Raw genomic sequence first — 71,911 nt, forward strand, 5'->3', positions numbered from 1 at the left:
GCCAAGATTCTAGCCTGCATGCAGATACAGGGTGCACCATGCAGGGGGCACGTGGCGATCCCACTGCCCAACCACCCCAAAGAGGTAGATCCCCCAGCTACCCAGTGGCCAAGGCCTGCTGAAGCCTGTCAGCTTCTCTGTAAGGCCTCTGCTCTGCACATGCTGATCAATTAGGTGCCGGTGACAGAGACTAGCGCCCAAGCTTAATGTGCTTTGCAAATATGGCTTCTTCATGGAAAGCCTGCTGGGGAAAGCTGGTGGCTCGTCCCCATTCACTGCTTCAAGGAGCCCAGGTACCTCCTGAGCCTGCCCTCCCTTGCCCACCAACATCCTGCTCTCCTCCTTCAAAGATGTGCTTCATTCCATGTGCACTTCCTGAGCACCTGCCCTAGCCTTGCCCAGCGCCTGGTAATCAGGGAAGACTACCAGAAGGAGGTGGAAAGCCAAACCTTAGGGCCAGATAGGACCAGTGAGGAGGCTCCTACAATAATCTGGGTGGCTCGGACCAGTGGCTCCCCAACAGTGGAGGTAGGCAGAAGTGGTCCTATGCTGAGTATATGTAGAGACACAAGACTTCCTGATGGATTTGGATGTGACACATGGGAGGAAGAGCAGAGTCAAGGGCAGAGCTAAGGTGTTAGACCTGAGCGTCTAGAAGGATAGATTTGCCATATCTGAGATGGAGACAGCTGTGGGAGGGACAGTGAAGCCAGCTTCTCTGACTCCAAGTCTAGTGTTCCCTCTTCTTCCCTGTCTGGCATCTCCAAAGGGTCAGATGTGGGGTGGAGGTCAGTGGTCTTCAGTGCTCTTTCCTTCTGGACAGGCCCTCATTATCTCTCCAACTCACTCCTCTGCAAGCCTGTCTTCATGATTCATCTATTGGAAGATGGTCTATCAACTAATTCATACTAAAGTGAAAGTGGTTGATAAGTAGGGAACAGCCTTAGGAGGCCACTGAGTAGTAGGGGACAATCAATCATGGTAATAATAATACCTATAATAATAAAAAAATAAAAATACCTAATCCCTATTTGGCACTTACACTTACTATGTGCCACTAACTTTTCTATAATAGGCACTATATGTGTGTATTATGTTATCTAATCCTACCTATAGCCCTGTAAGAAAAATGTTTATCTTTTTTTACAGATGAGGAAACTGAGGCACATACCCAGGATTACAGAGCTAGGATATGGCAGAGTCAGGATTTGAACCTAAGCAGTCTGGCTGAAGAGTCACGGTCTCAGCCACCACAATCTACTATCGGTCTATGCGTCTTACCAATTCTCATAACAACCATGTGAGGACCGCGATTTATCCCCACTTGTAAAGGAGAGAAAATTGAAGATCAGAGAGGGAAGGTGATCTGTGTGATCCAAGGTCACACAGCTGGTGCCTGGGGGCTCAGATAAAATAAAGGAGGCCCAGTTAAATTTACATTTCAGATCAACTGAATAATTTTTAGTGTAAGTGCATCCCACTCAATATTTGGGACATATTTCTACTTTAAAGTTATTTGTTCTTTATTGCAAATTTAACTAGGTATTCTGTTCTTATTCACTGAATCAGAGACCCCTAGGCCTAAAGACTCCCAGGAACCAGTTTGGTCCAGGCCAACTTTCTCAGGCTCTCAGGATAAACCTCGCTCCTCAAACCTCCAAGTCCCAAAAGACAAAGGAGCTGAGGTGTCCCCAGCCTGCTCTTCCCTGGTCCCCCTCAACCTTGCCACCCCATGTCCCATCTCCTGCAGGTCCTCCTGATGCTGCAGCCATCACGAGGAAATCCCCGGATTAGGCTCCAATAGTGTTTCCCAGAGCCCTGACGTGAGGGGCTGGGCCCCGCTGAGCCAGGCAGCCATGTGGCCCAGAGCACCAGGCTTAAGAGCTTCCAGCCCACAGCTCCTAAGCAGGCCCATACATCACAGGCAGCTGGAAATCGAAACTCATTTCTCAATTTGATGCACTGGCAGGTTCATTCGCCTGATTCAGGCAAAGTTGCATTCCACGTTGGGTATTTATCAGCTACGTACCCACACTCAGACACACACCATGCTTCCCAAATTCATGCCACAGGATAAAAAAGAGCCAAGTTCCCTGCAGCTGCCTGCAAGCACCTGTGGCATACAAGGCCTGTGCATGCAGGGTATAGGCCACACAGACAGGTCTAACAATTACTGTTCTAACCAAAATAGTCATTGCTACCATCTTTTGAGTGGACCCTTGCTATATGCCTGATGAAGTTAAGAGTTTTCCAGGCATGAGCTCATTTAATCTACAGCCCAGACCATGAGATAAAGAATGTTATCCCAATTTTACAGATGAGAAAACTGAGGCACAGAACGGTTAAATGGCACACTGAAGGTCACACAGCCGGGAAGTTGCTGTCGCGGGATTGAAGCCAAGCCCTTGATTCTAGGTTCAGTAGCTTTCCCTCCTTCCTTGGCCCATATTACAGAAATCGTGGTCTGAGATATCCCCAGGGGTAAGTCCTATGAGCTAATGAGGAACATCAGAGGTCACTGGTCCATCTTTCTGCTTTGGCACGAAATGCTACAGCTCAAAGGGACTTTGCCATTCTGATGGCAAAGTAGAGTCAGGAGCCACCTCCTCATGAGCAGGTCTTGGGGTGGGGCCAATATTTCTGTGTTGGGAGGGAGGAAAGGCCTGAAGAGGACCATAGACCCCAAGCGAGTGACCCTTCTGCCTCCGCCTGAGGCATCCCAGGGCTACATACAACAAGTGCCCCAGGAACCTGGGCTCCAGTCTCACGTTCACTGCTGCCTTTCTCTGTGACCCTGGGAAAGCCCTTCCCCTTCTCTGAGTCTCAGTTTCCCCCTGTGTCACAGGTCTTTGACTTGTTTTGTCAGCTCTGGCATTCATGAGTGCCCCTTTCATAACTATGGTCAATCCCTCACCCTCTCCTCGGGTTCTCCCCAATCCCAGGCTTCTCCAGTCCTGCTGAAGAGCCTGGTGTGGTTAAAAGAACAGGGGCTAGGCCCAGGGCTACCTGGAGCACACAATCTCCTTTGAGGCCACTAGGTCCAGGACATTTCTGAGACTCAGCTACATTTCAAACCCATTCCTACCCACAAGATGCAGCCCACATCCTGTTACCCACCTCCAGGATGAATGAGCTGGGCTGTGTAATAGACTCCTTAGAGGAGCCGCCAGCTCCAGTCTCTTACAGGGTTCTCTCAAGGCACCTTGCCCTGACTCAGGAGGAGCCAGAGACACCTGCAGGCCTTGTCAGAACCTGTGGGGTACATGTGCTTGGCCGGCTGTGTGAGCAGGTGCAGGGTGTTCTGTGCACCTGTGGTCATGTGTATCCCTGTGCTGTAGGCCTGCATGTGTGCTGTGTGCATGCAGAGAAATATATGCTGTGGATGCATTTTTAAGTAGTCCATCCATTTCTGCTTGTGAGTCCCCACTCAAGTCACTCAGTGTCCCTAGATCAACCTGGAAACAAGATTTAGAAGAGCCACCTGGAGACACACCTGGGAACCCAACACTCCATTCTGATGGTTCTAGGATTTCTCGCACTCATGTGCACACACAAATACACCCATACACATGGTTTCCTTCACCCCTTTGTACTGTTTAAATTAATATCTGTCATCCTCCATAGATTATAAGCATCTTGGGGATGGAGCCCAATTCAGTCCACCTTCAATTCTCCACCCCTGAGCCCTACCCAGCACTTAGCACAGGGTTCGGAACAAGTGACTTGCTCAATTTTGTTAAAATGTCTTCAGTTTTAAATGCAGGTTTATGTGTGCATATTTGCACTAGGGGTATGGCTACACACATGTGAGTCTCCTTGCCTGCACTGGTGTGTGCCCACATACTCATGTGTTCAAATAAGCAAGCATGCACAGATGCGCACATCAACTAGTGTGACTAGCACACACCTGTGTGCACGTGTCTTTGAGCATATGTTTGTGTGCTGGCGTACCCCTGTATGTGTGTGAGCCTGACATATGCCTGTCAATGGACTCTGGAGTGTCCCTCTGCATAGCCACTGACATGCACAAGTATTACCACTCATTTCATCATTCATTTAGTTATCACTTGACAAATGTTTAATTAACACCTTCTATGCACCCACCACTGTGCTAGCATTCGGTGAATGAAACAAAGTCCCTGCCTCCACACAGCATACATTCTGGTGGATGCTTGTACACATGGTGGGTGAGCACATGTGTAGCCTAGGTGCTAACATATGTGCACGTGGCAGCATGTGTATATGCACCATGCGGAGTGGAGCTGGCACCCCTTCCTGATCCAGTTAGTAAGAAAGAGCACTCTGTCTTCCCCCTCCGTGGCTGGAACAGCTCACCTCTGGGGGAGGGGACACTAGGTGCCGGGGATCCCCCACCCCAGCCTGGACCTTGCCCCAGCTGTGACAAGGAGTCAGCCAAAGTGACTCCTCCATGCCAAGGGGCATGGAGGACTTTTAAACCAGGCTGGGGGCAGGCCTAAGAGGCCAGCAGGCCTGGCTGGAGAAGAAAGTAGAGGCAAAGGCCCAGGCATTGTTCTCTCATGTATCCTTCAAGATCACCAGCACGAAGTGGCATCAGGCGTAGCCATTGGCAAAGACAGCACTCCTCCAGCAAGCTTGACCATATCGAGGAGGGGGTGGGAGGGGACAGGGGCCAGGCCCTCTGGCTTAGGATGAGCCTAGAGAGCAGCAGAAAGAAAACACAGGCAATACAAGGCCTGGCCCCTAACCTTGCCCATGATGACAGCCCCGCCTTGCTGCACAGCCTTGGAGCCTCTGCCCCATCTGAGCTAAGTGGGGCGGGAGGTCTAGGTGACTTTGAGGGCTGCCCTTCAGGCCTTTCCCTGTGATGACTCACACTACCCCAGGATTTGGGCCACGGAGGGTGGAGTGAGGCCTGAGTCCAGGTTCTGATGGACATGAACACACAGGAGGAATAAGAAACTAGGTCAGAGGGTTCCTGTAGGGGAATGGTATGTGTCCCAGGGCCTGGCCCAAGATGCAGTGGCTGTCGTGCCTCTGCCCTGCCTTCCACCTGGGGCCCCTTCCACTCATGCATTGTGAAAATTTCCCAATTAAAGATGCTCACACCTACTAGTTAGTGGAGAATACAGAATACACAATCAGATCACCAGTCAGGTCCTGGCTCCGTGTGTCCGCGTCCAGCCCTCCAGCACGTGGCTCCTCCGTCTCAGCACCACACCCATGAGCTGCCCCAAGTCTGTTTTGCTGTGCAGTATCTAATCCAAGAGGGCAGGGACTGTGTCCACTTGGTTCTCACACTGTCCCCAGTGTCCGGCACACACAGATCTGGCTGATGGGAGGCACTCAATAAACATTTGTTGAGCAAATAAATTAACTGCATGAACATGTTAACAGTGAACATTCAGGGTCGGGAAATTTCAGATCACTTTTATTTATTTCCTTATACTTTTAAGTCATCTCCATGTTTTCTAAAATGAGCATGTGTTGATTTCATAACCAGACACTTCCCCCCTCCCCAACCAAAAAAAAAGCTTCTAAAAACAGAATAAAGCAGAGCTTCTTCTCCTGCTTCAAGGCCCTACTCCCCAGACACCCTCAGTGACAGCCCGTTTGTCCTCTGGGTTTTCTCAGCACTGCCTGTGGGAATAGCCATGTCACCAAGCAAGTTAGGGACCAGCAGCAGGGCTCCCATCCCCCAGACCAGAGAGGCTCTCACTGCCTCATCTTCTCATGTCCACCGTTGAGTTTTGTTTTAAATGTTTGTTAAATCCCAGCTCTACCATTCACTCGCTTGGTGCTACTGGGTGAATGACTCAACATCTTACTGCCTCTGTTTTCTCATCTTTAAAAGGGGAATACTGCTAGTATCTACCCCACGGGGTGGGTGGGAGAACTAAGTGCACATAACGCACTTAGCACCATGTCCGCCTGAGGGTAAGCACTCAATAATTGTCTGTCTGGTTGGTTTCGATTTCTTTTATTAAGTCCTTCTCACAAGCCACAATAAGGGTTCTGCGTCTGTCATCAAGCTTAGTTCCCACAACGCTAGCAAGTCAGGCTTGTGATTGGACCCATATTGCAAAAGAGGAGCCAAAGGCTTAGACAATCAAGTCACTTTCCCCAAAGTCGCACAGCAAGGAGGCCACAGCATTGGGATTTGAATCTAGATCTGTCTGACTCCAGACCAAGTGCTCCTGAAGTTTCAAATTCCATCTATGAGGAGAGGCCAGGGTGGGATAAGTTTGAGCTATAGGACAAGGTTCTGTGTCTTGGAAGGGTAGAGGGACAAGAGAGAAGATGGCCAAGAGAGGTTAAGCCTGGAGCTCCTTCCCTACACCCAGTAGTATACACTGAATACGGAGTGGCCACTGATTTGCCAGGGACAGCAGCTGTGGGGCTGGGAAGAATCCTTGGACTTGACCTCCCTGCTTCCCTCAGCAAGACCAGCATTCAAATCCCAGCATGGGTCATTCATTCCATCCTCCCCTTTACTCATTCATTCATCCATTCATTCACTTCCCTAACAATTATTTGTTGAGTACCTGCTATGTGCTGAATAACATTCTAGGCCCTAGAGATAAGTAGTGAACAAAATAGTGGAGTTTACATTCTAATGCAGGAGACAGGCAGTATGCATCTTAACAAGGCAGCGAACAGGTCAGATGTTGATGGGATCCCTTCATTGATGGAGAAGGTAAAGGGAGAGGAAGTGCCAGCGCTGGCACTCCGTTTCCTATCAGTGGTCAGGAAGGACCTTGCTGAGCAAAGATCTGTAGGAAGTGGAGGAGTAAGCCATGGGCACCACTAGACAAGAGGGTGGTGGGCAGAGGGAGCTGTATCCACTATGCTCCTCGTCTACCCATCCATCACCGTTCTGCCATCCTGTCATCCTCTACTAACTATTAGAGGTTATAATCTCTCATTTTCACCACACCCCTCTGATACAGGCATCATTAGGATTCACCTTTCAAACATTAAAAACAGAGGCTCAGCAAAGCCCTGTGACTCTCCCACAGGCTGGGGGAGGTAGGCAGCCCAGGTCCCTCCAGGACACCTCCCCTCCCCGGCTCTGTCCTGCTTGCTGCCCAGAAAGGCTGTGATTCAGTGACCTGCACTAAGGGGATGGAGCAGGACTTGGGGGAGCTGTAGAGCTGCAGTTCAGGGAAGATTCTGGAGCCAGACTTCCTGGGTTCACATTCAGCTCCACTAAGTTCCTGCTGCATGGTCTAGCTCTCTGTCTCCTTTCCCTCCTCTGATAAATGAGGATGATCACAGAACTACTTCTACAGTTGCTGTAAGGAGTAAGTAACTTACATAAAGAGTTTACGACAGAGCCTGGTAAGTGCGATATGAGTGTCAGCAGTTCTGTGACTGGCTGGGGGCGGGCAGGGGAGCTCTGAGATCAGCTACCCAGGGATTTGGGAGCTGGACAATGCCAAGGTCCTGCGTCAGCCCAGGGCTCTGGCTCACACTGGGCCCTCTGTCTCAGAGACTCTGATCCTTGCCTGTCCTTGGCTGACCAGAGGGGAGGTGCCAGGCGTGGGATGGGGGTACGTTCCTGAGGGCTGAGGCCTGGAGTGGGAAGGGGAGGGGCAGAGAAAGCAGAGTGGGACAGCAGGGACTCCTCTCTAACAGAAGCCCAGTGCTGTCCAGAGGTCAGGAAAGGTGGAGCCACTCCCAGCCCCAGGGAATGAATCATGATTGGTCTAAGCCAATCCCAGTAACCCCAATGACTATGCTTTGTTCGGGGAGAGAGGGCAGGTGGTGCAATTTTGGCCAGCAAAACAAAAGAAAATGTCTGCTGGGGGACTTCTGGGAAAAGTTTCTTTGCTCTTGAAAAGAAATGAGTCACAAGAAGCAAGTTGTTTTCTGCCTCTGGCTGCAGCTATAAGGCTGTGATACTTGGAGCAGTGGCAGCCACCTCATGACCATGAGGGAACAGCCCATCCTGAGGATGGAAGAGAGAGAAAAGGGAAAACAAAAACCATGGCCTCAGGGGATGTTGCTGAGTCATGGAATTAAGCAACGCTGCCTCTGGAACATCTCGTCCTATGAGATAACACATTTTCTTTATGGTTGATGCCTGCAGTGGTCGATTCTCCTATTACTTGCTGCCTAAAGCACCCTGACTCAGCATCTTAGCCTGACCTCCTCTTTCTGGCTTGGGTCCATGTGGGTGCTCAGGTGAGGAATGGGGCTGGGTCAGACCAGTGCCCTTTTCTGTACAGACAAGGGACTTCAGGCAGGTAGGAAGACCCCACCCCACCCCCCAAGATCCTGGATCCCAGGAATGAGTGTAGAGCCCAGGAAAGTTACTTACCTGAACTCAAGAGGGACTTGTATTAGTCTGTTTTCATGCTCCTGATAAAGACATACCCAAGACTCAGCAATTTACAAAAGAAAGAGGTTTATTGAACTTACAGTTCCACGTGGCTGGGGAGGCCTCATAATCATGGCAGAAGGTGAAAGTCATGTCTCACATGGTGGCAAACAAGAGAAGAGAGCTTGTGCAGGGAAAGTCCCCTTTTTAAGACCATCACATCTCATGAAACTTATTCACTATCACAAGAACAGCATGGGAAAAACCTGCCCCCATGATTCAATCACCTTCCACCCGGTCCCTCCCACAACATGTGGGAATTCAAGATGAGATTTGGGTGGGGACACAGCCAAACCATATCTGAGCTACAGGTGCCTCTTCTGCCCAGTGACCTAGAAGGTTCTGTTTCTCACCCTTGAGTCTTTGGGGACTTGAGGCTTCAAGATCATGCTGGGCTTGAACTGACGGTGCCTGTTTGGGACCACATGGGCAAAGGCAGGCGGGAGGATACAAGCTGGGCTCCCCACCATCCTCGGCTGCTGAAGGAAGGAGACACAGCAAGCAGGCCTTGATTACAGGGCTGTACTTGAGGAGCTCTAGGAGCCCCTTCTGCTGAGACACAAGAATAATTAACCCACAAGGGAGTCCTTTATAAACTGTAATGTACAGTTCACATATCAAGTGCTCATATAACATGACGCTGGTATCTGACACATGACGGGCACTTCATGGATATTTGTTGGTTTCATGAATAAATGAATGAGTGGATGAGTACTGACTGATGTCATGAATGAATGAATGAGTGAATCCTAGTGTCATTACTATTATGGGATGTATTCGTCATTACTCCCAAAACTTAGAGGCTTAAAACAATACACATTTACCATCTCACTGTTTCTGTGGTTCAGGAATCCAGACATGGCTTGACTGGGTTCTAGCTGCAGGATCTCTCACTAGGAGGGCCTTGTTGATAAATCAGGGCTGGCTCAGCCCTCCATCCCCTGCCTATAAGTTCTCCAAGGCCCAGCATGAGCCTCTCATGGGGCAGGCATCCTCGCATGCGGTAGGCATCCTCAATTGTGCTAAGCCCCAGACCCCAGGGTTCAGGCTGCCACTGGGACCTCTAGAGTATATGCCCCACCTTTGAGGGCTGGTCAGAGCATGTTGGGAAGGCCTCTTCCTCCCCCAAGTTACTCTCCAACTGGTCAAGAGACCCTAAGTAAGACCAGATAGCGAGTTGTTTCTTGGGAGCAAGACTCGGTCTTGAAGCTGGTTGGTTCACATTGTATTTTAGCAGATGTTCAGAATCAGCCACCTGCCTTGGTTCTACCACCCTAGGACCAGGAGCCTAGGCTAGCTAGAGAGACCCTGGCCCTGACCCTGGCTCAGGGCCAGGACCAGGGCAGACAAAGTGGGGAGTCTCTCCAGGAAGCTGTAACGACAAGGGTTTGTGCTCACACCATCACCATCTCCTCCTTTTTCAGCATTTCCAAGCCCCGATCCCCCAAATGACCCCACAGTTCCCTCCACCCACCTGCCCCACCCAGAATCCACTGCTGAAGGTTATCATGCCTCCCTGGGGCCTACCAAGAACCCATGTGAAATTGGCTCTGAGCCAAGGCATCAGATGGGCACAGGGGCCTCCTGCCCCTCCACACCCCTTCTCGCCAGAGCCAGCTTCACAGACATGTGGCCCAGGCAGTTGTGTGGGGCCCATGCTTTGTTTGATGCTCTGCTGTTGCTGTCTTGAAATTCTTAATTTATTTCTCACAAAGAGTCTCTATTTTTCAGTTTGCAAGGGGCCCTGCAAATTATGTAGCTGATCCTGCCTCCAGCCATCACTCCCTGGGGTCCTCACAGCCTTTCTTTGGAGCTAGGAGAGCAGAGACTACAAGCCCTATTTGTAGATGAGAAAACTGAGGCCCGAGGAAGCCAGGACCATACCCTGGACTCTCCTTCAACCCTTGGGCACACCGCGGGGCACCAACCTCAAACCCCAGGCCTGAACCTGGGGAGGAATTGCTCACAGTAGTCCCTCCTATGTTTCCACAGGAGTGCAGGAGGGACACCCCTTGCTGCTCTTGACCCCAGCTTCCTACTGCAAGAGCCTTCTTCCATCTCTTCCTTCACTTTTGTTCTGGAAATTAACTAGTGGTCAATGGGGTAGCAAATCTACTCATGAACATACACACACATACATACCTACACACATACACACAGTCACATACACACACACTCACATACACACACACACACACACACAGCCCCTGTAACCAGATTATCCTTCTTGGCCCAGCCCCCAAGTGCCTTCCCAGATGGGAGATGTGTGCCCCACCCCCTCCCCAACCTGAGGCCCAACTCCCACCAACAGCTGCTCCCACACCCCAAGGACTCTGCTTTCCCTGCAGAACATCTGGAACATTCTGCCAAAATTGCCACTGGGGGACTCAGCACCTCCCTCCCCCACTTCCTGACTGGAAAAGCATGTGCAGAATTCCCTCGCCTCCCTGGAAGTCCCTCCTGCCCAAACCCCTCTCCCTTGAGGACCATGCTTGGCTGCTGCAGGGACGGCTTGTTAGCAACTGCAGCCCTTCTCTCTGGGGGCCCCTCTGCCCACCCCCTCATCGCCATCCCCTTTCCTCTCTCTCTTCCTTCACTTGTTCACCTCACTTGGCCCCTCACTCCACACGTGGGGAAAGTGAGGTTCAGGGGAAGGGTTCATCTCAGTTGCTGCCTCTGAAGACTGACCTGCTGGGTGAATGAGGCCGAGGGCCCAGAGCGCCCTGGCCTGGCACCCAGCCATGCTCAGCAGCTGTCCCTTCCTCCCTGCGACTCCTCCTTCCATCTTTGTTCCCATCTGTCCCTCTGCCACTCCCTCAATCTCCATATTAGCTGCCCGTCCACCCTGACCCCCAGCTCTCCACCTGGCTGAGCTCCAGGGAGGCCTTCTCCCTAATCCCCACCCACCTCCTGCCTTAGGAGTGCCCCTCTCTGGAGCTCCCACCCCTAAACTGGGAACACTAGGAGAGCCTCTCAGACACCTGACCTTCCCGGCTCCACAGCTCAGGCCTGGTGGCGGGCAGTGGGCAGGGAGGTACCCAGTGGCGGAGACCCTCCCTGGCCTCCAACTTCTGCTCCCCAGGCCCAGGCCACGGTCAGCCCCAGCCTGTCACTTGGCAACGGTGCCTCCTGTATGAATAACAGCTCTTTAATTAGGATATTATAGGAAGTGGGGCCTGTGGTAGCTACTTGCTAGAAATGCCAGCAGCAATTCCTGAGCCGCATGGAAATGGACAGATCCTGTGTCACACCCGGTGGCACCGGCTCCCCGCCACGGAGCTCGCCTCCAAATGAGATTTCTTTCTTCCTGAAGAAAACAATTTGATCTCACTCTCTTTTCTCCTTTTTTTTTTTTTTTTTTTTTTTTTTTTTTTTTTTTTTTCAAACTCTCCTCTGATTGTCAGGACTGAAAATACTTACTGGGACCCAGTTCATTGTTTTCAGATTCAACTGGGCCCAGGGAGATGGGGGAGGTGGGGTGGCCTCCCATGGCTTGGCTGGGCATTGGTCACCTGAGAGGGCTCTGCTCTGGGATCACTTTCAGTCATGATGATGATGAGGACACTGACCATAGCTGTGTGGCTCAAATATGTACACATATTAGTTCATTTGATTCTCACACAACCCTACAAAGATACTAGCATCCCCATTCTAAAGATGAGGAAACTGAGGCCCAGAGAGGTTAGTCACATTCTAAAAGCAGCTGGCAAGTGGGGAAGCCAGGAAGAGAATCAAGGACTCTGGAGTTATTCATCTATTTTTTAGAGAGACAGGGGTCTGGCTGGCTGTTGCCCAGACTGCTAGAGTGCAGTGGTGCAATCACAGCTCGCTGCAGCCTCAAACTAGGCTCAACCCATCCTCCTGCCTCAGCCTCCTGAGTAGCTGGGATGACAGGGGTGTGCCTGGCAGATTAGTCATATATTACCACTGTATCGGTTCCAAGGAGATCAGTACATTCTGAGGAAATATAAGACCCTGGACCTCAGTTGCCTCATCTTTAAAATGGGAATAGTGACATCTTCCCTACTGATGACACAGGGCTATCATGAGCATTTCCAGAAAAGAACAGAAAGGAAAATGCTCAGAATGCAAACTTGAGGTCAGGCATATAGTCGGCAAGAAAGGAGAGAAAAATATGACCTGGGGGTAGAAAGAGGAGGCCAGAGAAGACTCCCATGTCTCCTCCTCCCATGAGCTCAGCACCCAGGGAAAGGAAAGGGAAGGGCTAATGGGGCGGGGCGGGGCGGGGCAGGGCTGAGGCTATGGCCTCCCCCACCCCCATCCGACTCCACACCACCAAGACCCCCATCCCACAGGAATTTTCCTGCCAGCCCAGGAGCAGACACCAGCATTTAGCAACATGTCTTCCTCCTCAGCTCGCTCCAGCACATATGTCCGTGTACCTGCCAAGGCCCCTGCCCTGGGGTCACATTTGCACCTGCTTTCTGTACCCTGAGCTCCACCAACCCGAGCCTCTCCCTGCTTCCTGCATACACCTGCCATTGATGCTACCAGTGCTGAATCAAGCTATCTCCTCCACCTGGGATTCCCTCCCCATCAGGTCTGACTACTTATCCTTCAAGGTTCTGATTCAATGGCCACTTTCTTCCTAATAGGAAGATATGAGATAGGGAGAGAATGGGAGAGGAAGCACTGGCCAGGAGCTTGAAATCCTGACTTCTCACTACCGGTTTGCCAGGGGGCCTGGGGCTAGCACTGATCCTCAATGGGCCTCAGTTTTCTCATCTGTAAATTGGAGCCCATGGAGCTGGTGATCTCTAAGCTCCCTCTACAGATATGGTTTCTCAGTGCAACCTCGATTCCTAGGCCTGGTCTCAGAGACTGTAAACAGATTCTTAGAGAGCTGGAAATAAAGATTGTGTTCCCACCTGTGGAATGAGGTTGACCCTGATACCCTCAAGGAAGCAGACAGACAAGCGGTCATAGTGGGAAGTGCCTAGATTCCAGTCCTGGCTCTGCCTTCAGCTTGCTGGGTGACCTCAAGCAAATCTCTCACCTTCTCTGTGTCTCAGTGTGCCAGCTGTAACATGAAGGACTTCTACAACCCCTTCCTCCTGTAAAATTCTAAGATTCTGGGCTTCCAGCTCCTACCCCTGCCTACCTGGGACAGAGGAGATGGGAGGTTGGGGGAAGTATGGAAATTTCAGGGGAGGAGTCCAGAATATTATCCTTATACCTCCCCCAGACCCTGACCCACCACATCCAAAGGGCAACATCAGCTAGTCCCAAACCAGGGCTGCTGGGTTTGGAGAGCAGCTGCCTCATCACAGACCTCAACACAGTGGCTGGTCCCCAGGCATCAGACAGTGCACAGACTCATTACCATTGTGACTATGAAGCCACAGTGACATGGCTTTGAAATCTAAATGAAAGAAACACAACAGAGACCCCTTCCCTGTGGCTCAACCTGACACCAGGATTTATTGCTTTCATTTTAATAGGTTAATTACTTTGACAGGTAGGTGTTTGAGAGGCTTCCTCCTCAGCACAGGGCAATTGTGGGGTGACCAGCTTTCCCCAGGCAAGCTCTCAGTGAATGCAGTGGGAGGTGGAGCCAGGCCAGCCTTAATTACCTGAGCGGGGGTGGTTGGGGGTTGTACTAATATCTCAATGATGCTCCTCTCGGAGCAGAGTGCTTTGTTGGGGCTGTGAAAATACAGATCTTCGCACAGGCAGCCAGACTGGATTTATAGAAAACAACTGAACTCTGCGTCTCCAGCTACCATTAGCATTTCCCACCTTGTTCTTTACAGGTGGGGCCGATCTCCCCTGATGGACGGGCAGCTCCTGGAAGGCAGGGCTGTGCTGATTGATGCCTGGGGCCCACTCCTATTCATTCGTTCAACTGGCGTGTATGGAGCGCCCACCATACATCAGGCACTGTTCTAGGTGCTGAGATTGTAGCAGCGGACAAAACAAAAATCCCTGCTTGCCTGGAGCTTACATTCTAGCAGGAGGAGAGAGCCGATAAGCAAAAGAAAGAGGTTGCTAATTGCATTCGTTTTATCTTGCTACGTAAGCAATGACCACACACTTTGCGGCCTCAGATAAGGCCCACTAATCATCTCATCATTTCCATGTGTCAGGAGTCCACACACAGCTTAGCCGGACCCTCTGCTTAGAGCCTTGTGTGGCTGAAGTCAAGTTGTTGGCCGGATTGCATTCCTTTCTGGAGTTCGGTGTTCTCTTTCAAGTTCAAGTGGTTGTTGGCAGATCCAAGTTCCTCGCTGGCTGTCAGCAGGGGCTGCTCTTAACTGCTAGAGGTTGCTTTTGGGTCCTTACCAGGCGACTCCCTCCATCTTCAAAGCCAGCAACGGAGAACTTCCCCACGTCCAGCTTTGAATCTCTCTCGGCGGATGCCCAGTCCCTTTTGAGAGCTTATCTAATCGGGCTGGGCTCCTGGAGGATAGCCTCCCTTTTTATAAAGTCAACTAATGATTTGGGACCTTAATTACATCAGCCAAATCCCTTCACAGCAGCATCTAGATGCATGACGGAATATGTTGCTGAGAGAAGGTGTGTATACACCAGGGGGCTGGAGTCTGTGGGCATCTTGAACTCTGCCTACCATGGTATGTCATATGTTAGGAGGTGCAAAGTGATCCAGAGAGAAACTAAGCAGGAAAGGGGTCACAGAGTGATGGGTGGGGGGGGTTGCAATTTTTAATATGTGCTCAGGAAAGGCACCATGAGAAGCAGCATTTGGGCAGAGGCTGCCCAATGGTGAGGGAGTTAGCCTTGGGGAGTGGGCACCCAGCCAAGGGAATGGCAAGGGCAAAGACCCCGAGGCAGCACATTGGAACAGCAAGGACCAGAGAGCCAGGGGGAGGGCCACAGGGGATGAGACCAGGTGGTATAGGGCCTCTAGGCCATGGCTAGGACACCAGCTTTTCAAAAGCCGACTGCAATGCAGGATCATCAAAGGATTTTGAGGACTGGCATGATTTGACTTACATGTTTAAAAGGTCCCTTGGGCTGTGGCATTGAGAATAGACTGCAGAGGGCAAGGGCAGAGCAGGGAGATCAGTTAGGAGGCCCTTGACATCACCCAGGGGAAGAGAGATGGTGCCTTCCACCAGGGTGGTAGCAGTGGAAGAGGTGAGAGTCAGTCAGATACTGGGCGTCTTTTGAAAGTAGAGCTGACAGGCTTCCTGGCTTAGCAGTGTGCTGTAGGGCAGAGAGAGGAGCCAAAACTCATCCCGCCCCAGGCTCCGTGCACAACCTCGGCCCCCAGACACCCTCGACAGGCATCTCTGGACAGCTGTATGAAAAGGAATAGGTGTCTTCTAGATTGTCTTCTTACATTAGAAGACAAGAGGCCTCCTAGGGCAAAACATTGATCAACCTTTCAACAATACCCCAGTGTCCTAATTAAATTCTCCTATTTGCAGGCACCAAGTCAGTGCCTCACTCCATAGACCCGTCAGTGGGATCTTCAGGAGGGGTAGAAGGTCTAGATTTCAGGCTTCCCAGCCCAGCCTGCTCAGCACCCCCAGCTCCATTCACACTGCTGCAGGAATGGCCGCCCCAAAACACAAGTCACAATATGTCACTCTCTTCCTCAAAAGCGATTTCCATAGATCATTACTTCTGCAAGATGTGATCATATGGCCTCGATTCTAAGTCACCACCAATTGTCAGAGGGCCTTTGGATTAAACAACCAGGTTTCAGGGAGTTTAAAGAAACTCTACATTACACGTGCATATCAATTGTATGACTACCCTGTTTCATAAATATGGAAATATCCATCTTACAGTTGTAGCTGTTGTGAGGGGGATAAAGGGGATTTTGTGGTCAACTGTGTTTGGTAAGTGCTTAGTTAACCTAAGAGTCTACCAGTGCAGGACTTGTCAGAACCTTGGATGATCACATGCACTGTGCCTCAGTTAGAGGAGTTTACAGGACTGGTCTGTTTGCAAGTTTATTTAACCCCTCATCCTCTTGATCTTTTCCTTTGGCAGAGCATCTTGTAGGACTGGTGTTCCCAAGACTACACTTTGAAAATTGTTGGTTTACAGATTGAATATCAAACATCTCAGCCAGACCTTCAAGGCCCCTGTGGCCTGGCTCTACCCACCTTCCCTAATTAAGCCTCTGCTCTAGGGTTCTTATGCTTCCTCAACTGCACACTGCCTGTTCAGGCCTTGAATTTCTGCTCCTGATATAATTTCAGGCAGGATTGCCCAACCCAACCTAATCCTCGCCTATTCTTCACTCCCTCCATCAAAAAAAATACCGGCAGGGCACAGTGGCTCACACCTGTGATCCCAGCACTTTGGGAGGCCGAAGCAGGAGGATCACTTGAGGTCAGAAGTTAGAGACCAGCCTGGCCAACATGGTAAAACCCCATCTCTACTAAAAATATAAAAACTAGCTGGGCGTGGGGGTGCATACTTGTAGTCCCAGCTACTAGGGAGGCTGAGGTGGAAGGATTGCTTGAGCCCAGGAGGGGGAGGTTGCAGTGAGCCAAGATTGTGCCACTGCATTCCAAGTGAGACTCTGTCTCAAGAAACAAAAAACAAAAACGTGTTGAGCCTCTATAATGTGCCAGGAGCTCTTCCAGGCATAAGTGAAAGAGTAGTGAACAAGACCAGCCTGGCTCAGGCCTCAGGGACTATACACTGCATGGAAGATGCAACATTCACACAGACACAAGAGTATGCACAGGACTGTGAATCATGTCGGGTGTCATGAAGAATAAAAGCAGCAGGGGACTAACTGCATTTGGAACAGGCCTCTTTGAGATGGGATCTAGAGGATGAATAGGAACCCACCAGGTGTAGGGTGAGGACACAGGTCGTAGTGTGTGGGAAGACTCTGCTGGAAAAGATCTGGCATATTTGAAAAACTAAGAGGAAACCAGCATGGTAGATTGCAGTGAATGAGACAGAAAGAGGTGAGGCTGAGGTTGTGCTGGGACTCATGGACCATTTTTTAAATTGGGGGATTTTATGTTTATGGCAATGGGCAGGGACTAAAGGGCTTTACATACACAGTCTATGGTGTGTAAGACATTTGGGAAGGGCAGGAGAGAGTGTGGGGAGAGTCTAAGAACTACATCATTATTTCAAAACTCAACCCAAATTTATTGACAGGTGGAGCTGAAAGCTCAGGGAGAGGGAAAGGATCCAGGTAAGGCTTGATCAGGGTTCAAATAATGCTGCCATGACCCTATTTCTTTCCCTCCATCTCTTGTCCCTCTTTACTCTTGGTGGCTCCATTTCCTCCCTAACCTCAGGATTATGCTGCATGGGGCAAGCGGCTGCCATAGCTCCCATCTCACATCTACTCCTGTCCAGACACAGCCAGGAAAAAGCTGATGCCACCTCCCTGATAACATATTCAAGTCCTGGAATTGAGTCTTATTGGATCTGATTGGTCTGATTTCAGTCATGTTCCTAACCCTGAACCAATCACTGTGGCCAGAGGAATGGAAGAAATCACTGGCCTGGCCTGGGTCATAGGCCTCACCTTTGGAGCCAGGATGGAGGCAGCTTCCTTGGAACCACATGACTTGAAGGAGGAGGAGGTGCATCCCCCAGATGACAAACAGGGGTTATGATGGGAAATACAGTGACAGGAGGCTGGGTGGCCCTAAACAACAAATATCTACTAGAGAAGATACTGAGGCATCCAGGCAAGAGGTGATGGGGCCTTAGGCCAGGGCATGACAGTGGACGTGAAGAGAAGGGATTAGATTTGACATATGTTTTGGTGGTAGGATCAACAGGACTTGGTGACAGGTGGATGTCAGTGATGAGTCTCTCAAGTTTCTAGCTTGGTAATCCTGAGACAATGGCAGAGCCACTTAGTTAAGATAAAGAAGATGCAAGGCAAAGCAAGTTTGCAGCTTCAGAAGGGGATCGGTTAAAAACCTTTCATCCTTCAAGGCCTTGCTCATATGTCCTGTCCTCCAGGATGCCCTCCAGGATTCTGCCCTTGCAGAATTGCTTCCCCTTTTGTCTACCCTGCCAGCCTTGCGACCTGCTTTGCACACTGCTTGTATCCAACAGCATCATTCATTGTTCCCATCCAGGGACAAGGACAGTGCCTTATTAATCTCAACCCTCTCTGTGGGCCTGGCACATAGTAGGTGCTCAGTGAATAACTACTGAATTAAATGGAAATAAACTCTTGAAAGGGAGGGGACCCTCCCTAATCCCCATGAGATCTCAAATCTTGAATTTCTCAGAAACCCATTCCCAATTTCCTGTGTGGCCCAAAACAGGTTAACCAGGCGTCTGGATTCCTCCCCCTCAGAAAGGGAGGCCACAGCTTCCCAGACAGTTTTGTGTTCCCATGGAAAGCCCTGCCCAGCCCCTCTGCAGCTGCTTTACTGGCTGCTTTGCTTTATTGGGCTGAGCAGTTGTCTAAAGGAAGACATCGTAGCCTGCAGTAAAATCTATATTGTATTTCTAAACTATAAAGCAGTGATAGAATTTGCTGGGCCTCCTAATGTCTCCAGGAGTAGAAATCACTCTAACCTTCCAATGAAACGCCAATGCCCTAATTAAAGTCTCCAAGGCTGAAGTCTCCCCGCTGGAGCTTCCCTCCTCTAAGCAGCCCTTTTCTTGGTGAGACCTGGGAGACTGCCACATTCAGCTACAGACCCTGAGAACCCCCGGGAACAGAAGATTCAGATAGGATCATGCTGAACCCCATTTGATCTCCATGTAGAGCCTACAGGAACCTTCTGGGGGCCCTTTTTGGCCCTCCTACTTCTTGCCCCACCTCCGGGGGCGTCTAAGGCCTATTCTGTTTGATTTTGTTTGGCTTTTCCACCACTGCTCTTGTCCTAGAGTTTGGACAGAAAGGTCTGGTTTGGGGTAAAGTGGCAAACTTCAGGAAGAATCCAGCCACGGTGGGAGGAACCCTCAGCCCTACCCCTTCAAAGGATGGCAAACATCAGAATGAGCTTCAAGTGAGATTTTTCAGAAACAGAAAATGTCAGAGTGAAAATAGAAGTGTTGCCAGTCTCACCTCCTGCCCCCGCTCAGTAGAGCCTGTGCTCATGCCCAGATGGGTCATGGCAGGGTGGAGGAAGAGGTTGAGCCCTTGACCTAGTTGGGTTCCCTTCAAGATGCCCCAGCAAGGACACAAGGTTGGGGCTGGGCTGGGCAAGAGGAAGAGTGAGGTGATGGCAGGAGCTCCAGGCAGGATGTCAGCCTCAACTCAAGCGAAGTCACACGTACTGGCCACAGGCCTGTGTTCTCCACCCTGTCCAGGCTAGCAGATTTGGACAACCCAATAGAAAACTGTAATAGGGTATGATTAAGGGAAGGGGAGCTGGAATGGGCAGAAAGCTTGGCTAAGTGGCACAAGAAACAGAAAATATCTTACAGTTTTTTATTCAACATTAAGTGCAAAATGAGTCAACAGGATCACGCAGCTACTAAAAAGCCAGTGTGACCTTAGGTTGCATTCACAGAAGTATGGGGTTCTAAAGAGGGAGGGAGGGGATTGTCTCCTCTTGCTCCTATAGGAATCAACTCGGCAGATTATATCCGGGTCTGACCTCTGTCACTTTATCGCCAAAGAGAGATTGGGCCTCCATAACCTGTCAGTCAGTCAAATGCCAGCACATGAGGATATGTGCTCACACTCATATGGATCCTGAAGAATGTTCAACTGTCCTCTCTCTTTTTCTCCTCTCTCCACTTCTTCTTGGAGGCTCTCCTGCAGTTTGTCAGTTACTCAGCCACCGCTGGTTCCACCGCTGGCTGTGGGAGACAGAAGCTCCAGGTTCTGGGGAGGAGGGGAAGGGAGGGATCAAAGGTTTCCTGGTGTGACCCAGCCTCAGGAAGAAACACCAATCTAAAGCCAGTGAGTCTTACTCCCAGAGTCAGCCTCCTGCTAGTCTTCCTGTCTTCTGACTGAACGAGTATTTGCCTCCTTTTCTGCCTTTAGCTGTTTTGTTCTAGCTTCAGGATGTTCCAGGCCCCAGGAAGCCGACGGAGGTCAGGAGAAGACCAAACCCACCCCAGCTTGGAGCTCTTCAGATAAGGGTGCCTGGCGGGCAAGGGCTGTGAACCCTGTTCAGTGGAGATGGAAGGGCTGAGGCAACTGAGAGAACAGCTGGCAAATGGGGAGGCCGGGGTACGATGGCCATCTGCAGGCAGCTGCAGGTCTGTCGGGAGCATCTGGCTGTGTGGACTTAACCTGACTCCGTGGTAGGAGAGACAAGAGGAGGATTGTGGTCAGTAGAAGGAAGAATTTTTGAAGGGTCTGAGCTAATCCAAGAAGAGGCTTCCCAGGAAATACCCTGTCATGGGAGGCGTTCAAGGGTCAGAGTGGCTGGTCTTTGGTGGGATCAAAAGTGAGGAGAGGTGATGCTGAACTTGACTTTGTCTCACTTCTAACAGATTCATTAAGCTGTTCTCTCACACTGAGACCTTGGGCAAGTCATCCTGCCTGTTCCTGCCCATCTCCCAAGCAGCACTATGAGAGGTCACCTCCGCTTCCAAGATTGTGGACCATCCTGGCCCAGAGTCAGCCCTGATGGCTCTTCCTGGAGGATTTGCTGGGGTCTGCTCTGGAGGTTTGGAACTCAACCCAGGGGCCCAAGCAGGCACATATGAGTGAATGTGTATGTGTGAACACACATAGGCGCATGGGTGCATGTATGCATGGGTGTGTGTGTGCATGCAAGGGTGCGTGTGTGTGTAAATGCCTATAGACATATGGGTGCATGTATGCGTGGGTGTGTGTGTGCATGCAGGGGTGCGTGTGTGTGAATACACAGGCTTATGGGTGCATGTATGCATGGGTGTGTGCGTGCATGCATGTGCACATATGTGGGTGCCTGCATGTATGCACAGGGGCATTGGGGGAGATAAAAGCACAAACTCAGACTACCTGGGTGTGGCACAGCTCTGTGTCTTGGGACAGGTCACTTTACCTCTCTGTGCCTCAAAAGCCACCTGCAAAATGGACGTACCAATAACACCTGCCCCATACAGGTATCTGAGGCTGAGTGAAGGAATGCTTGGAAAGTGCTGAGGACAGTGCCTGGCACCTGGGAGGTGCTTGATCAGTCTGAGCTACCATTATAGTTATAACAGTGTCCAATCTGCCTCCCTCAAAGATTTAACTCCTTACCTGCTGCTCCCTGGATCACCAGGAGAACCCTGGGGGCCAGGCTGAGGTCCTACTTCACCAAGGGGAGGCTTAGGGACATGGAGTGACTCAGCTGGGGAAGGTCTGTGCCATTCGCAGAGCCCAAGGGACTGGAAGCAAACTAGTTCCTTCCAGGCTGAGATGGGCATCTCAGGTGGGTGGGCCACCTCAAGGGAGTCTGCCAGGGGCTGTGGGGATACTGGGAGGAGGAATAACTCATAGTACTATGGGGGGCAGGAAGTGTGAGCACAGGGGCTCTCCACAGGCCGCTGGGACCCCCACCTTACCCAGAGGCTTTGCTGACTTTGGCCAAACCAGGGCTTTGGGAACAACATCTGCCTCAGCATCCTCCTTAACTCACTTCAGCTGGCCCCAGACCCTGGTCAAATGGAACTGCCTGCTGCCTTTTCCACATGCTCCACCATTTTCTTCTTCTGGAACTTTGCTGAAGCTTTTCCCTTCACCTGAAATGCCAAATCCTACACACGCTGCTGGCCCAGCCATACTGACGTCGGGCAGGCCACTTAACCTTAAGATAACATCTTAAGTTAAGGTGTTATCTCTGTGCCTCTCTCTCTCCTCATCTGCAACATGGGAGAGTTGGACTTGCTGATCTTTAAGCTCCTTTCCAAGGTCTAATTTAAATCCCCTCCCCACCACCCCCAGATGAAAATAGTCACCCTGTCCTCTAAAACCCCAAAGTTTCTTGAAGGTGAGTGGTTCTGAGTTGGATTCATTTCTGTTTCCATCTGGTGGGTGATGGATGAACAGGTGGACAGAATGAAATGAGCAGCCCTCGGGAAGCATTTGTGTTCTATTTATTTATTATTTATTTTTGAGATGGAGTCTAGCTCTATTGCCCAGGCTGGAGTGCAATGGTGCAATCTCAGCTCACTGCAACCTCCACCACCTGGGTTCAAGTGATTCTCCTGCCTCAGCCTCCCAAGTAGCTGGGACTACAGGCGCACACCACCATGCCTGGCTAATTTTTGTACTTTTAGTAGAGACGGGTTTCACCATGTTGGCCAGTATGGTCTCGAACTCCCGACCTCAGGTGATCTGCCTGCCTTGGCCTCCCAAAGTGCTGGGATTACAGATGTGAGCCACTGTGCCCAGCTGGTATTTGTGTTTTAAAACAGACTCCTGGAGTCCAGGAGAAGACACTTCCCCCGTCAAAGAATGAAGTGCTGATGACTGAACTACAGCATCCTTGGGCAGAGGGTGAGATACTAGGGCAGGGAAGAAAGAGAGGTTCCAAAGTCAAACAACCACCTAGACAGGGTCCTCCTCAGCTCTGCCCATTTCCTGGGGGCCCCAGGGACACCCTCCCCAAGGCTACTCCTCCTCTGCCCCCATCCCAGCTCAGCACTCTCCCAGGCCCACTGCCACTTCACCCTCCAGCAAAGCTCCTCTGACCTGACATCACTTGCAAGCCCCCTGCAATTGAGGCAGCTGAGTAATCTGTACACAGTTATACAGCCCAGGACTTCCAGTGCCCACCCTAGGGCTCCCTCCACAGCCATCATCACCCCTCCGGGCCCTCCAGGCCAGCGTGACTCTGTCATCACCAACCATCTGTTGATTTGGAGGTGAGGGTGTCCAAGCTAGACAAGGGTGAGATCAACCCTCCCCTCACCTCCAACCTTCACCAAAATCCTCCACCTTTCCCAGCACTCCCTGGGATTTCGATCTGGGACCCCAGAGGGAGAGGTTTGCTGTGACTTTGCCGTTTCAATTCTCCCCTACCCTGCGTCTGCAGCACGCTTTCCCCAAGCAAAACCACTAAATCACTTTTATAGGATTTGAGGTTCTTTCTACCCAGCAAGTTTCCTGCCAATATGAAATGTCTTCCAGGATCTAGGGAAGACGGGTTGGCTGGAATGGCTGTTCATTAGAGGAAGATTAATGGAGCCACTGATCCAATTAATGTGTTATTGACCCTTCCCTTAATATAACCGGCCAAACAGCTCAACCTCAGGCTCTAGGCAGTTTACTCAGAGCTCAGGTCCCGTTTGTGGGGAGAGCAGGCTCAGTAAGCTCCACCCTACCCACAGTACCCGGGGGTAACAGAGAAGCCTCTCTCCCATCAAGGAGGGGTGAGAGCCTCACCTCCAATCCCATAAGCAAGCAGTATGCCAGCTCACATGGATTGAGAGCTTCCTATGTGCCAGGCACTGTGCCAAACACTCTATAGGCATAATTTCAATAATCCCATTAGTCCCATTTTACAGAGAGGAAAACTGAGGTTTAGAAAAGTTAACCTGCACAAGATAACCCAGGAAGCTGTAAATGTAGTACTCAAACCCAACAACTAATAATAATAACAGCAAACATGTACATCATGCCTACTAAACGCCTTGCATTGCTCTAGATCACTGTTAAGCAATGGAAATAGAATACAGGCCACATACACACTGTAATCTAAAATTTTCCAGTAGCCACATTAAAAAAAGCAAAAAGAACCAGGTGAAGTTCATCTTAACAATATATTTCATTTAACCAAATATGCCCAAAATATTATCATTTCAACATGTTACCCATATAAAAATTATTGGAGAGATGCATTCCTATTTTTCTCATACTAAGTTTTCAAAAGCTGGTGGGTATTTTAGTCTCATGGTCCAACTCAATTTGGACAAGCCACAGTTCAAGTACCCAAGAGCCAGAGGGGCCAAGTGGTTGCCCTATTCTACTGTGCAGGTCTAGATGCTTTGTGTATATCCATTCATTTCTTCTTGGTTAGTTCTACCAGGTGACTGTTTTTGTCATCATCCCCCTTTAACAGATGAAATGCCTGAGAATCAGAGAGGTGAAGGGACGGGCATAAGGTCACACAGCAGGTGACTGGGATTCGAACCCCAGCAGGCAGACTGTGGAGCCTGTGACCTCACCCCAGTGCTGCACTACCTGATCCTACCAAGCAAGCGAGGCAGCCGCCCTCACACTGGAAACTGTGAGGCTCCAGGAGGGTCTCCAGCTCCCAAAACAGCCCTCTGCTCTAGGACACATGGCCCTGACAGGTCTTTAAGACACAAAGGCAAAAGCTGCTGTCCCCAAAAAGCCTCAGAGACAGTCCCCAGGGTGAGTTTTTCCTCCCTCCGTGGAATTAGAAGGATAATAACTGCCACCACGTACTAGGGGCTTATGATGTGCAAAGCCAGTGCCAGGTTTTTCACATTTGTTATTTCATGGACTCTCCATGACAATCCTGTGAGGGGGGTTGGTTTTCCCTGTCATAGCCTCAGAAAGGTTAAGTAACTTATGCAACGTCACACAGCCAGTCAGTGGCAAGGCTGGGAGTAGAACCCATGGCTGTGAGACTCTAAAGCCCACACTCTGTCCTTGAATAGCTAAGCAGACCCCAACACTGATTCAAGATCACTGCCTCCCAGAACTCAGCCCCACTGTCCAAAGCTATAACCCCAGCTCTTCACCTGGACAGTGACTTTGTGCAATTTCCAGCACCTCCTGCAGACACCTTGCTCATCTCCATCGCCTCCTGCACTGTCCCTGGTCCCACCCATGGCTGACAGTGGGTCCTCGCCATCTGTCCCGTCTCTGCCTGCATGGCCCTGCCTCCTCTCCATCTGTGTCTCTGTTCCCTCATACCTCAAATGTTCCAATTTGTTCACCACCTAAAGTCCCACTGTTACCCCCTTGGGTTAAGAATTCCCCTTTCTTACATAAAGCACAACAAATACCCCTGAAAGAAGCTATAAATCAAGGACCTCCTCTGTGAGAATTCCTTTGACCGAACTCTGTCCCTCCCAGAGGCCCACTTGTAGGAACTGGAAGCTTAATATAAAAGGAAACAAGGAACTAAATTCAATCAGAGCTGGATGGGCCCATAGAGATCGTCCAGTCCCTCCCCCTCATTTCACATACAGGGAAACTGAGACACAGAGGAGTGGATGACCCGAGATACACACTCAGGACTGTGGCTCCTACAACAGTGCCCCTCGCCCTGTTAGAGCTGGTGAAACGTTCTCTAGCAAGAGGGGTCCACCTGCCCTGCACTCAGAACCTTGCTCCAGGGAGAGGCCCCAGTGCTCAAAAGTCTTGGCAAAGAATGTGCACTCAGCTTCAGCAGGTGGGCAGGAAGGAGAAGCGTGGAGCCCTCTGAGGGCAGATGAAATCAAAACCAGGAAGGTAGCTGACCCTGCCCTGCTTCCCATCCAGGTCTGAAGGGCTCCCCTAGCCAGGCTCACCCCTCACTCCATGATGCAGCAGAGGGTGTACATGTGGCGCCCACAGAAAAGCAGCAGTCTTTACCTCCCAGCAAGCCTGAGACGCGGTGGGGATGGCCACCCCCATTTTAGAGATGAAGTGACTGAGGCTCAGAAAGATGAATGGCCTGGCCAAGGCCACACAGCCGGGGTGTTGCCAAACCCAAAGCCTGGGTTCCTGCCCCTGCCCCAGATGAAGGACTAAGGACTCCCAGCCCAGGGCTTCCTCCACAACCCCATGCTGCCCTGAAAATCCTGACTTCCTACTCTATCTCTGACGTCAACTCTTTTATTGATACCAGCAGCCGCCTTTGCCCCTGCTGAGCTGAGCCGGGCAGCACAGCCAGCCCACTCCACATAATTTGGTGCCAATTAGGAATGAGTGGGAACCATCAGTGCATTCAATTCAAAGCCTAGAAACAGGCTCTGCAAAGCCAAGCCTTAACTAGCTGGGATGTCCCCCCCAAACTATCCCAGCCACCCCTTTTCCTTATCTCAGAATCCCTTGCCACTGCCAGGAGCCCTCCACCACCCATGTGCAGAGTCCTTCCTGAGGATCCAGGAGATCCTGGTGGGAATGAATCACTGCCCCTGCCCTCGAGGGGCTCCCAGGAACAAGCTTGGCAATGGAGCACTGAGGTAGCTCCCAGAGCCCTTGCGGCCAAAGCCTCAGTTTCCCCATTGGTAGAAGGGAGATAAGAATGATGAACACTTTCTAGGATGGTGCTTTATAGCACTGGATCCACCAACTCTTTTGATCTCCTGCTCAGTGCCAGCCATGACTCTGGATACTGGGGACACAGGAAAACCATGTCGTGCCCTCAAAGTGCTCATTCTGATGGGAGAGATGGACAACAGACAAGCCTTATATAAAAAAATAACATTTTAGATACTATGAAAATAAGCAGCGTAATGCACTAGAGAGGGACCGGAGGGGTGGACAATAAATGGTAGTCATTGTATTCATTCCTATTACATTATTTGCTCATCTGGGGCTTGATCACTGAGTGGGAGTTCATTAGGCAGACAAGCTGGAAGGAAGCAAATTCCAGGTGGAGGACACAGCACAAGCAAAGAGAGAGAGAGGCTGGAAGGGACCTGATGAGTCCCTGCAACTGGTGGTTCAGAGGGGCTGGGGTGGGCGTGGGACATATAGGAGACCCATGAGGCTGGTGAGGCAGGGATTCCAGCCACGAAGGGCTCTGGACATGATCCTCAGGAACTGAGCCTTCTCTTTGGGGCCTGAGGGGCCATGAAAGGGATTTCCACGGGGAGTAAAATGCCACGCTGGCACTTCTGTGTGTCCATTCTCGTTGCTGCAATGTGCACTGGGGTGGGAGGGAGATTGCCAACAGGCAGACCCATGAGGATGCCGAGGCCCTGACCGGGGTGGCCATGGGCAGGGAGGGAGGGAGACAGCAACAAGAGGTGTTCGGGAGGCAGATGAGACAGGGCTTGGTGACTGATAGGAAGTGGGAGGCAAGTGATAGCTTGAGGACTATGAATAGCAGTGTCTTCTGGCACACTGTGGGGTGCAGCCTCCAACACAGGCAACCCAGTCCCCTCATGGAAAGTGGGTTGCGATGCCATTAGGACATACCTGTTCTCCTGTGGTGCAGGCAGTTGCACCGCAGCAAGTCTCCAGCCAGCTGTGGCTGCTGGGACTCCAAGCTCTGTGCACACCACCCCCTCTGCCAAGAGTGCCCTTTTGGGACTGGCCGCAGTTCAAATAGTGACTTCCCTGGGAAATCTTCCCCAACTTCCTTGCAGAATTAGTCACCCCTTTCTCTGGCTTGTGCCAGCATCTGATTCGCAAATGTGTTAGTCCTTCACCCACAACAGGGTCCTTGTCCCTTTCTTGGCTTGTCTCCCAAATAGTCTACAAACTGCCCAAGGCCAGGATCCCCATCCCTTGTTATCCTGGTGCCTGGTGCAGTGCCTGACACTCGGAGGCCACTCAGTGTGTGTTTGCAGAATGCATGGGTGAAGGAGTGTGAGTCCGCTCACCAAGACATGAACTCCAAGAGGAGAAGATGATGTGTCCATCTGGGCTCTGCTGGGTTTAGGAATCCTGAGACTCATCCACATGAATGCACCAGGGAGCTGGGCATAAGGATCAAAGCTCAGGGAGGTGGTCTGCCAGGGGGTCTGGCCCTCCCTGCCCCTACCCAGCTCTGGAGGCCTCCTTGCCAGCGTTGGCCCATGGGCTGCTCTGGAGAGAAGGAGAAGGAGAGCTCCGGAATTTGACACTGTCCATTTCTCCCCTTGGGGAAGCTCTTCTCAGGGGGAATTTGGGATTCAATTTTCATAAGTAAATAAGCTTTGGGGTTAATTACACCTCCATTTGCATAGGGAGGGATGGGGAGTGAATCCTTCCTTCCTCCTGGCTCATCCTCCCCAGAAAAAATGAGAGTGGATCCATTACCGGCAGCCCACCCTCCACCACTCCTGGGGGAAAAAGAAATGACATTTTCCTTTTACATTGGAAATACTTAAAAGTCCCAAGAATAGATTTATAGGAATATTTTAACCTTTCCTTTGATCCTTGAAATGTCATTGTTCTGTGGGCTGAATCGCCAAATGTGACCTTTTCCAGTAACCACAGGGCGGGGAGCCCCTGCTGGCTCTTTGAAAGGAGCTTTGTATGTTCTCCCTGCAGCTTCCCTGATACCCCACCCCCACTCCTGAAGCTCTGAGTCAGTGGAAGGATTGGTGAGGGGAGCAGCAAACAGGGGCTAGCTGGGGAGGGCCAAGCAGCTCCTACCTTACTTACCAAATAAGGATGAGCTAAATGTGGGTCCATCACTAGTTAACTCGCTCTGTGGCCTGGGGTTAGGCACTTCCTCTCTTTGGGCCTGAGTTGCCTGTGAAATGGGAAAAATCGTGGCGCCCTACTTCAGAGAGCTGTTACAAGGACTAAATGAGACAATGCATGTTGTATCCATCAGTGATTGCTAAACAAGGCTGAAAAACCAACAACCCCCGAAATCAGTGCCTGACAATACCAAGTCTTTATTCTCAAACTCACAGGTCTGCAGGATGACTAAGGTTCAGTGATCCAGCCCAAGTTCAGCTGGGTGGCTTGTGCATGTGGGTTGGACTCAGACGGGGCCCACACTGAAGGGGCCTGCTCTTCTTATGGTGGAGCCACTGGAATGCAAGGGGGACAAGCAAGAACATGCACTGCCTCTTCTGGACTCAGCTGGGAACAGGACCATTGTCACTTCCACCCACCTCCTATTGGCCAAACCAAGTCACGTGACGGAGCCCAACATAATAAGGTGGGGAAAAGGCACTGCCTCCAAGGAGAGGGGAGTGCGTATTTGCTAAACAATAATCTAATCTATCACAGCATGTAAAGCCCCTGGCACTATGCCTGGCAAGTGATAGAAACACAGAATATTAATTCCCTTTCATACCACATTGCATCATTACTATATTCCACAGCTCAGATTAATTACTTAGAATTCATTATAATAGCATGAGCCCTCTTGGCTAAGAATACATACCTTATTGTCCAGAATATGTGGGCAGTGATGTATTACACATGAGTGAATTCTTCAGATAACAGAAACTTAAACACCTTTAAGCTTTTTTATTTTAATTATGTTGATGGAAATGTTTCTAGAGGATATTTTACATCTTCCCACCTTCTTAAACAGAGACTATCAAATGCTATTTAATCCATAATATTGATGCATTGAGACCACTGCTATGAGCATCTGCCACAGCTCTCTGCCGATCTCTAGGGCCATTGAGACGTCTGGCCTGTTTGTCCCTGCACTGAGTGGCCCTGTAGGGACAGTTCTTCTCCTCGTGTCCTCAACAGTAGCCATTAGATATCAGCCCTCCACAGGTCAGTTTCTCATCATCAGAAATGAAGGATAGGAGATTCAGGCTAAATCCAACACACTTCCTGAGTCGTTTTGGCTCTCACTGAAATCTTTGCTGATGGCAGCACCAGGGAATACTCTGTTTTAATAGACTGCTACCATAGTTCTAATCAGGGTGGAGTTTCTGGAGCCTTAAGCATAATGAACAGTTGAAGAATTTCAAAAGGTGGTTCATCTACTCACTACATTCTAAAGGAAGGCAATAAGAGGGAATCCTGACAAACAGCTTGGGGCCCATGTGAATGTCAGTGTGACGGACAGAATGTAATAATACTCTAGAACTGATGGACTCTCCTTCCATACCTTTATTCCAGGCTCTCATCCCACTTCTTTCTCTCTGTCTTTCAACTTCTCTCCGTCTGTGTGCTTCCATCTCTCCTCTCTGGGGCCCTATCTGTTCTTTTTCATCCTCTGATTCTCATCCTGTATCCTTCCTTCTTCTTCTCCTTCTTCTACAGGCTATAGTGCGGAGAGGAGAAGTTTTGAATGATCATTACTCAAGCTTACTCCAAAACAACTATTTCATTCTTCAAGTATTATGCTTCTTGTATTAGTCCATTTTCACACTGCTGATAAAGACATACCCAAGGCAGGGTAATTTATACAGGAAAAAGAGTTTGTTAGGCTTACAGTTCCAGTGGCCGGAAAGACCTCATAATCATGGCAGCAGGCAAAGAGTTTGTGCAGTGAAACTCCCGTGTGTGTGTGTGTGTGTGTGTGTGTGTGTGTGTGTGTGTGTTGTTTTGTTTTGTTTTGTTTTGTTTTTTTGAGATGGAGTCTCGCTCTGTCACCCAGGCTGGAGTGCAGTGGCATGATCTCGTCTCACTGCAACCTCTGCCTCCTGGGTCCAAGCAATTCTCCTGCCTCAGCCTCCTGAGTAGCTGGGATTACAGGTGTGTGCCACCACATCTGGCTAATTTTTGTATTTTTAGTAGAGACAGAGTTTCACCATATTTGCCAGGCTTGTCTTGAACTCCTGACCTCAACTGATCCACCCTCCTCTGCCTCCCATAGTGCTGGGATTATAGTCGTGAGCCACCACACCAGGCCGGAAACTCCCGTTTTTAAAACCATCAGATCTTGTGAGACTCATTCACTATCATGAGAAGAGCACAGAAAAGACCCGCCCCCATAATTCAATCACCTCCCACCAGGTTTCGCCTATGATACATGGGAATTGTGGGGGTTACAATTCAAGATGAGATTTGGGTGGGGACACAGCCAAACCTTACCACTTCTCTTCATCTTAAGTTCCTAAAAATCCAAATGGCAACAAAATGCCACAAAATTAAGTCATACCTTGCTTCTGTGAACACTCTGATTTTTTCCCCCAGAAAGTCAGTGATTGTCCATCAGAGAACCCCTTGGAGGCCAGGCTTCTGATTATAAAGTTCTCCAGATCTCTGGTTGCTATGGATGGGTAACGGCCCACCTCGGAACTGTCCTGAGTGCTGAAATGGTGCCTGGTTGCAGCTGACATTCCTGTTCCTTCACTTAAGTGCTCTGCCGGAGCACTAGGTACATTAGTGTTTCCCTGTGTGGATGTTCCAAGCCATTTCTATGTGGAATGCCTGATCCAAGACTCCCACAGCCTCCTTGTTATGCCAGTGATAGATGCCCATCTGCTCAGCTGGCCAGGATTTGGGGAGAAGTGTTTAGGCCAAGAACATATCATAACACTTTTCTGTAAAAATGACCTTTAGGCTATGACAGCTAACCCTTTTGTGCTAGGTCCCCGATTGATCACACCAGAAGGCTGATTCCTGGTGGTGAACTCACCCCTCCAGGACCTGGCTTCAAGCCAAGATAGCTAGGTTCTAGCCTATGCTCACCACTTGCTAGTCACGGGGAATTGGGCAGCTAATTCTCCCTTTGGGGGCCTCAATCTTCCCATCTGTGCAAAGAGGCGCTGGGAAATACAATCTCTAAGATTCCAACCAACTAGGACATTCTGAGATTTTACATGTATGTGGCCCAGGAGGAGACGGAGTGGAATGAAGGAGAAAGAGCCCGCAGCAAGGAGTCAGGAGTCCTAGTTCCCAGTTCTGCCACTAAAAGCTGTGTCATTCTAGGTCAGCCCCTTAGCCTCCCTAAGTCTCAATCTCCTTATCTATAAGACTGGAAGGATATCACTGTCCTTCCCATTTCCTGATGTCATGGAGAGGCTCAGGTGAGATGGGGAAGCACTTGGTAAGGTACAGACAACTATATGGTACTGGGGAATGTTTCTTACAAGAGAGCACCAAAAAACTATTCCCAGCCAGGCTCGGTGGCTCATGCCAGTAATCCCAGCACTTTAGGAGGCCAAGGCAGGTGGATCACTTGAGGTCAGGAAATCGAGACCAGCCTGGCCAACATGGTGGAACCCCATCTCCACTAAAAATACAAAAATTAGCTGGGCATGGTGGCAGATGACTGTAATCCTAGCTACTTGGGAGGCTGAGACAGGAGAATCACTTGAACCTCAGAGGCAGAGGTTGCAGTGAGCCAAGATCACACGGCTGCACTCCAGCCTGGGCAACAGAGTGAGACTCAAAAAAAAAAAATCAGTCCCTTCAGAGGGAACATGAGTTCAGCACCCTGTTGATCAAACAGTACCCACAGTTTAGTACCCTGTGGATCAAAGGACATAGTCTCTTTCCCATCTTCCTCCACTATTTCCCAGTGTGGTGGAATCAATGAGCCAGGGTGATATCAGTCTCTACTGAGGACAAAATACCCCAAATTCCAGGTCTATTCCTTTATTCAGTAGGCAATTACTGACAGCCTTCTATTCTTGCTCTCACAAATCTTCTAATCTAGAAGAGGAGAGAGACAATAAGTTCCTAAATACCTAGGTGATACACCTTTCAAAAGTACTCACTGCTGGGAAGAAGACAAAGTGGAGGAGGAGGATGGAGAGGAACCAGGGGGGTGGTCAGTATGGGAAACCCTTAGCTCAATGCTGGGCACATGGTAACTGCCCAGTAACACAACCTGATAGGCAGGATTCTGGAGGATGCCTTGGTTGTTGAGGCAGCACACAGGAGAAGGACTTGGAGACCAAGGTGTGATAGCAGAGATAATTAGGAGTGAACCAGGAAAAGGCTGGAGGGAGAGTATTCCAGACAATGAGCCAATGGCTGGGCAGGTGGCAGCTTGGTGCTAAGCTCCGGGAAGACTGCACTGGCTCAGGGGGATAAATGGGAGAGGAAAAGAACTTTGGGACAGAGAGGCCAATTAGGAAGAGGAGGCCACTGGAAGAGAGGTGACCATGCCTGAGGCAGTGACCATGGAGACAGGGAAGAGTGAGAATGTGGATGTTAACAATGAGATCAAATCTGTAAGACTTAGAGATTCCGTGAGCCATAAGAGGGAATGTGTGGGCTGAAGGCAGCAGTAGGGCGATGGAAAGCCTGGCCAAGGGCTTCTAGAACTTGAAGCTCACCATTTTTGGATGACATTCTGTGAACGAAGTGTTCTCTATGAGATACTAAGAGCAATATAGGGTAATCACTGGTGACAGAAACATCTGCTCATGCAGGTTCATGTCAAAGTCCAGGGTTGAAGGAGAACCCCTCATCCCAGGTAATTTTTGCCCCTCTGCCATCCCAGCACCTGTGAACTAGAATCTGGAGCCCAGCTGTGTGCAGCTCCCACACCAAAAAGAGGCACAGACTCCAGAGCAGGAATTTCCCACTGATGGGGCAGAGGAGGGGTAGGATAACTTCCTGCTGCCACCTTCCTCCTATTTCTGCTGGACTAGGGTCTGTCCCTTTGGAATGAATGGTTCTGGTACAAGAGACCAGAAAAAGGAGTGTGTGAGAGATTGCCTTTTCCCCAAATAGCCATACAAACAAATATCCCATCCCTCATGTTTTTCTTGCAATATGATATTGGCTTCCATCAGGATGTGGGTCTACACTCCTTCCCTTTGAACTTTGAATGACCTTTATAACTTTCTCAATCAATAGGTGTGGCAGAATTGATGCCCTATAGCTTCTGAGTGTAGGTCATAAAAGGCAATGTGGCTCCCCTGGCTCTCTCCCTCTGTCAAGATGCTTTTCCTTGGAATCCAGCTGCCATGTTGTGAGAAAGCCCAGGCCACCGCAGAGACCACATGTGGGTGTTCCAGCCAACAGCCCCAGCTAGGTCCCCATGGAGAGCCCACACCAACCACCAGATATGAGGGTTCAGACTCCAGCCCGCAGTCTTCAAGTCTTCCAGCTGCAGTCCCAGACATCATGAAACCATTCTACTGTGACCTGTCAGAATTTCTGACCCCAGAAACTGTTGGAGATAATAAATAATTACTGTTGTTTTAATCCTCTAAATTTTGGGGTGATTTGTTATGCAGCAATCGATAACTAATACAAAGGATCACTAAGGTGACCCAGCGTGCTGGGGGGGAGGTTAACCCAGGCCTTACACAGGGAAGGGCTTAGCCTCATATTATTATCATCTCTTTCTGGCTTCATCATCACTGTCACCACCTCCACCTCCACCACTATTTATAGAGCACCTACCTAGGCCAGGTTCTTAGCATTCAATTTCTATAACCTTTATACCAATCAAGTAGGTATGCTTCTCCAATTTTATAGAAGAGGAAACTGAGGCTTTGGGGCTTGTGTGGTTTGCCCAAGGACACACAGCTAGCCAGTGTTAAACCTAGAGACAGATTATTGTGATGCTCTGATAGTAGCTGAGCTTCACTGAGCACTGACTATGAGCCATGCACGATGTTAAGCACTTTAGGTGCATTTGCCCACCTAACCATCCCTGCAGCCCTATGAGGTAAGTTAATTTTTTGCCCATTTTATGGTTGAAGAAGCCGAGTCCAAAGCAGGTAGGTAACCTACCCAAGGATCCTCACCTAGATCTACCTGATGCCTCCCCCTGCTGGAAACCATTCCACTATCTGGCTCCCTGTCCTTTAACAAGGCCCAGCAGGAAAAGGTAGGTGCTCCCTTCGCTCCCTCTCAGTGCTGGCTTCTGGTCGTTCTAGCCACGCAGCAGCAGGCAGCCCCGGGGTACCAGGATGGCACCAAGATGTGCCTGGGGGAAGGTGAGGAGCTGTGACCAGGAAGACCTTGTAATCCCAGTGCTCCACCAGACAATAAATATCCCCACATTAAGTGTCTAAGCTCTCCCAAAAGCTGCATCAGAGGGGCTTCCACGTCTCGGGCTGGAAAGCACTCTGGGCAGATTTATCCCTCCGCGAGGTCAGACAGCCATTGTATTTCACCGTCGGGCCAACAAGGGCCCTCATCCTCTGGAATTATATTTCTATCAAATATTCATTTGTCTGGTTTATGGGCTCCTGAAGACCGGGTCCACCGGCTCCTGCCAGCCGCATGCTTGCCTGGCTGTGCCAAGGCCCATTCTTTACCCTTTGCTCACAGCCCACCGCGTAGCAGAAGAGCCACCCCTTGTGGTCCGCCTCCCCCACAGTGAAAGGATGAGGTCCCCTGAGCCCTCCCGTGGCTCTTTCCCTTCTCCAGGTCAACCCAGTGCTTAAGACTGGAAGCCACAGGAGCGGAAGAAGGTTGCAACCACTTCCCCAAAGCCGAGGGGCCTGTCACAGGTGCTGGCTGCTCTGCCCAGAGGTGCTGTCTGCTCATACCTGCAGCCTTTCTCTGAAGGACTGTCCTCAGCTGACAGGAGCTGCCTCACTCAGAGAAGGCTGGGAGGTTACCTCCCTGCATCCCAGAGGCAGCCCATAGCCGATGACTGACCGTAGAACAGGGAAACCCTCTTGCCACCAGGCGGGACAAACTGTGTGATGCAATTCCTGCTCCATAGCTCCCTGTGGGACCACAGCCTTGCCTACCTTCTTCTGCCTGTCCTCTTCTGTCCCCTAAGAGTCCTCCCTCGATAAACCACGTGTGTAAGAGTCACCATCCAGGCTTTTCTTGAGGGAACTGAGCCTAAGACAGGACCTTAAGCCCAATGGCTCTTCATCCCACAACTTGGAGCTGATCTCCTGGAAAGCTTCTCACTCACACAGGAGAAATGGGGGATGTCACACCATGTGGACCCTAGGGAGACGCTCCCTCTAAACCTGCCAGAGGCAGCCCCCTGCCTCGTTGCCCATTCTACAGAAGTGGAAACAAAGGTGCAGTGACTTATCCAGGGTCAGGTAGTTAGTCTGGGGAAGATCTTGCAATCAAGCCCAGGGCTATTTGACTCCAATCCGTTCTACCACACCAGAGTTTTCCCTAGAAGGAGTGCCCTGAGCCCCATGCTTTACCCAGTCCACACTTTCAGGAGCAACTAAAATGCCACCTCTTGCAGGCAGCCTTCCCTGCTTACCTGTCAGACTTCATCATGCACTCCTGTAGGCACAGCACATGTGCTTTGGTCTAGCTCTATCTTATTCCACCCTCAGTTACAGTTAGGAGTTTCTCCACTTTCTTTCATGGAAATGTCTTTATCCCCAAAACCGCAAACACTTATTTAGGGCTACAGAAGTGCCAAGAAGGCACCATCTGTGTAAAGAAATGTCATTTTCCTTAATAAAGGCAAATCCACATTCTCCAAGGATAGACTGGAGGAAATTCTTCCCAGGGAGAGGGGCCCCCATCTCTGACTTGCCTGGGCCCCCAGTTCGCACCTTCCCTTTGAGGCATCTCTGTTGCCATCACCATGCTGACTTCAAAGGACACTCATGAACCATGACATTTTGACCCAATCATGGACAAATGTCCTTCACATGTCCCCAGGCACCTAAGAGCTGGGACTATTAGACCTGAGGTCAGGAATGGCACCTGTGAAATAAACACCAAGAGAATGATCACCCAGATCAGTGTTCACTGTCTTCAGGCATCCCAGCACTACCAGTCACAGAATGTTGTGTACTCATGCCATCCACATAATTATTGACTTAATATGTTTCTTTACATCAACTGCTTTTCTTAACACAGATCAGTTTATTTAAAAAGGAAAGTTTTCTCTTTCCTGCATTAGAAAACCAGAATCACTTTGCACAAAAACCACCATGGCCCGAGAAGGCTGTGAACCTGTGCTCTGCTTTCTTCATTAAAATGAAAGATCTCAAGGGCTCAAAAGGCCTTAAAGACATGCCAACCTCCACCAGAGACATTCTCCTGCCAGGATCAGGATTGACAATGATTTCAAAAGTAAGTACCCTTCTTACTTACAATTCAGTGAGACTGATGCCAAGCCTGAGAGTGCCTGAGCTCATCTAGGGAACCCACACTTTGAGAAACACTGATCCCAATTACCTGGCTTACAGGGTCCGGGTCCAGCTTATTCAGCTTCAGCCTGTGACCCCTAAAGCAGTCACTTCTCCCTCCTGGAGGGCAGTCATGTGCCCCACTCATCCCTAATCCCTGCGTTTGGTATACAGCAGGTGCTCAGGAATGCTTGTAGAATGAGACTGAGGCTGAGGGAGATGTCAAGGAAGGGAGAGGAGGGGGGCATTGAACAGCCTGGCATATGACTGGAATCTATGAATTTCTAGTCCGACAAAGGCTGATTTCTATTTATTTCCTTTCTTGCAGTAAGTAAAGCAGGCTTTCTTTGTGTTTGAATGGAAAACACATACACTCAGCACCCTATTGTGAAAAAAATCAGGCTTTATTGTAAAAACAATTGTGCCAAATTTAAAGCAGAGATTAAAATTGGGGCGTGTTAAGTGTGGTCATTAATACATCAGGCTTTTTCTTCCAGTCGGGGAAGGAAGCTATGCCAGGCTGCCGCTGCTTGCTTTCCTGTGGGCCAAGGAGGCAGAGGCGTAAGGATGCTCATGGGAGGGGCACTCAACAAGGCATCTGGGGGTCTCTGAGTCCTGGGGCTCAGAGCACCCTGGGCATAACATGGAAAACACAGGAACCCTACTTGCAAAAAAAAAAAAAAAGAGAGGAAATATGAGGATCTTTTTAGTCTTATGTATAATACATTTATAGGCAAAGCCTCACAAATCTATCCATTTCAAATCACCTATGGTTATATATTTCACAAATCCCTTCTATTTTAAATGGAATGCATAAAATTGAAGTTCACCTGGAAACAGGACTGAACAGCAGAGATTCCACCCTCCCCCTACTTCATCTGCCTTTTCTTCTCTAACCAACTATGAAGGCTGCAGCAGTCACCGCCGACTTGGCCAAGCAGGCTGCAACCTTCTCTGCATCCACTGTCTTCTGTCATCCTGGCACTGGCCCTCTAAGGTTGATTCCATCATCCCTGTCTTCCATGGGCACAGAGAGGGTAGGTCAGCTGCCCAAGCTTCCAGAGCCTGAAGCAGTAGAGACAGGATTTGAACCCAGATCTGATTCCAAGGCCCACATTCCTCACGTGTCTTTCCCCTGCCTCCTGAGAATATGCTCCAGGAGACAAGGCCAGATCTTCAGTGACCAAGAGTGGGAAGGAAAGGGAGCTGAGTGGAGAAGGCAAGCCAAGAACACTCATGTTTTTGAGTGTGTTTTTTGTGCTCAGCCAGTACTAAGTGCCAGGAACTTTGAAGTGAGAGAGGTAGTCCTTGTCCGTCAAAAACCATCTACAGAAAGACTGGGACTAATTTCTAAGCTTGTGCGAGACCACAGGTTATAGTCATGGGGGGAACTCACCCTCAGAAAGAGTAAAGGAGGGAAAGAGAGAGAGAGAAGGAAGAAGGGATGGAAGGAAGGGAGGGAGAGAGAGAGAAAGGAAGGAAGGAAGGAAGGAAGGAAGGAAAGAAAGAAGGAGACAGAAAAAGAAAGAAAGAAAGAAAGAAAGAAGAAAGAAAGAAAGAAAGAAAGAGAAAGAAGGAAAGAAAGAAAGGGAGGGAGGGAGGGAGGGAAGGAGGGAAGGAAGGAGGGAGGGAGGAGAGGGACAATTGGAAAGGGCTCAGAAGTCAGCCTGAAAGAGCTCCCAACAGCCAAAGTTGAAAGGACTTCAGCAACAAGATCAATAACAATATTGCTAAATTGTAACCCAAAGAATAAAAGAAATGCTCCTGAGTCCATACTGATATAAATAACTGAAGACATAAATAGGAGAGAAGACTTAACATCTTACACAAGGATTCTGAGTAATAAATGTAGAAGGAATGAGGGAAATAGAACAGCATAGTCAAAATTGCCACAGACAAGATCCATCGATGGATGCTAAAATTAGTGGGTGAAAGTTTGAGCAGAAACAAGATATGTGTGTAGTCTCAAAGTATCTCCTCCTAAATAAGGAGTAATTACAAAGGGAAGAATAGTAAGTTTATAGTGGAGAATCATAGCAGACACCACCTTAACCAAGAGAGGAAGGTTAACATCACTAGGTATGTATGACTAGTACATACCAACATCACATATCCCCAATACGATGCAGTTGTGCTGCACATAGCTCTATGGTATCTGTCCCAGGAATGCATAACCTCAATAGAACCATGAAGAAGCACCAGACAGACACAAACAGAAGAATATTCCACCAAAACAAAACTGACCAGTACCTTTCAAGTGTCAAAGTCATAAAAGATAGTGGAACACTGAGAAACTCACTGACTGGAAGATGTTAAGGAGACACTAAATGCATGCAATGTGATATCTTGGACTGGATCCTGAAACAGAAAAAGAACATTCGTGGGAAGACAAGTGAAATCTGAATAAATTCCAAAACTTAGTTAATAGTGAATAATATTGTAACAAGAGTCATTACCTAATTTTTGATAAATGTTGTATGATTATGGAAGAGTTTAACATAAGGGGAAACTGGGTGAGGACTATATGGGAACTCTTTGACTAGCTTTGCAACTCTTCCATGAGTCTAAAATTAACTCCAAAAAAAGCCTTTTTTAATGGTGTGGTAGGCTGAATAATGGCCCCCAAAAGAGATCCATGTTCTAATCCTTAAAGCCTGTGAATACATATAAGGATATGGAAAAAAAAAAAAAAAAGACTTTGCAGATACAATAAAAGATCTTGAGACCGGGCACAGTGGATCACATCTGTAATCCCAGCACTTTGGGAGGTCAAGGCAGGTGCATCACCTGAGGTCAGGAGTTCAAGAACAGCCTGGTCAACATGGTGAAACCTCGTCTCTACTAAAAATACAAAAAATTAGCCGGGTGTGGTGGTGGGTGCCTGTAATCCCAGCTACTTGGGAGGCTGAGGCAGGAGAATCGCTTGAATATGGCAAGTGGAGGTCTCAGTGAGCCAAGATCAAGCCATTGCACTCCAGCCTGGGCAACAAGAGCAAAACCCCATCTCAACAACAACAACAAAAAAAATCTTGAGATGGGGACATTATACCAATTATACCAGATTATCAAGGTGGCCCTAAATGCCATCACTTGTACCCTTAAAAGATGGTGGCAGACAGAAGAGGAGAAGGCAAGATAGCCACAAAGGCAGAGACTGGAGTGACGAAGCCACAAGCACAGGGTTGCCAGGAGCTCCCAGAGGCTGAAAGAGGCAAGGAAGGGATTCTCCCCTGCAGCCTCCAGAGAAAGCACAGCCCTGCACACACCTTGATTTCTGCCAGTGATACTGATTTTGGATCTCTGGCCTCCAAAACTGTTTTAAACTTGGTAGTTTGAAATGAATTTATTCTTGTTTTAAATCACCAAGCTTGTGCTAATTTGTTACAGTGGCAATAAAAAATAAAAAATAAAAAACCCTAACACTATGCAAATGGTCAAAAAAAAAAAAAAACCCTGATTGGATTGGCCTGGGTAGTCCCCAGAGTTCCTGCCAGCTGTGACACTCTCAATGCTTTCGTTCTTCAAGGTAGAACTGCCTGACTCTTGATCCCCAAAAGTATCCCTGGGTACCTGCCCCAGAGCTTGCTGGGAGCTGCCAGGCTAACACAGCTCTCTGTGCAGGCTACGTTTCTACTCCTCAGCTGCCTTGCTCAATAATGGCTCAAAGTTTTCTCCTTTGGATCCCTTGGATCAGTCCAGCCTGCAGTCAAAGGGCAGAGGATCCGTGCTCCACCCATTCTCCCAAAGATGGAAGAGCTCAGCTGTCCACCAGCTGAGGACTCCACAAGGCTAGCCCCAAAATAACAGTAATCATAATTATAGCTCTCCTTTGTCGAAAGCCTATCAAATGACAGACTCATTGTCGAGCAATGGCTCAGAGAGGTTATGGGGCTTGCTCAAGGTCACACAGCTTTCCAGCAGCTGAGGCAGAGTTCCAACCCAGGTGTCTGTGACTCAGAAAGCCCATGTCCCCAACAACAACGTCTTGCTGCCTCTCCAACAGCCTGCTCCCCACCCACCCTCCACCTCCCCAGCCGTGCCCTCTCCCTGGGCACTTTGGATGAAAATCCAAAGTTGCCCTTCCTGGGCCCCCTGACTGCAAAGCATCCAGATTTCAGTTGCCTTCACAAAAACACCAAGATTCGCTGGTAATAAAAATCCTCAGCGTTGAAACCAACTTAGGGACTTTAGAGAGCTTCTCACCTCTCACAGGTGTTTTATTTGCCCCACTCTTCCTCCCAAGCCAGTCCTTTGGAAATGGCTGGCACTGCTGCAGCCTGCAGAGAAGGGGATCAGGGCCAGACTCAGGCTCCAGAGTGGGCAGAGAATGGCTTCTGGCCATTTTGGACTTCAGGAATCTGATCACGAACTCAGGCGCCCATCAGCCAAAAATTCCCCTTCCACAAGGAAGGGAGACCGGGCATTTTGCCAAAGCGGGTCTCGGAATTATGAGACACAGCTTCTGCTTTTATAGGGACTTGGCCAGGGGCACTCTGCCATCTCTGTGGCCAGCCCAGGAGCCTTAGGCCCCACAATAACACAGTTCACCAGGGCCCAGACTCTAATAACAATTTCTAGAGCTTTTAAGGTCAAATGGCCCAGACTTCACCTGGGGCTTGAATTCCCACCAAATCTTTAAGGTTCTACCTGTGGGGGTCACAAACTCCAGTGCCTCCGAGTGTCAGGCAGGCAACCTAAAAGTATAAACCAGGCCTAGTGTAATACAAGGAGTGGTTAGGATGGCGGCAAGGAAAAACACACACGCACCCCTTAAATATCACATATTTTTAAACACTGAGCCAACAACACAGATCTCAGACCACCGGTTTGTGGCCTCCTGAAGACAGGGGGTCTTTCCTAGCCTCACTGCTTCCACTCCCTTCCTCTCCATCCTCCAGCCTTTTTTCACGCCTTGTTCCCTCCATTGTCCATCACCTGGATCACCTTGCCTTCTCCCTGTCCACATTCTTAGAAGCTGGATCAGATCAAGTCCTGCCCCATCCAGAGAGTCCTCCCTGACTTCCCCAGCCCCCAGAGTCTCTCTTCCCATGCTTTTGTCACCCCTTAACCACGGAATCCCACATTTGGTCCATCATTTGGGAGCATGTTGGGGCACATCTGACCTATAGCAGACGGGGCTTCCCAGCTTCATCTACCTCAAGCACCTAGAGAGGGTGGGGTCTGGGCCTTGTACCTTAGGTCAGCGAATTTCAGACCTAGAAAGACTCCCTTCAGGTCAGCTGCTCCAACTCTCTGATTTCACAGATTTGATTGCCTTTCATCCAGGACCTGGGTTTACCCCCTCCACCCCTAGGACCTTCATCCACATCAGTGTTTTCCCAGTGGCAAAGGGGCTTAGCATTGGAGCCACACAGTACCCCTCTCTGAGTGCCCACTAAATGCCCTGACTTTACAACAAGCAGCCATGGAGCTCAGGAGGGCCTGCGTGTGCCCAGAGCCTGGAACCTTTACACTCATCAAGCTTGTTCCACACAACACAGAAACTGGGGCTCAGTTCAAGAAGTTTAAAGCTAAGAGGAACCCTTGAGCTCCCCCAAATAATAATAGCTACACCAACATAGTGCTACCTATGTGTCAGGTACCATTAATCCTCATGGCAACTCTAGGAGGAAGACACTGCTATTAGCCATGTTTTACAGATGGGAAAAGATACAGCAAAGAGGTAAAGAGGCTTGGCCAAGGTCATGCAGCTAATGCGTGCTGGAAAGCAACTTCTGCAAGTACAAGGTAGACCTATGAGTAGCTGCCAGCCACTACTCCCCACCCACAAATTTCCTAGAGCCTGCTCCTCTGTTCTCAGATGTTGCTAAACCCTGCTTGCTCACCTGCCTGTCTCTGGGGATCAGTACCTTGGGCTATGCATGGCACCTGCCATGGAACAATTGTTCATAAGCACAGCTGTCCACCCCACCAACTACCCAGACAATGAGCCTCGGGAGGGAAAAAGCAGCCATAGCCCAGGATCTGGCACATGGGAAGCAATCAGTGATTATTTTGTTGAATAAATGAAAGTCCAAGTGACTGAAGGAAGGAATCAATAAAGTGCCCCTTTCTGGGAGGGGAGGCAGCCCATCCACAGCCAGCCTCTTTGCCCTGGCTGCCCCAGGGACTCCATTTCCACCCCTAATAGGATGGCCAGCTCAGCCTGATCTGCTCCTTGCCCAGGCTCCTTCTTGGGCTTGTCTCTGCAGTGGGGATTGCAAAGTCATATTGGATTAAGACCTGCTCTGGCTGTCACCCGTGGTGCAAAGCTCGCCTATCAGGCAGCCTAGAAGGGCCACGGTATCTAATGGAGATTTGCTAATAAGATCTGAGTTGGTGAGCTTTGGATCCTATTAACACAGGAAAGTGTGGGCCTGTCTGTCTCCTAGAAAATTGCAAGCACAATAGAAAAGTCACTTATGAATATTAATGGGACTGGAAACAATGCCAAGAGAAATTGTTGATGTGATTGGAAAGCTGGGAGGGGGCCGTGGGAGCAGGGGCGGCCTCTCTTCTCTCCCACCCTTTCCTAGCTCTCTAGAGCTGCCTGGAATGGAGAAGTCTGTGGGGCTGTCACAGCCAGATGGAGAGTGGTCGCAGATGACCAGAGAAGAGAGCATTGCACCTGACTTCAGGGCCTGGACTCCCCTCCCCACATCCATGCAGGCCAGTCCAGAGTCAGTTTGTGGGAAGCACATGGTGAGGTATTTGAGAAGGAACATGAGCCCCTCTTCTTTGACTCCTGCCCTTCTTAAGTGAAACAGGCATCTCTCTTGGACTCTGTCCTGAAACCAAGACCTGTCTAGAGCACCATCCAACATGGAATTCACAGGCAGACCAGTGTGGACAGTGAGCCAGGGGAGAGCTTTCAGCACAGCCTGAAGAATGTCAACATCCAAAGGACTCATACTGGACACCCCCAGGTCCCACCAGCAGTTTCAAAGCTGTGCTCTAGGGGACCTAGCCATCAGGAGAGGGGGCTCAGGTGCCCCACTGAAGAGTGGCAAAGCCAAGGAGATTGAGCACTGGGCTGCAGATTCAAGACTGGAATTCTCCTGATCTCCAGTCCAAGACTGAGAATCCAGAGGTGAATGAGACATAGTCCCTGCTAGGAACTTACAGTCAGATGGGGAAGGCAGACAGTCACCTGTACTTATCGCAAGCCCCGAGAAAAGGGCCAGCGCTAACTGCACTGTTTTTATCCTACTTACCAATGAGATAGAGGAAAAGACCTCAATAGGAATATGGGCAATGGCCATGAGTAGCCAGTCTGCAGGAGAGGAGTGAGCAAGGTAAGAGCCTCACAGTGCCCAGGCTGCCGCCCTGATCAGTGCCAACTACAGGGCACAACCTTTCTCCCACATCTGGGCTATGGGAGGTGAGTGACTAGCTTCTCAGAGCTCCAGTTTCCTCGTCTGGAGCATGAGAGTCAAGCTCTTACCTCATGGAGATATTAAATAAGATAACGTACGTGCAGTGTGCTGACCATTCTGGCACAAAGGAGGCACGCGACACACCTCTATTTCCTTCCTTTCTTCTTTTTCCTCTTTGGGATGGAGACTACCCAGAACCCCTCCCCCTGAAGGAGGACCTGTCAGCCAGGCCCAGCCAATTAGAGTGTGATGTCACTGGGCCACAGTGATTGGTTCAGGGATAGGGGTGTGCCCTGACTGAACCAATCAGAGCCAAGAGGGCTCAATTCCAGGACTTTGGTTGGTGTTTTGGGAAGGGTCTGGCTCCCTCTGAGGTTGCTGAGAAGGGCGGGCATCGCCTGTGCAGCTGGTAGCCATCTTGTCCCCATGAAGCTGGTGCCATCTGGGAAAGAAACACTCATAGAGGAAAGCTGAGCAGGGAAATGAGAAAAAATAGTTTCTGAAGACATTGTTTGAGCCCCTGAATACACCTATGCCTGAACCCAGAACTACTCTCTGGGTTTTTTTTTTTTTTTTTTTTTTTTTTTTTTTTTACAATACACTAGCCAAAATACTACTTTTTTCTTTAAGTCAGTTGGGTTTCAGCACCTTGCAACTGAATGAGTTTTAGCTAACGAATTTAGCTATCTAAAGTCCTGGGCCTGTGGCCACTGCCCAACCTGAACTAGAAGCTAACAGACATCCCTTCCCCTCCTTTCTCACTTCTACCACCTGCTCAACTCCAGGATGCAGAGGAGTCAGTTGCCTCCAAAGGCTCGGGATTCAAGAAGCCTCACGCTCTGTTTCCAAGATCCATTCATGGTCCGTCCTCTGGCCTGGGGTCGGCTCCATCTGCTTCTCTGCCTACAGGTGGAATGCAGAGGTGCACCCTCCCACCCCAGGCTCTGAGGAGGGATGTCCCTGCACATCTGTCTGTACATCCTGTCCACACCTCTGATTTCCCAGCCTGAAATAGTATGGAAATGACACAGCTCTCCCCTGAGAGAGCAAAGATTAGCAGTGTGTCGGGGAGGCTGGAGTCCACGGCTTAGACCAGGGTCTCAAACTGATGGCCCACAGCCAAATCCAACCAGCAATATATTTAATTTTCCCAGTGTATGTTTAAATTTTTGTTTCACTCAAATGTTTTTAAGTGAGAAATTCTTCTTCCAGCCTGCCAAAGGCCCAGAATTCTGTTTTTTCAACACCCCTAATTCTCTGCACATTTATATTGCTTGTCTGACCCCCAAAGGCATATGATTCTGCAACTCCTGGTTGAGACCCTCCAGCTGCCTTTTCTGAAGGGCCATGCAGAGGGTTTGACTGATGTGGTCAGTAGTTTCTGGTTTACAGGGTTACATGGCAGAAGCTGGGGGAACGGCCAGTAAGAAGCATTAATATAATGGGTAGGAGGCATTACTTCTTTTGCCCCTTCCAGTGCTAACTCTCCCCAGATCCAGGCTGCAGGCCCCACAGATCTTCTTCCTGGTACTAGCCTTTGCGTGAATTCTGGGACTCTGCCCTCCTCAGACTCATCGGCTCTCCCATAGGTGCCAGGCCATCCTGCCCTGCCCCAGACCCAGGGAGGTCCACTCCAGGCAGTGGGGCCCATGCAAGCCTCTCAGCTAGTTTGCATTGTATTTGTGGGATAATTACTAATGGCACCGATCATTTTTATTAGCTGAGCTGTCTGCATTAAAATGATAGATTTTTTTTATTAAGAACATCCGAGGGAGCTGCCATCACAGCAGGAGAAGGATAATTTTCTGTTTATTTTAAGAGCAGATGGTTACTAAAATGTTCAATGTAAATAAATTGAGGACTGGCCACGGGGTAAACATATAGGAAATTTCCTGGCTTGCTTCAAGCCTCCTGCCCTGTCTCATTCTCCCAGTCCCTCCTTTGTGGGAGCTGACCAGTGAAGAATTCTCTCCCAAACCACTTGGGAGAATCCAGACCTCAGGTGTGGTGGGCTGGAAGGAGAGTAATGATCTGCTACAGTCCACCCCAGAACTGGGGGTGCTGCTGAAGATGTTACATAGGCTGGAGCTTAGGAAATCAGGAAGGAGGGCAGAGGCAAAAAATCTATCCTTGCCACAGAGCAGTGATCCAGATGGGATTAACCTACCTGGGTGCTCTAAACCTCAGCCTTCTATCTGAACAGTGAGGGTCTTGTACCAGCCACAGCTCCTGAAATAGGCTAAGAAGGGAAAGAATAGTTTCATTTAAAAATAAAGTGTTGGCGGTCAAGAGATCAAGACCATCCTGGCCAACATGGTGAAACCACATCTCTACTAAAGATACAAAAAATTAGCTGGGCATGGTGGCACATGCCTGTAGTCCCAGCTACTCAAGAGGCTGAGGCAGGAGAATCGCTTGAATCCAGGAGGTGGAGGTTGCAGTGAGCCGAGATGGTGCCACTGCACTCCAGCCTGGCAACAGAGCGAGACTCGGTCTCAAAAAAATAAATAAATAAAGTGTTGGCAACCAAAGTGATCAGAAAACATCGAGTTAAACAAGTTTTTTATTGCAGGACTTCTCAGAACATTTACTATGTTCACTTAGATTGTATTTCTCCAAAGCAGGCAATCATAAAGAGTAAGTTGCAAACTTACAGTGACCGGACCCTTTTTTTTCCCAAGGTGCAGTGTACGGCTTGGGAAATGCTGGATGCTAAGTTTTTCCAAGGGCTTGCTCAGCTCCAGTGTCTCTGCTCTGTGAACCATTTTCATCTAGAGACGTTTCTTTACTCATTCAGTTATTCCACAAGTCATCACTGGCTGCTGACCATGTCCATGGCATTGGCCTGTAGACTGCAGATACAGCGCTGCATGGAAACCAGGTGCTGCCTCCCACCCACATCCACATCCCCTCGGCCTGCCCTTGAGGTCTTCCGGAGTCATTTCCACTCACATCTCCCTATTCCTGCATCACTGTGCCTGGATGCATTTTCCAGCTGCAGGAGTAGATTCCCCCCAAGCACGGGCAGGCTAGATATGCCAAGGAGTTAACATCCCTCCAGCTCTGAGCAACCCTCAACCAACAAAGGATGGGAGGTGTGAATAAACATCCTAGCTTCGAGGGGTGGGGGGGTGCGGGATTCAGAGGTGTGTCCCACAAATTATCAGAGGTTGCCCAACCATACTGAGTTCCCACTGCCCATAGCAGTATCCCCTGATAAGCACCGCATTTACTGACTTTTTTCCCTTCCCTGTTGTCTCTTCCCCACTCTCTCACAGTACATTCTGAGATCATCTCCCAAATACAATATCCCTGTCTCAGTTTCTGTTTTGGGGAAACCCAAACCAAGACAGCTTCTGCTCACATGGATCTTACAGTCTGGTGGAAGAGACAGCAAGAAATGGATACTCAAGTAAACAAATATATGATTACAAATTGTCATGAGACGTATCAAGTGAAAAAATGGTGATATGGCACAATGTGAAGGTAGGTGAGCTAACTCAGGAAGATTCTGCTAATGCTCAGCTTGTTCCAGCCTCAGTGACTCAGTGTCGTGGAGGTGACTGACACCCAAATTGGAATGCACTGTGAAAGAAGCAATCATAGAACAAAATGGGACATGACAGAGCCAGGGACTGCCCTTCCTGGACATGAGACAGCCTGCTGCCTGGGACTTTAGCCTGTCACACTGAAGATCTGTTCTACATCCCTCATTCTCACTAACGTGTACGTGACAATATCCTTGTTTATTAACTTTCTACAAAGATGAGTGGGTTTTCCCAGCATTAGCCCTTGGGAAAGCCTGTATGTTTCTCTCCGATGGGGTCCTTCAAGTGCCTCCCCACCAAGGTGTTTTTGTGGGTAGTTGTTTAGTCCACAAATGCAGGTGTCCTGTCCTATCCCACTGACTCTGGGAATGGAACATAGTGTTGGAGGGACCTTCCCCTCTTAGCCTGGGATTTCAGGCCCAAGGTGCTATAGAAAGAGAAATAAATGAGCTCTGCCTGCCCTTGTTCTGAAACATGACAAGCAGCTCCCAGACCAGCCAAGGAGGAAACCAAGCAAACATTTTTCCCATCGGCAAATTGGGTTTCTCTCTCTCTCTCTTCAAAGAACTGAAAGGGGAAAGGGGCCAAGGGTAGAGCTGGGGTCTAAATTAAAACATAGGCTTGTAGGCCAGGCTCGGTGGCTCACATCTGTAATCCCAGCACTTTGGGAGGCCGAGGCAGATGGATAACAAGGTCAGGGGTTCAAGACCAGCCTGGCCAATATTGTGAAACCCCGTCTGTACTAAAAATACAAAAATTAGCTGGGTGTGGTGGTGGGCACCTATAGTCCCAGCTACTCGGGAGGCTGAGGCAGGAGAATCGCTTGAACCCAGGAGGCGGAGCTTTCAGTGAGCTGAGATCATGCCACTGCACTCCAGCCTGGGTGACAGAGTAAGACTCCATCTCAAAAAAAAAAAAACGGGGGGAAGGGAGCTTGTAGACAGAGACACATAAAGAGATAGAGACAAAGGGAGAGAGTGAAAATAATGACTCTCGCTGAAATTGCAACACTGATGAACTCTGATAGAATTATCAATGAATTTTACTTATTAGTGATTTCTATTTTCTAAGTTTTCATTTATTGAGCATGCTTCAATGTGGTTTTTTAAAAACACAAATGTGCTGTTTTAGACGAACTCCACTGGCCTAGCACAGTAGGTGCTCAATAAATGTGTGTTGATCTTTTTTTGGAAAATGGGGACCATATTTTTCGAAAAATGACCCCAACTCTCGGCTTCTGTGATGACTCATGGGGACAGGTGGGTGGCGTTCCTGAGGTCACCTGTCCCTAGGGCTACCATTCTTTTCCAGATGCAAAGTCCTTTCTTTAAACCAAACCTTCCTCAGAAGCCCAAAGAAGGGAAGAACACTCTGGATAAAATGTTTGTAGGGGGAGGTAGGGGCACAGGCCCTGATACACTATTTCATAGGCTTCAATGTAAAAACTATGATTTTACTGTCACCATCTCCACACACATACACATATTTTTCAACAGGAGGCTCAGAGAGAATCAATGGGCCTAAGGTCACAGTGAGGTGAGTTGGTGGCCAACCCAAAACACAGCCAGAACTTGCCCCCAGATGGCATCTCCTTGGCCTTGACTGATCTGTCGTGAAGAAATCTCTGTGGACATGAGGACGGGCTACACTAATTGTCTGAAGTTCATCAGGGCCCACCCTTAAAGCCGGGGGTCAGTGAGTCCCCGCAGACCACATAACTGAGAATATCAGGGTACTGTTGGTTATCAAGGAGTAAGAGGCACTAGAGGGAGAGGAAACAAAGCCAGGACCGCAATCCAGGAAGCCCCTGCTGGCACTGTTGACTAACATCCCTACATCTACGTGGCCTCATCTGTAATATGACATTTTTCTTCTCGGAAACAATCTCTCAAGCCCTCTCACACCCTGGGGTCAGCAGGGGGCAATGGAAAGCCAGAAGATCAGGCTCTGCTATGTGCCCTTGAGCAACTCATTTTCCCTCTCTGGGCCTCCGTTTGCTCCATCTATGGGAGTAAGATTAGATCAGGGATGGCAAAGAGGTTTACTCACCTGTCAACTGTGATCAATTGGTAGAGACTGCCTGAAGAGATTGCTGAAAAGGATACCAAGGCCACATCTGAGCTCAGTGGGAAGATGACATGATCCATCCATAATGTGGTTTTGCCTTTCCCCCGACCAAGGAGTCCAATCTGGCAGATGGTTCTATGCAGAGCTCCTTGTACCACAGGAATTAGCAGCGCTGAGCCTGAGGATTCCTGCAAATGCCCTGGAACTCCAGGACCTCCCAAGGACCCTCCCTCTATTCCGCAGGGTTGTCTTCCCACTCTACTCTGCCTGGCTCAGAGCTCAGAGGCCCTCCAGGCAGAGTGTGAGAATAGTGAGCTCTTGTATGGAGGGGCCTAGGACAGCCATCCCTGGACGGTCCCCCAAAGCTGCCCAGTCCCATGGGCTGAGATGCAGAAGACAGTCCGCAAGGGAGAGTGTTGCTCACAGGTTGACCTTACTCTGTAGAGTAAGTATGTGTTCCTGAGAAAATTGCACTCAAATTGAATTTTTATAAATGGAATCCTATTTCAGCAATGATTTACAACACAATTGCAGAGCTACTTTATCTTCATTTTGGAGAAATGTTCTTAACGTTTCAGCTTTAGAACTCCCCTTCCTTTTATAAGCACTAAGAATGTTCCAGTTAGATGGGCCCACAGAGACCACCAAGTCCTACCCTTTTCCTTTCCAGGTAAGGAAGTTGAGGTACAAAGAGGTGAGGACTAGCATTTGTCAAGTGTCTGCTAGGCTTTGGGTACCATTTTACTCCTTACTATGTATCATGCTGCCTGATTTTCCAACAATTCTACAAGATGGGATTGGTGTCATTCCCACTTTACAGATAAAGTGAGGTTCAGGCAGATTAAATAGCTGATACGGGGACATCCCCCCAGCTGGTAAGTGGCTGCTTCAGATCCTCCAGGGTCTTCTTATTGCCCATCCATCATGCCTGTGGGGGGGTCTATGGGACCAGGCCCCTACGCACCTATCTGATCTCATCTTCCAGTCACCCCTCACTCACACCCCTCCAACTTTATCAGCCTTCTTTTTAGTCCTCAACACAGATACCCCAAGGCCTTTGCACTTGCTGTTTCCCCTGCCTGGAATGCTCTTCCCTCTCATTGTCACCTGGCTGGAGTCCTTCATTCAGGTCTCACCACTCGGAACTCACAGCTCCACGAGGTCTCACCCTCCCAACTAACCACACATCTTCTATCATGTTACTTTGCTTTATTTTCTTCATGACACTTGTCACTATATGAAATTATTTATTTGGTTTGTTTACTTATTAGTTTTCTCCCCCACTAGAATATAAGCTCCATGAAGGCAGGGACCTATCTACTGTTTCCCACTATATCTCCAGTCCCTAGAGGATCTGGCATATAGATGCTCAGTAAAGACCTGCACAATAAATGAATGCAGTAGGTAAACTAGGATTGAAACCCAGGTCTGCACAACTCTGAAGCCCAGAGAGCTTTTGCCATTGTGCTAGAAATGTCTTTCTTCCCACATCTTTTTAACTGTTGGCAAATAATTTCTCAGTGATGAAGCCTTTTGACATTGTCTTTAAAATTTGATAGAGTTTTGTTTTTTAAGTATGTCTGGGCTATCATAGAAGAAAAAATCTTATTTAAACCCCAAATACAGGTCCATAAATAACCTTTGCTCTTGAAAACTGAGGAGACTCCACATCATCCTTTAAAGGACTTCAGGGGTGCAAATGACTTTTCCCAAAATTCTTCCTGTAATCAAGTATTCACAACCCTCGTCCACACTGCAAGCCTGGGCTCCCAATAGCTGTAGAAGAATCTCCTCATAGAGTCAGTAGTAAAGTCAACAGCCCTTTGTGATGGCGCTCAGAGGGTAATTGCTGGCATGAATAATTGTCAAGCAGCCCCAGGGGGAGTGCCTGATTAAAAAAAAGCGGGGGGGTCTGTTCCCTGGGAAAGAGAGTCACAGCATCCAGGGGTCACGGATAAAAATGAGAACCATGACAACCACCCAAAGCCAGGCACTGTACTAGGTCCTTTACACCTGATAATGTGCAAGGTTGACTCTGCAAGGTAGAAGTGTTTAGGCTTATTTTATAGAAGAGGAAATTGAAGCTCAGAGAGGGTAATTAATTGTCTCCACCTCATCTATCTGGAAAGTAGCAGAGTTGAACATCAAATCTTTATCGTTATAAAATGGCCCATTTTTGTCCCTGATGATATTCTTTGTTCTGACATCTACTTTGTCTGATATTAATGTAGCCATTCCAGCATACTTACAATTAGTATTTTCATGATATGAGTTTTCCCATTATTTTATTTTTAACCATATTTAAAATGGAATTTTTATAGACAGCATATAATTTGGTCTTGCTTTTTTATTCAGTCTTGCAATCTCTGCCTTTTAACTGAAATGTTTAGGCCATTTATATGTCATTGTAATCATTGGTACATTTTGTTTAAATTTGCCATCTTGATATTTGTTTTCTAGTTGTATCATTTATTCTTTGTTCCTTTTTCCCCTTTTCCTGTCTTTTTTAGGGTTAATTGAATATTTTTGGTAGTCAATTTTATCTCCTCTGGCTTATTAGCTATATATCTTTGTTTTATTTTAGTGGTTGTTATAAGGTTTAAAATATGAATCTTGGCTGGGCACTGTGGCTCATGCCTGTAATCCCAGCACTTTGGGAGGCTGAGGCGGGTGGTTCATGACGCCAGGAGTTCAAGACCAACCTGACCAAGATAGTGAAACCCCGTCTCTACTAAAAATACAAAAATTAGCCAGGCGTGGTGGTGGGCACCTGTAATCCCAGCTACTTGGGAGGCTGAGGCAGAGAATTGCTTGAACCCGGGAGGCGGAGGTTGCAGTGAACCAAAATCATGCCACTGCGCTCCAGCCTGGGTGACTGAGTGAGACTCCATCTCAAAATAATAATAATATGAATATGAATATGAATATTTAACTTGTTGAAGAAAGCCTAAAACAATACTTACATTTCTCCCTCCTGTCCTTCATATTATTTTTATCATACGTCTTACATCTATCTCTATAATAAGTCTATCAATACAAATCATCTTTTAAAGAAATTTTAAAATGAGAAAAAAAAATTCCTTAAATTTACCCATATTTTTCCCACTTCTGACACTCTTTATTCCTTTACATAGACCAGTTTTCCATCTAGTATCATTCTTGTCTTGACTGAAGAATGTCTTTTAATATTTGTTGTTGTAGAAGTCTTCTAATGACAAACTTTGCCAGCTTTTGTATGTCTGAAAAAGCTTTTATTTGGCCTTAATTTTTGAAGGATATTTTCAATGGATAGAGAATTCTTAGTTACGGAGTTTCCATTATCTTCTGACTTGGCATAATTTCTGTTAAGTGTGTGATGGCTTTATCTGTTTTCCTGTTTTTACTCCCCAGTTGCTTTGAAGATTTTCTCTTTGTCACTGGTTATTAGAAATTTGATTATCATATGTCCTGGTGTGGTTGTGTGGTTTTGTGTGTGTAAGTGTGTATGTGTGCACTCCGTTTAGAACTCATTATACTGCTTAAATGTGTGGGTATATAGTTCTCATCAGGAAGTTTCTGGCCATTGTTTTTTCAAATGGTTTTCTCTTTCTGTTTCTCTTCATCCTCTGGAATTTGAATCATAGGTGGAGGATCTCTCCCTGCCTCATCCCCTCCCACCAGCGCTTCTTGCCCATGGAGGGGTGAGTCCTGTTGGCTGGGTGCAGGGGTGGGCATCAGCGGAGTTGCCACGGAGACACTCTGCAGTAGTCCAGGCATCACTCACACGCCAACAGCACCTGCCATCACATCCCTCTGCAGACACTGGAGCAGGATGACTGACCTATGACAACAGCCAGGAATTCATTCTTTGAGTCAAACCTTGAGGCTCAGGACACATACCTGAATGGAGGCAGTTTTTTGTATAGAGCTTTAGAAGGTTGTTTTTACAAAACAACCCTTTCTTTCTCTTTTGTAAATAGAAGACACCAGTTATGGTGTGCTTACCATGTGCCAGACACTGTGCTAAGCACAAAAAACAAGTTAACGCATTTCACCTTCACAAGAACCCTGAACATAGATATTAACTACATGGAATAGATGAGGAAACTGGGGCTCAGAAAGGTTAAGTAACTCCCATATGGTCACACAGCAGGTCGACAGTGAAGCCTGGACTCAAACTCAGAACTGTCTGACTCCAAAGCCCACATTGTCTATTGCCTGGCTCGTGGAAGGAAGAGTGGGGTAAAGGCTCTGCTCTCGGGTTTGCCATCTACACCAGTTCCTTACCTGCCCTAGGGGTGATTATAGAGGGGAGAAATAGAAGCTGGCCAAGAAGGGGGAAACGAATCTTTATTAGCTTTTTACCTGATTCTAAAAGAAAACATGTTTATCTTAGATGATTGGGAAAGTACAGAATAATACAAAGAACTCCCCAGTCCCCTGTGTAGGATGACTTCAGGAGTGTGGAGCTGGCCCTGTGTCTCCAAATACCTCCCCCACCAATCTGCTACAGAGACTGCAGTTTTCCCTGAACAATCATTTCTCCACAATGAAGCCCTTTTTTTTTTTTTTTTTTTTTTTTTTTTTGCCTCTCTCTTAAAACACAAGTGCCTCACATTCTGGCCCAAGAACAGCTCACTGGGACCGGTGATGACGTCCCCGCCCTCGGGGAGCAAACTCCTGCTTAGGAAGCGCAGGACTCCAGAGGGAAATGGGAAATACCATAAGTGGGGCCCGGAAGTAAGGCCCTTCCTCAGGATAAGGGTGGAATCGACCCCCTTTCCAGGCTTTCTAGAGAAGGAAGGATGTCCAGTGGTGGTGTTAAGACACGGAGCCTCCCCTGAGGTCCCGTTAGCCAGTGCTGGGACAGGAATGAAAGGAGAATAAAAGCACAAAGGATCCTCAGAATGGCCTCTGGAGGTGGGGCATCTTAGGGGAGACAAAGGGGGTGATCAGTGTGCAAACAGGCGTGGGACAGCAAGGAAAGGGGCAGAGCAGAGCCGGCTCCAGGGAGGCACATCAGGACCACAGACAGGAAGAAGCACAGACTCCACACTCCTCCACCAGAGATGGCAGGCACAGCTCTGCTTCCTCAGGGACCAGGGGAGCCATGTGGCAGCAAAGAGAGGGGGCAGCCTGGAGCTTGGACCGAAGGAAGCAGTCCCTGGTCCACATAGCCCTATGTCCCTCTCCAGGAATCCCAAGCCTGTCCTCAGTGGCTTCTCCAGAGTGGCCAACAGGAGGGATGGGGAGCCCCTCCCAGCAAGACTCTAAGGTGGTCAAAGGAGAGAGGCAGGAGCAATGGGAAATCAAGGCATCCCCTCTCTGGAGGCCCCTCAGAGCGAATCCCCTTCCTCCAAGAGCTGGGAAGCTGTCTTCCTTTCTCCTCTCACCCTTATCCCTTGTCACAGATATGACTCTTATCTCTGTTAGCCCCTAACCCCAGGGGAATGAAGGTTCAGTCTATCCTCTCCCTCCCAAGTCTCAACCGTATAGGCAAACATTGTCCCATACATGTAATCCTGAAGCACACATAATTTTGCATTCTATATTTTTATGTATAATAAATTACATATAAATACTGTACATATACTTCTATATAATAAATTATATGGAAAAAGCAGAATGCAAAATTATGTGTGTCCCAGGATCATAATAAATTACTTATAACCAATTATCCCAACCATTTTGCTATTTTTCTGTATAGTCTTTGCTGTGATTTTCCAGGCTTCTTTTTTTCTTTTTCAAGGGTCCCTTTTAATCATTGCACAATTCCTCATGGAATAGGCAGATCCAATTTGCTGAACCAGTTCCCAAAGGCCAGATGTTTAAATGGTGTCTAGTTCTTCACTGGTGTAGGGGACCCAGCTGCCTAGGCATTTTGTTTTGTTTCATTTTGTTTTGCTTTCTGAAATCTGATGCACTAACGTTGTGAGAGAAGTAATTTCTCTGCCTCCCCTTCTGTCCCCAGGGAGTGCCAGACTCTGCCCATGTCACCACCTCCCCCAGGAGAGAAGCCTGCAACAGATTGTTGGGGGGCTTCTTCATTCATTCATTCATTCTTTCCTGAAATGTTATCAAGCAAGGCCACAGCTGGGGGTACCACTCCCTGGAGAAAGAAGACGTTAAGTAAGTGGGAAATTCTAACCTAAGAGGATCTGTGCTCTGGTCAGAGAATAGTGATCTGGGAATATAAAGGGGCTCATAATCCTGACATGAGCTTCCCAGGGGATACACAGCCTAGGCTAACAAAGGAAGAATGGGTAAAAGACAGCCAGGTAAGTAAACAGAGGTGTCCAGGAAGAGAGAAATAACTGAGGCCAAGGCCCAGGGAGGAGAGTGCAACCCTTCAAAAGCTCTGAAGGTTCCCAGTGTGCATGGAGCTCAGCAGGGCAAGGTGGGAAAGTGTAGGAAAGAGCCTGTAAGCCATGATAAAGGCTTTGACCCTTCCCTTGAAGGCACTAGGGAGCCATTGAAGGTTCTTAAATAACAGAGTGACTTGATCAAATTTGAATTTTTTTTTTTTTTGTGACGGAGTTTCGCTCTTGTTGCCCAGGCTAGAGTGCAATGGCACAATCTTGGCTCACCGGAACCTCCACCTCCCGAGTTCAAGTAATTCTCCTACCTCAGCCTCCCGAGTAGCAGAGATTACAGGCATGTGTCACCGCACAAGGCTAATTTTTTGTATTTTTAGTAGAGACGGGTTTTCCCATGTTGGTCAGACTGGTCTCGAACTCCCAACCTCAGGCCTCGGCCCGCCTCGGCCTCCCAAAGTGCTGGGATTACAGGCATGAGCCACCGCGTCCGACCCAAATTTGAATTTTAATAAACTCATTCTGCCCTCTCAAGTTCTTTCCCTGGCAGCGTCTTGGCCACGACGAGGGCAGTTCAGGAGGGCATCAGGGACATCCTGAGTCAGAGTTGGTGGGAGACATAAGGAAATCACCGTGGGGTTGAGAGGAAAGCAGGGACCCAGGTGAAGGACAGGACACAGCCAGGCTCCTGATGAGGGACCTCTGTGAAGGGCACAAACCAGGCAACTGGAGGACTCTGAGCCAAGACGCCATTTGTCCCTAGCAGCTCTGAGGGCAAAGGTCCTGGTTCTCGGGCAGGCTGGTTCATCCCTGAGCACCCTGTTCCTGCCCCACCCCACCCCTAGCAGGATCAGAACTCTGCAGCCAACCTGAGGGCCGTGCTGCCTTGGAAATTCAGGTTCCCATCCCCGAGTCAGGCTCCCCCTGCTTCTCCCTCCGCAGGGTTGCCATGGTAACCATTCGAGGCATGGAGATTCTCGCTGAGGCTGCAGAATGGCCCTAAACCTGCCTGAGCTGGGGAGGGGCAGGGAGGAATGGGGTGTTTCCTGGTATTCCCTATGGATGGCTCCTCTCCCTGGTATTCCCCATTCCCTGGCTCCTCTCACTTCCCAGGATAAAAGGTCAAGGGGCTACAGGGCTTAGGAGAGTGGGTGAGGTTGGGTGGGGAAACAAGCCCTGCTGAGTATACAGCCTTGTCCCTTCCTTGGCCCATGGGCCCAGCCCCTGACCATGGCTATTTGCTAAGAAGGGCAAGATTCATTGCACCCTTTCTCAAATGCCTGAAACGAAAACCTCAACAGCCCTCCTGCTGGGGATAGTCTTAGAGCAATAACAAAAATGCCTACGAAGTGTTGAGCACTGAGTTAGCACAGTGCTCAGAGCAGCACACACACAGTCTCATCAAGCACTCACCACAGGGCTAGGAAGTGCACAGTACACACTTCTTTTTTCTTTTTTCTTTCTTTCTTTTATTTTATTTTATTCTATCACCCAGGCTGGAGTGTGCAGTGGCACAGTCTCAGATCTCTGCTGCAGCCTCCACCTCCTGGGCTCAAGTCATCCTCCTACAAGCACTCGCCACCATACTTGCCTTATTTTTTAATGTTTTTTGTTTGTTTGTTTGTTTGTTTGTTTCACAGAGATGAGATCTTACTATATTGCCCAGACTGGTCTCAAACTCCCAGGCTCAAGAGGTCCTCCCACCTTAGCCTCCCAAAGTCCTGGGATAACAGGCGTGGGCCACCTCACCCAGCCAATACATACTTCTTTATCTCCGTTGTAGTGACATGAAAACTGAGGCTTCAAGAAGAAACTCATTGGCCCAGGTCACTCAGTCAGCAAGCATTGTGTCCAGTGAAGGCCCCACTCAGTGCCAGCATCCTCTTTAAAAGTCACTGATGGATGATTGTCCACCAGCTACCAACTAGACACTTCCTCTGATGGGGAGCTGACTGCTTAAAAGAGCAGCCCTTATTATTGTGGGGGAGCAAATAGAAAACCCATCCCGACAGTGAGCAGAAGCCAGCATCCCTGAGCGTGGCTACCCTAGACCCAGGTGAGCCCCAGAGGCAATGCCTTCATCCCCCAGCATCCTGGAATAACATTCAGCCACTACAGAAGCTCTTCCATACAGAGCTGTCAGATGGTTGATTAATTGATTGATTGGTGTTTGGGGATCATTCTGCAGCCAGACACTGGGCTTAGTCTGTGATCAGGGTTAGGGCTTAGTCAATGGTAGAGGCCAGGGGTCACGTACCCAGCCAAGGTCAGGGTTACCATCTTTGCCTGGGTCAGAGATCTGTGAACAGACTCTCTGCACGTTAAGCTTCCAGGCCCTTCCAGAGGTCATGCTGCAATCTTGGCCTCATTAGCACATGACTCTCACCAACCAGCTGGGCCCATCTGGTTTCTTATTAATCCAGAAGGGAGCTGGAGGAAGCAGCCTTCTGGGGAGTGAGCAGCCCTGGATTAAAGAGCTTGCCAGTCATGCCATTGCCTCCTCTTCTCTGCGGCCAGGAAAGCATCTTGCCCTCCTCTCTGCTGTGGCCTTTGGCCCCTCCCCACTATGGCCAGACCACAGGGCTTTGGCTGATGACCAAGCCACGCTTCCTGTGGGGCCAGAGGGGAGGCAGGTGGGAGGAAGAGCTGGGAGTAAAGGAAGGGCTCTGTAGGAAGGGACATGGTAGGGACATAGAAAGTGGTTGTCATGAGGTTATCCAAGGTCCAGCTATGCCCAGCCATGGCACCTGCCTCTTCCCTTCAGGTGGATGGGTCTCATTTCCATTCTATATGCTTTAAATGACTGTTCATACTGCATAAAAGCCACTTTCATTCTAGTTCCACAAAACCAGATTCTATTTCTTATCCCCCTTCCTTCATGGCCCATCTCAGGTATTACCTCCCCCATGAAGCCTTCCCCAATTCCCTCAGCTGAGAGGACCTCTCTCTGTTCTGATTTACTTGTTAGAGCTGTTTGTAGGCAGGTCTAACCATTCCTATCAGTCTGTGAGCTCCTTGAGGGCAGGACTCATTTTTAGTTCATGTCTCTGTCCTCTGTAATACCCAACTCTTACACATGCAGCAAGTTTAAGGTAAATGTTTACTTATTGGATGAAAGGACATGTGGATGGAGAAATGCATTTATAGATGAAAGGATGATGTCAGAGACACAGGTTGAATTCCCCAGGAAGCAGATCCTGAGCCATAGTTTAGTGTGCAGGATGTTTAATAAGGAGCATGCTTGGAGTCAACACCTGTACAAAGGAGAGAAAAGGAAGCAGGAGCAGGCAGAGGGAAATTCAAGCTGGAATGCAGGCCCCACACCGTGGGAGCTCTGGAGCAAGAACAGCCCTGCAGAGTTGTCCTGATGCACCAAGATGATCAGGCCCTTATACTCTCACAATGATGTCATTGGATGTAGGCTTCCTTGGGAAAGGGCACAATTCTCTTCAGCTGAGATAATCCCTGAAGTAACTGACCACTAAAAGCTCTTTGACACCAGCACTCCTAGCAGTTGGAGCAACAAGTCCTCCATTGTAAGGGGATCTGAACAGCACATCACAGTGTCCACCACAGATAGAGATGATAGATGACAGATGATGTGTAAATGCATGGTTGGCCAGATGGATGGATGGATAGGAAAAGGATGGATTCATAGATGTGAATGGTGATTAGATAAATGGATACTTGGATGATGGATGGATGGATGGATGGGTGGATGGATGGATGGATGAATGGGTATCCTGATGATGGATGAACAGATGGATGGATAGAAGGTTGGGCGAATGGGTATTCAGATGATGGATGGATGGATAAATGGATGGGTGGATGCACAGATGCAAGGATGATGGATGAATTGATGAATTCATAGATACATGAATTCATGGATGATGAATGGTTGGGTGGATGACTGACAACGAATGCATGGATGCATGAATAGGTAATGCTTTCCCAACATTTCATGTCATTTGAGTAACTGAATCCTCCCATTTACTCACCTGCTTCTTCCTTTTCCCTTGGGCAGATTCAAGAAGGGAGCCCAGACAGCAATCTTAGCAAGTGAAATGATCCAGAGCATGATGGCAGAACTCTCCAACATCAGCACACAACAGGGGGTCAGGGAGGGGTCTGGGGACTATTACCTGGATCTATAGCAAAGACCTATATAGTATTAAGACAGACATGACCACAGGCCCATGACAAGCATGAGGGTGGTGAGAGGCAACAAGTGAGCAGTCAGAAGCAGCATGGACACCAGGGGAACTGCTGTGAATGGCAAGGGTCTTTGCACTGACAAGAGGAAGGGCAAGTTTCAGTACCTCCAGAGTGGGGGAGAGTCTTCCCCGTCCACTGAAGGCCAAGCACAGGTAACCCCAATGCCAGCCACCCTGTGGACTGACCCCTGCCAGTGGCAGCACAAAACCTCTCTTTATACTGTGGCTTTCACACCCTAACCCCCAGCTGGCTGCCCTCTTCTTGTGACTTAGCCACTGGGGGACATCTCAGGTTAATCTCAAGCTTAGAACAGCTTTTGGGGGCCACAAAGACTAGGGACACCCCTCAAGGGCTGATGACAAAACATTGGCTGGGGTAACTTGATGCTCCATGTCTCAGGGAGCAGCTTTCGGTGAGACAGAGCCCATAGGATAATTTGGACTGGAGATGAGGCCATGTCTGGGGATGGAGAGCCTAAGAAAGGCTGTCTTTTCCTCTCTCCCTGGCCCATGCTCGTCCAGGCTTAAGCTTCATTTCCCACCCACTCCCTAACCAGGATGCCCTTCCAAAGCCAGTGTTCCCCACTGGCAAGGTTGTGAGGCTGCGTCTTCTCTCAATTTCTCTGGCCTCAGGAGGAGCTTCTAGATAGGGGAAGATGAGGGTCGGAGGGGAAGCAGAAAATTTGTCTTACCTAATTGCCTAAATGTGGTATGAAGTCTCTGCACAACTTCCCAGCCTCAGCCCACAACAACCCTCACCCATTCCCCCATTGCAGTCGGGGAGGGAAGTTATGCCACAGGCAGCCCCATCAGGAGGCCCACGTGGCAAAGAACCAAAGGCTTTTACCAACAGTCCTTTGAGTGACCTCAGAAGTGGCTCCTCCAGCCCCATCAAGCCTCGGATGACTGCAGCCCTGGCCAACACCTTGATCACAGCCTCATGAGGGATCCTGAGCCAGAACTACCCAGCCAAGTCACTCCCAGCTTCCCAACCCACAGACACCCTCAGAAGCAAATAGAAGAAATTCTTGTTATTTTAAGCCACTAAGTTTGGGGTAATATGTAATACAATAAATAACTAACCCTAACCCCTTCACACACACCCAGAGAAGATGAGCTGATAATCAGGTTGCAGGTCCCAAGAGGACAGTGGGCCACATGTACTGTGAGCAGAGTCACCATGCATTTTAAAATCATCCTCACATGAGACTCGCTCTTATCTCTTCTTTTTCAATGCATGTCATCTGATGCGTAAGTCAGCCTGGGGTCTTCTCTTCCTGCCTGCCCCACACTAATCCCACTCAGACAAGAGCCTTTAGGGGTCTCCTCTCATGGCATCTGTGCTGCATAAACAAGAGGCTGTAAGCTGCATGGAAGAGCTTAGTCTCTAGCTATGTCTTAGAGCTTGGACACATTTTGTTTCTGGTTTCAGGAAACTGCTTGGATATGGGCTTAGAAGAAGCAAAAGCCTTCTCCCAATCCCTTAAATCTCAAGCTAAATCCATAGGGCCCAGCCTAGGTTATCAGAGAGCCCTTCACTGAAAGGTCAGACATCAACACAGCAAATAATAAAGCAGTGGCTTGACTTTCCACTTGATCTTCTTGGGAACCTCATGGGGAGAAGTGGCTGTAATGTGAGGCAGAATTCCAGCCATAACCACATCTTTAGAATGAAGTTTTCCAGCTAGTGATCTGTGAATAAGTTTTGGGTGTATGCCAAGTATAACTTCCCTCCAGCTTTGAGGTATTGATCCCCTCAGCCCTTGGAACCGCTGGATGAGGACTGGAATAGTCAGACTCCAAGCCAGCCACCTTAGGCTGTGGGCAGTCTCATGGAATTTCCCCAGTGGACTGTAAAGATATTAACAATTTCCATCAGTCCCAAGATGTGAAAAAAAAAGTGAACAACACTGAACTCAGCAAATATCTTTGAATAATTCCTCCATACTCTTTACCTTCATCCAAGTCAATGATAAAAATGCTAACCAGTACAGGGTCAGGGACAAAACACCAACCACCAGAAACCTCCCTCTGGAGGGACAAGAGCCATTCATCAACACTGGGTGTGTTTATCTAAATACTACTCCACCCAAATATTTTTCCATCCATTCCGTGTCTCTCTCCATCTTGTCCACATGGATATCATGACATATTTGCTGATTTTGTAGTCCCATGTGAATTAATGGATAAAGGTAATCATCATCAGTGGCTGATAACAACACATAAAAAGAAAATCATCCAAGCATCACGTACTCCCAGTGAATACGCAACACTACTATGAAGAGGGATGCCAGTTATTCGGTGACTATCTCTCAGCTCCAAGCCCCCTCCTCTCCTTGCCCTTTCTATGCTCTGCTTTGAGATGCTAAGGCTGGCGCTCTGCAAAACACCTTAATCTTTTCCTGGCTGCTTCCATGTTTGGCTCTGCCAATAAGGATACCAAGGAGAGACTCAAAGGCAGGAGAAGAGATTTGCTACTTCCTGCTGGCTTGCTGGATTCTGTTGCCATTGCTCCAGCATTGACACTTCATCACACCCCCTCAGGGGACCCAGCAACTGCTGAGTGATGTCCCCTGGGATGTCTGAGAGCCAGCTCTGCAGTTCTAGATTCTGTCTTCCCACTTCTTCCCCTTGTCCTCCATTCCTAGAGATGGTGATGCATCCTGGAGTTGTTACCTCTGCTGATGCCCAGTGTAGTTTCTGTTTTCCCTGTTGGGCTCCTAAATAGTGCAGGACTCTGCCAAATATAAAAGAAAGAAAGACACTGAACCTGAATCTGATCAAATTTCTAGATCTAACCATTAATTTAAGCCATTAAGCCATTAAGTTAATGTATCCATTAAGTTTTGTGTTATGCTATAATAAACAACTAATACAGGTGTGATCATGGTACCATAGTTATGATTTTTGATGCACAGTGAAATATTTATATAATGTCTGTGATTAGCTTCAAAATAATGGGGAGGGTGAAAGGAAAGAATGTGGTTGGGAGTGAAACAAAGATGGATCCCTGAGTGGAAAGTTGATGAAGTTGAAGGATGGGTACTGCTATGGTTTGAATTTGTCTCCCAAAACATATGCTTTGGAAACTTAATCCCCAATGCCACAGTATTGGGAGGTGGGGCCTAATGAGAGGAGATTAGGCCAAATCTTGCATGGTGAAAAGTATGCTGATCTGTATACTGTAGATCAGAATCCACATTCTTCCCCCTTTTGAGAACTGAAATGGTGTACATTTATCTTCAGCAACACTTCCTACTCTTCCTCCTCGAGGACAGAGAGAGTGGCTCAGTGATCTTCCCTCCAACTTGATCTGTGGATCACGAGTTCTCTGCTCAGTGTGGAGCACAGAACTCATTTAGAGCAGCCAGGTGAGTGCAGATAACTTTTTTCATACACCTAAATGCTTCCATAGCATATTTGTATATTCCTTGTCAGTCCAAAGAGAAGTGACAGAAGCAAAATAGGAGATGAAGAATTATGTTCTGTCCACCACTGAAAGGCAGTATGCCGTCTTCTCCAAGTTCAGCTGGGCCTAAAGCATAAATATATCAGGAAAAGAAACAAAAAGAAAGAGAAAAGCAACAGAAAGTATAAAATGTGAGGCAAAATGAATTAAATAGGGCAAAGAAGAGTCATTTGGTATTGATAAAAGTAATGATCAATAATGAAGTCAGGGTCCAGTTCATGAACATTAATGGGCCAGAGAACATAGCATCGAAATACATTAAGCATAAATTCTTAGATGTGTGAGGAGAAATTGACAGAAACTCAATTATAGTGGGAAACTAGCATACTCACCTCAATCCATTTAAGATCAAGAAGGCAAACTTAAAGCAATAAGAGATACAAGCTGTATCATTAATAGCTGAATCAGTAGATATTGAACTGATATTCTATAGAGACCGTATCTTTCTGTCAAGTGTTTGGGCAACACTTGCAAAATTGATCACATACCAAGCCACAAATAAAACCTTATTCAAAATCAGGCAGTTCCAAAAAACCAATTGTAATAAAATTAGAAACAAATAATACAAGCTTATTATTTACATGAATAAATTTGTTAAAGCGATTATTTACAGGTTAAAAAAATTTTTAACCCAAGAAGGGGATCTTTTATTCTCAATTTTCTTTTTGCTGTAAAATTCATAAACATCCCTTTCTGCTATCCTTGAAATTTTAGGAAGCCTTAGCTCACTTGGCCTTCTGATTTTCTGACACTGCCTATCCACACCCAACTGAGTGGTCATTTGGTGTTTTGACCACCAGGTCATCATTTTGTCTTTTTTTGGCAATGGTGATCGTTTCCTTCTGGGAAGGCACCCTCCCCACTACTCTCAATGTGTGAAGAGGTCTGGTGTTAACTACACCCTGTCATCACTGCCACTGGTGAACATGTGATACCAACCTGATCAATAAAGTATTGTATTCCTTGCCCACAGTGATTAGTTCAGGAATGACCATATGACCCAACCCAGCCAATGAAACATTTGCTGGGACCACTGGGCTCGATTTCCTACTGGACTTGAACTTGGAAACATGTTAAGTCTGGAATAGTGGCTGCCATGTACGTGGCTATCATAAAAGGAGTTCCTATGCAAGTTCATAACAATGGAGCCAGCATAGGCTCCTATGCTATGTCCCATGATGTCATTTGAGCTCCTAAATCAAGCCACACCTGAAATAAGACCTACCCCTAGACTTCAATAAATTACATTTTGGTTTAATCCAGATTTCGAGGGGTTGCCACTTGTAACAGGAAAACTCCTAGCCACACTGGTATCTTTTCTTTCCATTTTGAGCCTGTCCCTTTAAGCCTGATGTCTTTAGACGCTATTCTCTTTTTAATACATACTCAATTATTTGGGTTTGAATGACCCAAATTGCTTTTTTTAAAACTTCCCATCCCTTTCTTGAGCAGTCTTTCCCCCTAGAGTGTCATGCCATGGATCATTTGTATCATTCATCAAATGTATCTATCATTCCTGTCATTTTTCAGAATGTTTAAAATATTTCTCATTCTAACTCAATGCTTTCTGCCTGTGGATTGACTCAAATAGATTCTTTTGCAGCTACTGTTTCTCTGAGAGAGGGACAGATAAACAGACACCAACAGAAAGGCCAGGATACAAATGGTTGTCAAGCCTACCCTGAGGCAGAAATTCTGCCAGGTATATATCTTTTCACGTTTTATCTTCGGTAACCCCGTGAGATCAATTTTAAAATGCCCATCTTAGACATGAGGTCAGCAAGTCACTTCCCCAAATTACTATAAAGGGAGAAGAAGCCAGAGGTCAAAAGCAGGTCTGACTGATCTCAAAGCCTTTCCATTCTTCCTGTGTCACCAAACTGCCCACTCTGGGCCATTGTTTCTTCAGGAATAGACCCTGGGGTGCCCTCTGGATAAAATTCTGGGAAGCAGCCCATGTGGGCAAGTGGAAGCTCAGGGTAAGGGTGACAAGGTTGACTCAGTTTCCCCAGAGAAGAAGCAAGAAGTTTGGGATCCAGATGCACCCATTAAAGGCCTCTGGGAATGTGGCCAGGCTGTCCTGTCCTGCCTCTATGGAGTCCTCCAAACACCCACCAGCGTCATACAGGCTGAGAAGGCACCAAGCCTTCTGTCTGGCACCTTACAGGAACAGTGAGGAGACCAGGGAGGAGGGGTCACATGCAGCCTCTGCCCCTGTGTGTCTTCATGTCCCAGAAGGCCCTCCCCAGGGCCTGACCATGTAAGAAACTGCCCACTCTGGATGGATATCACTCGCATGCCTCCTGCTTCCACCCAGGGAGCTGGAGCCCTTGGCAGGATATCTATCCCCAGCCGCAGGACAGAACCCACCTTCGGGCCAGTGACCCCAAACCCAAAGCCCTGCTCTTCACTGTTCTCTGTTTGAATAAGGACTCTGGGAAACGCACCCAATGGGAGACACATTGGAGAGAGGAACGTTTCCTTGTGGGGAGACGGACTGTCTCGGGATATTTCATGTAGTGACAATTGAAGTTAGAGCTTGACACATGAGGGTTTGTTCTGTTAGTCCCAAAGATGCCATTGTCAGCAAAGAGTGACTCTCCCAGAATCCCCCAAGTAGATCCCAACCCCTGCTCCACCTCCCGAAAGCATGGCATCCAGACCCCCACCCAAAGAACCTTATGTGATCATGCTTGCTCCAGTGCCTATAAGAGTACTGCCTTCCACTGGACATCTATTAGACCAGGTGGTTTACATGTATTATCTTTAATGTGAACATCAGCCCCTATGCAATAGGTATTGCTATCTCCATTTCATGTATGAAGAAACTGAGGCTCAGAGAAGTCAAGAAATCCATAACCTCTCTCTCTCTCTCTCTCTGTCTCTCTCTCTTAGAGCTGGGCCACTGGAACTAGATATACACATGCAGTGGATGGTGGATGGTCCATGCCCCTTCAAGTCCATTTACTCACCTGACGGGTCTTATGTGGATATTTGTCTACCCCACTAGATAGGAGCACCTCCAAGAGCCGGATCCAATTCCAATTCCAACAGTGCAAAATAATAGACATTGGAGACTAGGGAGGGTGGGAGAATGTGGGGGTGAGGGCTGAGAAATTACTTAAGGAGTGCAATGTACATGATTTGGGTGATGGTTACACAAAAAGCTCAGACTTCACCACTATGCAATATATCCATGTATCAAAACTGTACTTGCATCTCATAAATTTATACAAATTAAATATATATTATATGTATGTATATATGTTGGGTTTTTTTTCTGAGACAGTCTCACTATGTCACCCAGGCTAGAGTGTAATGGCATAATCTTGGCTCACTGCAATCTCTGCCTCCCAGGTTCAAGTGATTCTCATGCCTCAGCTTCCCAAGTACCTGGGATTACAGGTGCCCACCACCACACATGGCTAATTTGTGTGTGTGTGTGTGTGTGTGTGTGTGTGTGTGTGTGTGTGTGTGTGTATCTTTAGTAGAGACAGGGTTGCCGTGTTGTCCAGGCTGACTCAGACTTCTGGCCTCAAATGGTCCACCCACCTCAGCCTCCCAAAGTGCTGGTATTACATACATGAGCCACCGCACCTGGCCAAATATGTACTTTTGAAAGAACTGGGTCTTACCCCACCACCCCCTCCATATGTCCCCCATCCTCCACATGGTGCTTTGAGTAGGTGCCTAGGGACATTTTCTATATTTGCGGCTGCCCATGATCCCTTAAGGGGCTTTTCATTTGGAGACATTCCCTCTTGATGGGTTCTCCCTCCCTAAGTATGTCTTAACCTACTTCTCTGGCTCCCTTGCAGTTAGGATGCAGGCATGTGACCTGGGCTCTGCCAATCAGACACTGCCCTGAGAGTCCCTGATTCTCATGAGGGAACAGACACAGGACATCTGTTTTGTGGTCCAGCCTTCAGGGTGGCTGTAGTTACAAGGTAAACTTCCAATGACAGAAGAGACCATGGTTACAGCAACGTCAGCTCCTGGCACCCAGCTCAAGGGCAGCTACTGCAGCACGAACAATGTCCCCATCAAGCCAATTCTATGGCTTGGTCCTGAGACTTCCTCCTGGAAACCTCACCTCAAGTCTGCTTCTCCTTCCCTTCCAATGACTCTGTGCAATCTGATATAGTTTAATAAATCCCTTTTCAGCTAAAACTAGCCAAAATGGATTCCAATATTTGCAAGTCAGTAAATGTTTGGCAAATAAACATTTTTAAATCACTTCTCTCCCTGGAGTCTGGAGAGGGAGCCCCAATGCACAGCATGTCTAAGCCCTTCTTTTCTCTCCACCTCCTGATTACAACCCCAAGTCCCTCGGGCAGCCTCCATCAATGCAAGCAGGATGCAACCCAAGGCATTGTGGTAACTGAACCTGTGCCTGGCACATGGCAGGCCCAAGCACACATTTATTGGTTGCTATATTTTTCTTAACTCTCTTGCACCCCTGAATGCCCTGAGCTGCTTTTTGAAATTCCCATCTATTTAATTATCATCATGTCCCAGGCACTGGCCAGAGGGCTTTACAACTGTTAGCTCATCTCATCTTACAGCACCTCATAAGATCATATCATCAGCATCTTGCAGCTGAGGGAACTGAGGTTTGGAGACATGAAGCAGCTTTTCCCTGCTCACAGCCAGGAAGTAGCAGTGTCGGGTGTGAACCGAGGACTGTTTGACTCCAGAACCTGAACATCCTGACCGCTTCCCTCTGCTGCATAAAGGGAGGTGGGCTTCTGGCCGTAGGACGTCCAGACACCAGCAGGGGACAACAGTTAATCCCCATAAGCCCTAATGGAAATTTGGGGATTAATACCCAGGCAGGCTGGAGCCACCGATGCTCTGGTTCACAACAGGAAGACTTAAAGCTATTACAGTTTTTTGTTTTAAAAACAAATCTTGAGGACTTTCTGGCCACCTGTGACTATTGTCTACGGCCACACAATGGTTTGGACATTCTCCACTGCAGACGGCTTTCCCAGACTCACCAGGATATGAGCAACAGCAATCTTCTTTGTTGCTGGAGTTGCTAGAGCAGGCACCGAGGGTCCCTGTTATGGACTGAATGTCTGCATCCCCCACAAATCCATAGGTCGAAATCCTAGTCCCCAGTGTGATGCTACTAGAAGATGGGGCCTTTGGAGATACTTAGGTCATGGGTGGAGTCCTCATGAATGGGATTAGTGCCCATATAAAAGAGACCCCAAAGAGCTTTCGTGCCATCTTTCTGCCATGTGAAGATACAAGAAAAGGACAGCCTGCAGCAGGAAAAAGGCTCTCACCAGACCCTGACCATGCTGGCACTCTGATCTCAGATTTTCAGTCTTCTGAACTGTGGGGAATCATTCTCTGTTGTTTCTAAGCCACCCAGTTTACAGCATTGTGTTACAGCAGCCCAAATTGACTAAGACAGTCCTCCTCACCAGGCCTTCTCCCACTCGTTCCTCAGCTTCCGGGGAGTGGCTACCAGCAGGAAGCTGGAGCTGTCTGGGAAAACACAGGTAGGGAGAACATGCTGTCAGGGAGATCTCATCTGCTCTAACTGAGTGATGGTCCTGGAAGACTGGAGGAGGCAGGAGAAGCAAGCTCAGGTAGGCTGCTGATGTTCTTCCTCACTACACGCAGCACTCGCCAACCACCTGTGTGGGGGACTCTGACAAGGGACTGTCTGAGGAAGAGCAGAAGCTTTGCTCAAGACCTGTTAGTGTGAACCCTGACCCTGCCTTAGAGACACACAAAGTGTTGGGAATGCATGACTTCTGCAAGCAAAGGCCAAGGTTAGGGCTTGTTTGGGTGTGGGCTTCCAACTCAGACTTTGTAAAGTGAAGGCCAGTAGGCTGAATCTAATCCCTGTAGTTTTTTCAGCTGGCAAAGTACTTCCAAAATTATATTGTTTAATTATTTTCTAGCATCTTAATTGAGAGACTTCACAGTGTAGTGAGCCATGTGGCTTGAAGAGTACAAGGCCCTTTAAGAGTAGAAAGTGTAAGTCTATTTAGTCAAATGAAGTATACATATACACCATTTTCAGAAATTCCTTCCTGGTTATAGATCCTAGAGAAATTGTCATGCAGATCTATAAAGAGAGTGTGAGGCTCTCCATTTTGGGACTGTTTGAAGGGGGAAAGGGGGAAGAAGAGATTTAGAAGCAAGCTAGGGCTCCCTTGCTAGGAGATGGATAAGTGTGGTGGATACAGCAATTAGGAGCAACAGTCTAGAGGCACATACACCAACCTGGATAGATCATTACAAACATAATGCTGAGAGAAAAAAATAGAATTAGGTCTTTTGCATACAATGAAATACAAATGAAAATACAGGTACATAAAATTATGTCAGTTTCATAAAATCATAAAAATTAAATGAACTGTATCAAGCACATTAGATGCAGGCAAAGAAGCCCAAAGAGAGATAAGAGGTCATAGAAAAATTCATCCACATATCATTGCACGGACCACTGATGTGAAGGTCAGAAACGAGAAGAGGCTTAAATCAATTCTGAGTTTCCTGAGACTGACCCAAAAAAACCTGGAGGACCATAACTTAGAGATCAGGGGAGAGGAGTCAAAGGACTAAAAGAGAAAAGCCCTAACATTTTTCTCCATGTGAGGCCAACAGTGGACCTCAGACACCATGGGCCAAGCTGTCAAGGACTTTGACTAGGTCCTTTTGTCAAGGGATCTTTGGGGTGTTCCTTCACTAGCCAGAAACCTCTATGGCCAGTGGTGCCCTTGCCCAAGTTTTGCTCAGGCCCAGTGGGCTCATTCCACCCACTCAGCCTGGCAGGCTGCGCTCAGCTCACACTACCAGCCTGGATCCCATGCCTTCCAAGAGCAAGCCAGGCATAGAGTGGTGAGGGGTGCATGAGCAAGCGAACACAGGGTCTGGCCACTGTGCACAGCCAGGCATGCTGGCTGAAGCGGGGCAGGCAACTCCAGGCACCAGCATGCGTGCTGGATCCCTGCAAGGCTATGTCTGGACCAGGCATACATCAAGCAGCTTCCACTGCAGGCAACGGGGAAAGTGGTGGCACCCAGTAGATTGAAGATGCCAGGAACTACAGAGCCCCTAAGAGGGTGTCACAGCCCAGGCTCAGGGAGCTCCTAGGTGGGATCCCCAGGGAGCTGCAGTTCTTCTCTCCTTCTCATCACTTGCAACATGGCAAGCAGGGAGGACATGTTGCAGCCCTGTTTGTGTTACAGCTCTTTCAGTCCTGCCATTTGGCAGGTCCCAAGCTCTTGTCCCACATCCAGGAAGAATGAGGTACACAGACAACAGGAGGGTGAGCATGGTGAAGAGGTGCTTTATTGAATGATAGTACAGCTCTCAGGAGACCAAAAGTGGGTAGCTCCTTTCTGCAGGCAGGTTATCCCAACAAGTGCAGCTCTCAGTGGAGAAGAGACCTGGAGTGGGTAGCTCCTATTTGCAGACAGGTTGTCCTGTCAAGTGTGAAGCCCTCAGCAGAGGGGAGACCCAGAGTGGGTAACTCCTATCTGCAGGCAGGTCATCCTGACATCTCTACAGCCCTCAGTGGAGAGGAGATCCGCAATGGGTAGCTCCTATCTGCAGGCAGGTTGTCCTGATGTCTCTGCAGCCTTCAGCAGAAAGGAGACCTGGAATGGGTATCTCCTATCCACAGGCAGGTCATCTCATTATCTGCCCGAGTCTGGCTGAGTCTGGGGTTTTTATGGGCTTCCGAGGGGAGGAAGTGTGTGCTGATTGGTCCATGGGTGGCCATGGGTGGGCCTGGAAAAGCACCATAAGTTCTCACTTTGGTTAGCAGAACTGGCAGCCCAGAATCCATGCTTCAGGCCATACCCCACTTGAAGGGTGGGCTTCACAAGGCACGTGCCCCTTTCCACCCAAGAGCCTGTCTGCCTCCTGTTGCCATCAATCTGCCACCCACAGCGCCCACAGCACCCAGGCTGTTCGTGCCAAGGGGCACCTGCAGGCCTGTGCCTAGCTGCCCTCAGTCCCCACCTCAGCCTCCCTCCCATGCTCGACAGCACCCAAAGTCCAGAGGGGGCCAAGGCAGTAGGGAGCTGGCATGTCAGCACTGCCCCAAACATGTGCACACCCAGCCAGGTTGCAACAGCGCCCAGGCTCCGCCTCAACTTTGCTCTGAAATCAAAGCAGGCA

General features: G+C 48.7%; 2 long non-coding RNA genes across 2 annotated transcripts; one reads left to right on the forward strand and one right to left on the reverse strand.

The window, feature by feature from the left end:
• Positions 1 to 19,716: 19,716 nt before the first annotated feature.
• LOC107967076 (uncharacterized) lies at positions 19,717 to 31,037 on the reverse strand. The gene is made up of 4 exons (XR_001707267.2): positions 30,919 to 31,037; positions 29,923 to 30,078; positions 28,500 to 28,590; positions 19,717 to 20,543 (listed from the first exon to the last, which is right to left on the reverse strand). It is a non-coding gene; the product is annotated as an uncharacterized LOC107967076 (long non-coding RNA).
• A 1,780-nt stretch (positions 31,038 to 32,817) lies between these two features.
• On the forward strand, positions 32,818 to 33,932 carry LOC107967075 (uncharacterized). The gene is made up of 2 exons (XR_001707266.3): positions 32,818 to 33,186; positions 33,657 to 33,932. It is a non-coding gene; the product is annotated as an uncharacterized LOC107967075 (long non-coding RNA).
• Positions 33,933 to 71,911: the final 37,979 nt, after the last annotated feature.

Source organism: Pan troglodytes, chromosome 9 (assembly GCF_028858775.2).
Source record: "Pan troglodytes isolate AG18354 chromosome 9, NHGRI_mPanTro3-v2.0_pri, whole genome shotgun sequence".
Taxonomy (NCBI): Eukaryota; Metazoa; Chordata; class Mammalia; order Primates; family Hominidae; genus Pan; species Pan troglodytes.